The sequence below is a fragment of the Mesoplodon densirostris genome, chromosome 6 (genome assembly GCF_025265405.1).
Source record: "Mesoplodon densirostris isolate mMesDen1 chromosome 6, mMesDen1 primary haplotype, whole genome shotgun sequence".
NCBI lineage: Eukaryota > Metazoa > Chordata > Mammalia > Artiodactyla > Ziphiidae > Mesoplodon > Mesoplodon densirostris.
The window spans coordinates 101,126,035-101,198,123 of NC_082666.1; positions in this window are offsets into that span (position 1 = coordinate 101,126,035).

Here is a 72,089-nt window from a genome sequence, read left to right on the forward strand (position 1 = left end):
CAGAATATTTGTTTTGCTCTTTCTGACTTACTTCATTCTGTATGACAGTCTCTAGATCCACCGACTTCTCTACAAATAACCCAGTTTCATTCCTTTTCATGGCTGAGTCATATCCCATTTTATGTATGTACCACATCTTTATCCATTCATCTGTCTGTGGGCATTTAGGTTGCTTCCATTACCTGGCTATTGTAAATAGTGCTGCAATGAACATTGTGGTGAATGTGTGTTTTTGATTTATGGTTGTCTCTGTGTATATGCCCAGAAGTGGGATTGCTGGATCCTATGGTAATTCTATTTCTAGTTTCTTTAAGGAAACTCCATACTGTTCTCCATAGTGACTGTATCAATTTACCTTCCCACCAATAGTGGAAGAGGGTTCCTTTTGTCCACACCCTCCCCAGAATTTGTTGTTTGTAGATTTTCTGATGATGCCGATTCTAACAGGTGTGAGGTGATACCTCATTGTCGTTTTGATTTGCATTTCTCTAATAATTAGTGGTGTTGAGCAGCTTTTCATGTGCGTCTTGGCCGTCTCTGTGACTTCTTTGAAGAAACGTCTATTTAGATCTTCTGCCCATTTTTGTATTGGGTTGTTTGTTTTATTAATATTAAGCTGCGTGAGCTGTTTATATATATTGGAGATTAAACCCTTGTCCATTGATTCGTTTGGGAACGTTTTCGCCCATTCTGAGGGTTGCCTTTTTCCATTCCCGTTTTTTTTTAACCAAAAAAGAAAGAAAGCAAAAGAAGCAGAACACTAATGTGCGTGAAATATGCCTCTTGAAACTGTCGTTTTGAAATATGGACGTCTTTTGAACTTTTTGGTCGATATATGACCCCAGGATTTGTTTTCAGGGCAGGTGTCATTTACAGGCCTGCAATGATTTGGAATATCCACTGACCAGTAGCGCTGGGATTAAAGCTGCTGTTGTGCGAAATGGCCACAAGGTGGCAGCAGTTCTCCCTTAGCAAATCTGGTTACTAGGGCAACAGAGCCTCAATGGAAGCCTGTTCTAGATTGGAATTTAGAATGGAATGTGCCAGGAGAAAGCCCCTCAAGTTTGTCTCACTACTTCTTGTTCGTGTTTTTAATTTAATTTTTAATTTTTTATTACAGCAAGTTTGATTACAACGTTTGCTTGTTGTAGGTGTGCAAGATGTGGTTCTTTTACACATATACATATGTCTGTTCTTCCTGGGACCCTTTTCCCATGTACGTTATGACAGAATGTTGAGTAGTCTTCTCTTGGCATTCCGTAGGTCTTTGGTGATTATATATTTCACCTGTGTTTGTATATGTCTCTTAACCCCAATATCGTAATGAATCCAATCCTCACACCTTTCCATTGGTGAACCATAAGTTTGTTTAATGAATCTGTGATTGCCCTTCTCAGTGGAAATATCTGCCCTGGTATCCGTTTTTAGGTAACACCTGTAAGTGATATCCTACGATATGTGTCTTTCACTTTCTGACTTACTACAAGTCACGTGATTACCTGTAGACTCATCTACGGGGCTGCAAATGGCATTGTGTCCGTTTTTTCCTTGGCTAATATTCTGTCTTAGCGAGGTCCATTTTCTGCAATGTGATTTCCTGAGGGCTGAGGATTAGCTGACCTGGGCAGCCTGACCCTGCCGGCAAGCCCTCCCCAGGTGTGCCTGGGTTGAGGTCAATAGAAACAGCACTCCAGGCAGCAATAGCCCCTGCAGCTGTGCCTGACTCCATATTCTCTGCCCCGTCAGCAGTCTCGGGGCTGTGCTGGTGGGAGGGTGTGAGGGTCCACGGCTTTGTTGGTGGCCCGGTGTGAGTGGGGCTCTGCTGGAATTTCTGCAGGAGTTGCCAGGTTGCCACCTGTAAAGAAGAGGATGTGTCACCCATAATTTCCACTGGAATTTCTCTCCGGGCTGAGGTGAGGGAGGAAAAAAAAGAGTGGGGGCCGGGACAGGAGTGGTATCTCAGGCAGGGAAATGGAAAGCTTCCAGAAGAGCGCCCGGGGCCAGGACCATCCTGGCTGGCCTGCAGGCACCAAGTTGGCCTGCGTGCTGTCGCTGGTGTGGCTCCACGGCCCTTCCTCTAGGCTTTCAAGCCCTTGAACATATTCAGGTGTTTTACCTGGGAAGGGTGGGAACAGTTCAGCAGCGGCTGGCCTGGGGCTCAGCTCACGTTTACTCACAGAGGCCTCGGCACTGTTCCCCAGCTTTGCAATCAGGACGCTCCTTGCGTGGGGGGGCCGGGCTGCTGGCTGTATGGGAGATGATTCCCCACCTCTGACCAATCTCAGAATTATTTACCACTGGAACAAGTGCCCTCATAGGGTTTTCGTCTGTATAACTGCTGGGTTCAGGTCTTTTTTTCTTTTTTGGTTCAAGTTAGAAGTTTTTCATCTTTTATGTATTTATTGATATAAGCATGGAAATAATTCATTCATAGAAATATATCTGTGTGAAGGGAAGAACTTTTTTCTGTTTTATTTTTAAATTTCATTTCTAAAAATTTTTCAGTTTAATCATATTTATTTTTCTATACAGCAGGTTATTATTAGTTATCTATTTTATTCATATACATATATACAGGTCAATACCTATCTCCCAACTCATCTGACCACCAACACCCCATGGCTTCCCCCACTTGGTGTCCATACGTTTGTTCTCTACCTCTGTTTCTCTATTTCTGCCCTGCAAACCTGTTCATCTGTACCATATATCTAGGTTCCACATACATGCATTAATACAGAATATTTGTTTTGCTCTTTCTGACTTACTTCATTCTGTATGACAGTCTCTAGATCCACCGACTTCTCTACAAATAACCCAGTTTCATTCCTTTTCATGGCTGAGTCATATCCCATTTTATGTATGTACCACATCTTTATCCATTCATCTGTCTGTGGGCATTTAGGTTGCTTCCATTACCTGGCTATTGTAAATAGTGCTGCAATGAACATTGTGGTGAATGTGTGTTTTTGATTTATGGTTGTCTCTGTGTATATGCCCAGAAGTGGGATTGCTGGATCCTATGGTAATTCTATTTCTAGTTTCTTTAAGGAAACTCCATACTGTTCTCCATAGTGACTGTATCAATTTACCTTCCCACCAATAGTGGAAGAGGGTTCCTTTTGTCCACACCCTCCCCAGAATTTGTTGTTTGTAGATTTTCTGATGATGCCAATTCTAACAGGTGTGAGGTGATACCTCATTGTCGTTTTGATTTGCATTTCTCTAATAATTAGTGGTGTTGAGCAGCTTTTCATGTGCGTCTTGGCCGTCTCTGTGACTTCTTTGAAGAAACGTCTATTTAGATCTTCTGCCCATTTTTGTATTGGGTTGTTTGTTTTATTAATATTAAGCTGCGTGAGCTGTTTATATATATTGGAGATTAAACCCTTGTCCATTGATTCGTTTGCGAACGTTTTCGCCCATTCTGAGGGTTGCCTTTTTCCATTCCCGTTTTTTTTTAACCAAAAAAGAAAGAAAGCAAAAGAAGCAGAACACTAATGTGCGTGAAATATGCCTCTTGAAACTGTCGTTTTGAAATATGGACGTCTTTTGAACTTTTTGGTCGATATATGACCCCAGGATTTGTTTTCAGGGCAGGTGTCATTTACAGGCCTGCAATGATTTGGAATATCCACTGACCAGTAGCGCTGGGATTAAAGCTGCTGTTGTGCGAAATGGCCACAAGGTGGCAGCAGTTCTCCCTTAGCAAATCTGGTTACTAGGGCAACAGAGCCTCAATGGAAGCCTGTTCTAGATTGGAATTTAGAATGGAATGTGCCAGGAGAAAGCCCCTCAAGTTTGTCTCACTACTTCTTGTTCGTGTTTTTAATTTAATTTTTAATTTTTTATTACAGCAAGTTTGATTACAACGTTTGCTTGTTGTAGGTGTGCAAGATGTGGTTCTTTTACACATATACATATGTCTGTTCTTCCTGGGACCCTTTTCCCATGTACGTTATGACAGAATGTTGAGTAGTCTTCTCTTGGCATTCCGTAGGTCTTTGGTGATTATATATTTCACCTGTGTTTGTATATGTCTCTTAACCCCAATATCGTAATGAATCCAATCCTCACACCTTTCCATTGGTGAACCATAAGTTTGTTTAATGAATCTGTGATTGCCCTTCTCTGTGGAAATATCTGCCCTGGTATCCGTTTTTAGGTAACACCTATAAGTGATATCCTACGATATGTGTCTTTCACTTTCTGACTTACTACAAGTCACGTGCTTACCTGTAGACTCATCTACGGGGCTGCAAATGGCATTGTGCCCTTTTTTTCCTTGGCTAATATTCTGTCTTAGCGAGGTCCATTTTCTGCAATGTGATTCCCTGAGGGCTGAGGATTAGCTGACCTGGGCAGCCTGACCCTGCCGGCAAGCCCTCCCCAGGTGTGCCTGGGTTGAGTTCAATAGAAACAGCACTCCAGGCAGCAATAGCCCCTGCAGCTGTGCCTGACTCCATATTCTCTGCCCCGTCAGCAGTCTCGGGGCTGTGCTGGTGGGAGGGTGTGAGGGTCCACGGCTTTGTTGGTGGCCCGGTGTGAGTGGGGCTCTGCTGGAATTTCTGCAGGAGTTGCCAGGTTGCCACCTGTAAAGAAGAGGATGTTTCACCCATAATTTCCACTGGAATTTCTCTCCGGGCTGAGGTGAGGGAGGAAAAAAAGGAGTGGGGGCCGGGACAGGAGTGGTATCTCAGGCAGGGAAATGGAAAGCTTCCAGAAGAGCGCCCGGGGCCAGGACCATCCTGGCTGGCCTGCAGGCACCAAGTTGGCCTGCGTGCTGTCGCTGGTGTGGCTCCACGGCCCTTCCTCTAGGCTTTCAAGCCCTTGAACATATTCAGGTGTTTTACCTGGGAAGGGTGGGAACAGTTCAGCAGTGGCTGGCCTGGGGCTCAGCTCACGTTTACTCACAGAGGCCTCGGCACTGTTCCCCAGCTTTGCAATCAGGACGCTCCTTGCGTGGGGGGGCCGGGCTGCTGTCTGTATGGGAGATGATTCCCCACCTCTGACCAATCTCAGAATTATTTACCACTGGAACAAGTGCCCTCATAGGGTTTTCCTCTGTATAACTGCTGGGTTCAGGTTTTTTTTTCTTTTTTGGTTCAAGTTAGAAGTTATTCATCTTTTATGTATTTATTGATATAAGCATGGAAATAATTCATTCATAGAAATATATCTGTGTGAAGGGAAGAACTTTTTTTCTGTTTTATTTTTAAATTTCATTTCTAAAAATTTTTCAGTTTAATCATATTTATTTTTCTATACAGCAGGTTATTATTAGTTATCTATTTTATTCATATACATATATACAGGTCAATACCTATCTCCCAACTCATCTGACCACCAACACCCCATGGCTTCCCCCACTTGGTGTCCATACGTTTGTTCTCTACCTCTGTTTCTCTATTTCTGCCCTGCAAACCTGTTCATCTGTACCATATATCTAGGTTCCACATACATGCATTAATACAGAGTATTTGTTTTGCTCTTTCTGACTTACTTCATTCTGTATGACAGTCTCTAGATCCACCGACTTCTCTACAAATAACCCAGTTTCATTCCTTTTCATGGCTGAGTCATATCCCATTTTATGTATGTACCACATCTTTATCCATTCATCTGTCTGTGGGCATTTAGGTTGCTTCCATTACCTGGCTATTGTAAATAGTGCTGCAATGAACATTGTGGTGAATGTGTGTTTTTGATTTATGGTTGTCTCTGTGTATATGCCCAGAAGTGGGATTGCTGGATCCTATGGTAATTCTATTTCTAGTTTCTTTAAGGAAACTCCATACTGTTCTCCATAGTGACTGTATCAATTTACCTTCCCACCAATAGTGGAAGAGGGTTCCTTTTGTCCACACAATCCCCGGAATTTGTTGTTTGTAGATTTTCTGATGATGCTGATTCTAACAGGTGTGAGGTGATACCTCATTGTCGTTTTGATTTGCATTTCTCTAATAATTAGTGGTGTTGAGCATCTTTTCATGTGCGTCTTGGCCGTCTCTGTGACTTCTTTGAAGAAACGTCTATTTAGATCTTCTGCCCATTTTTGTATTGGGTTGTTTGTTTTATTAATATTAAGCTGCGTGAGCTGTTTATATATATTGGAGATTAAACCCTTGTCCATTGATTCGTTTGCGAACGTTTTCGCCCATTCTGAGGGTTGCCTTTTTCCATTCCCGTTTTTTTTTAACCAAAAATGAAAGAAAGCAAAAGAAGCAGAACACTAATGTGCGTGAAATATGCCTCTTGAAACTGTCGTTTTGAAATATGGACGTCTTTTGAACTTTTTGGTCGATATATGACCCCAGGATTTGTTTTCAGGGCAGGTGTCATTTACAGGCCTGCAATGATTTGGAATATCCACTGACCAGTAGCGCTGGGATTAAAGCTGCTGTTGTGCGAAATGGCCACAAGGTGGCAGCAGTTCTCCCTTAGCAAATCTGGTTACTAGGGCAACAGAGCCTCAATGGAAGCCTGTTCTAGATTGGAATTTAGAATGGAATGTGCCAGGAGAAAGCCCCTCAAGTTTGTCTCACTACTTCTTGTTCGTGTTTTTAATTTAATTTTTAATTTTTTATTACAGCAAGTTTGATTACAATGTTTGCTTGTTGTAGGTGTGCAAGATGTGGTTCTTTTACACATATACATATGTCTGTTCTTCCTGGGACCCTTTTCCCATGTACATTATGACAGAATGTTGAGTAGTCTTCTCTTGGCATTCCGTAGGTCTTTGGTGATTATATATTTCACCTGTGTTTGTATATGTCTCTTAACCCCAATATCGTAATGAATCCAATCCTCACACCTTTCCATTGGTGAACCATAAGTTTGTTTAATGAATCTGTGATTGCCCTTCTTTGTGGAAATATCTGCCCTGGTATCCGTTTTTAGGTAACACCTATAAGTGATATCCTACGATATGTGTCTTTCACTTTCTGACTTACTACAAGTCACGTGCTTACCTGTAGACTCATCTACGGGGCTGCAAATGGCATTGTGCCCTTTTTTTCCTTGGCTAATATTCTGTCTTAGCGAGGTCCATTTTCTGCAATGTGATTCCCTGAGGGCTGAGGATTAGCTGACATGGGCAGCCTGACCCTGCCGGCAAGCCCTCCCCAGGTGTGCCTGGGTTGAGTTCAATAGAAACAGCACTCCAGGCAGCAATAGCCCCTGCAGCTGTGCCTGACTCCATATTCTCTGCCCCGTCAGCAGTCTCGGGGCTGTGCTGGTGGGAGGGTGTGAGGGTCCACGGCTTTGTTGGTGGCCCGGTGTGAGTGGGGCTCTGCTGGAATTTCTGCAGGAGTTGCCAGGTTGCCACCTGTAAAGAAGAGGATGTTTCACCCATAATTTCCACTGGAATTTCTCTCCGGGCTGAGGTGAGGGAGTAAAAAAAGGAGTGGGGGCCGGGACAGGAGTGGTATCTCAGGCAGGGAAATGGAAAGCTTCCAGAAGAGCGCCCGGGGCCAGGACCATCCTGGCTGGCCTGCAGGCACCAAGTTGGCCTGCGTGCTGTCGCTGGTGTGGCTCCACGGCCCTTTCTCTAGGCTTTCAAGCCCTTGAACATATTCAGGTGTTTTACCTGGGAAGGGTGGGAACAGTTCAGCAGTGGCTGGCCTGGGGCTCAGCTCACGTTTACTCACAGAGGCCTCGGCACTGTTCCCCAGCTTTGCAATCAGGACGCTCCTTGCGTGGGGGGGCCGGGCTGCTGTCTGTATGGGAGATGATTCCCCACCTCTGACCAATCTCAGAATTATTTACCACTGGAACAAGTGCCCTGATAGGGTTTTCCTCTGTATAACTGCTGGGTTCAGGTTTTTTTTTCTTTTTTGGTTCAAGTTAGAAGTTATTCATCTTTTATGTATTTATTGATATAAGCATGGAAATAATTCATTCATAGAAATATATCTGTGTGAAGGGAAGAACTTTTTTTCTGTTTTATTTTTAAATTTCATTTCTAAAAATTTTGCAGTTTAATCATATTTATTTTTCTATACAGCAGGTTATTATTAGTTATCTATTTTATTCATATACATATATACAGGTCAATACCTATCTCCCAACTCATTTGACCACCAACACCCCATGGCTTCCCCCACTTGGTGTCCATACGTTTGTTCTCTACCTCTGTTTCTCTATTTCTGCCCTGCAAACCTGTTCATCTGTACCATATATCTAGGTTCCACATACATGCATTAATACAGAGTATTTGTTTTGCTCTTTCTGACTTACTTCATTCTGTATGACAGTCTCTAGATCCACCGACTTCTCTACAAATAACCCAGTTTCATTCCTTTTCATGGCTGAGTCATATCCCATTTTATGTATGTACCACATCTTTATCCATTCATCTGTCTGTGGGCATTTAGGTTGCTTCCATTACCTGGCTATTGTAAATAGTGCTGCAATGAACATTGTGGTGAATGTGTGTTTTTGATTTATGGTTGTCTCTGTGTATATGCCCAGAAGTGGGATTGCTGGATCCTATGGTAATTCTATTTCTAGTTTCTTTAAGGAAACTCCATACTGTTCTCCATAGTGACTGTATCAATTTACCTTCCCACCAATAGTGGAAGAGGGTTCCTTTTGTCCACACAATCCCCGGAATTTGTTGTTTGTAGATTTTCTGATGATGCCGATTCTAACAGGTGTGAGGTGATACCTCATTGTCGTTTTGATTTGCATTTCTCTAATAATTAGTGGTGTTGAGCATCTTTTCATGTGCGTCTTGGCCGTCTCTGTGACTTCTTTGAAGAAACGTCTATTTAGATCTTCTGCCCATTTTTGTATTGGGTTGTTTGTTTTATTAATATTAAGCTGCGTGAGCTGTTTATATATATTGGAGATTAAACCCTTGTCCATTGATTCGTTTGCGAACGTTTTCGCCCATTCTGAGGGTTGCCTTTTTCCATTCCCGTTTTTTTTTTAACCAAAAATGAAAGAAAGCAAAAGAAGCAGAACACTAATGTGCGTGAAATATGCCTCTTGAAACTGTCGTTTTGAAATATGGACGTCTTTTGAACTTTTTGGTCGATATATGACCCCAGGATTTGTTTTCAGGGCAGGTGTCATTTACAGGCCTGCAATGATTTGGAATATCCACTGACCAGTAGCGCTGGGATTAAAGCTGCTGTTGTGCGAAATGGCCACAAGGTGGCAGCAGTTCTCCCTTAGCAAATCTGGTTACTAGGGCAACAGAGCCTCAATGGAAGCCTGTTCTAGATTGGAATTTAGAATGGAATGTGCCAGGAGAAAGCCCCTCAAGTTTGTCTCACTACTTCTTGTTCGTGTTTTTAATTTAATTTTTAATTTTTTATTACAGCAAGTTTGATTACAATGTTTGCTTGTTGTAGGTGTGCAAGATGTGGTTCTTTTACACATATACATATGTCTGTTCTTCCTGGGACCCTTTTCCCATGTACATTATGACAGAATGTTGAGTAGTCTTCTCTTGGCATTCCGTAGGTCTTTGGTGATTATATATTTCACCTGTGTTTGTATATGTCTCTTAACCCCAATATCGTAATGAATCCAATCCTCACACCTTTCCATTGGTGAACCATAAGTTTCTTTAATGAATCTGTGATTGCCCTTCTCCGTGGAAATATCTGCCCTGGTATCCGTTTTTAGGTAACACCTATAAGGGATATCCTACGATATGTGTCTTTCACTTTCTGACTTACTACAAGTCACGTGCTTACCTGTAGACTCATCTACGGGGCTGCAAATGGCATTGTGCCCTTTTTTTCCTTGGCTAATATTCTGTCTTAGCGAGGTCCATTTTCTGCAATGTGATTCCCTGAGGGCTGAGGATTAGCTGACCTGGGCAGCCTGACCCTGCCGGCAAGCCCTCCCCAGGTGTGCCTGGGTTGAGTTCAATAGAAACAGCACTCCAGGCAGCAATAGCCCCTGCAGCTGTGCCTGACTCCATATTCTCTGCCCCGTCAGCAGTCTCGGGGCTGTGCTGGTGGGAGGGTGTGAGGGTCCACGGCTTTGTTGGTGGCCCGGTGTGAGTGGGGCTCTGCTGGAATTTCTGCAGGAGTTGCCAGGTTGCCACCTGTAAAGAAGAGGATGTGTCACCCATAATTTCCACTGGAATTTCTCTCCGGGCTGAGGTGAGGGAGGAAAATAAAGAGTGGGGGCCAGAACAGGAGTGGTATCTCAGGCAGGGAAATGGAAAGCTTCCAGAAGAGCGCCCGGGTCCAGGACCATCCTGGCTGGCCTGCAGGCACCAAGTTGGCCTGCGTGCTGTCGCTGGTGTGGCTCCACGGCCCTTCCTCTAGGCTTTCAAGCCCTTGTACATATTCAGGTGTTTTACCTGGGAAGGGTGGGAACAGTTCAGCAGTGGCTGGCCTGGGGCTCAGCTCACGTTTACTCACAGAGGCCTCGGCACTGTCCCCCAGCTTTGCAATCAGGACGCTCCTTGCGTGGGGGGGCCGGGCTGCTGGCTGTATGGGAGATGATTCCCCACCTCTGACCAATGTCAGAATTGTTTACCGCTGGAACAAGTGCCCTGATAGGGTTTTCCTCTGTATAACTGCTGGGTTCAGGTTTTTTTTTTCTTTTTTGGTTCAAGTTAGAATTTATTCATCTTTTATGTATTTATTGATATAAGCATGGAAATAATTCATTCATAGAAATACATCTGTGTGAAGGGAAGAACTTTTTTCTGTTTTATTTTTAAATTTCATTTCTAAAAATTTTGCAGTTTAATTATATTTATTTTTCTATACAGCAGGTTATTATTAGTTATCTATTTTATTCATATACATATATACAGGTCAATACCTACCTCCCAACTCATCTGACCACCATCACCCCATGGCTTCCCCCACTTGGTGTCCATACGTTTGTTCTCTACCTCTGTTTCTCTATTTCTGCCCTGCAAACCTGTTCATCTGTACCATATATCTAGGTTCCACATACATGCATTAATACAGAATATTTGTTTTGCTCTTTCTGACTTACTTCATTCTGTATGACAGTCTCTAGATCCACCGACTTCTCTACAAATAACCCAGTTTCATTCCTTTTCATGGCTGAGTCATATCCCATTTTATGTATGTACCACATCTTTATCCATTCATCTGTCTGTGGGCATTTAGGTTGCTTCCATTACCTGGCTATTGTAAATAGTGCTGCAATGAACATTGTGGTGAATGTGTGTTTTTGATTTATGGTTGTCTCTGTGTATATGCCCAGAAGTGGGATTGCTGGATCCTATGGTAATTCTATTTCTAGTTTCTTTAAGGAAACTCCATACTGTTCTCCATAGTGACTGTATCAATTTACCTTCCCACCAATAGTGGAAGAGGGTTCCTTTTGTCCACACCCTCCCCAGAATTTGTTGTTTGTAGATTGTCTGATGATGCCGATTCTAACAGGTGTGAGGTGATACCTCATTGTCGTTTTGATTTGCATTTCTCTAATAATTAGTGGTGTTGAGCAGCTTTTCATGTGCGTCTTGGCCGTCTCTGTGACTTCTTTGAAGAAACGTCTATTTAGATCTTCTGCCCATTTTTGTATTGGGTTGTTTGTTTTATTAATATTAAGCTGCGTGAGCTGTTTATATATATTGGAGATTAAACCCTTGTCCATTGATTCGTTTGCGAACGTTTTCGCCCATTCTGAGGGTTGCCTTTTTCCATTCCCGTTTTTTTTTTTAACCAAAAAAGAAAGAAAGCAAAAGAAGCAGAACACTAATGTGCGTGAAATATGCCTCTTGAAACTGTCGTTTTGAAATATGGACGTCTTTTGAACTTTTTGGTCGATATATGACCCCAGGATTTGTTTTCAGGGCAGGTGTCATTTACAGGCCTGCAATGATTTGGAATATCCACTGACCAGTAGCGCTGGGATTAAAGCTGCTGTTGTGCGAAATGGCCACAAGGTGGCAGCAGTTCTCCCTTAGCAAATCTGGTTACTAGGGCAACAGAGCCTCAATGGAAGCCTGTTCTAGATTGGAATTTAGAATGGAATGTGCCAGGAGAAAGCCCCTCAAGTTTGTCTCACTACTTCTTGTTCGTGTTTTTAATTTAATTTTTAATTTTTTATTACAGCAAGTTTGATTACAATGTTTGCTTGTTGTAGGTGTGCAAGATGTGGTTCTTTTACACATATACATATGTCTGTTCTTCCTGGGACCCTTTTCCCATGTACATTATGACAGAATGTTGAGTAGTCTTCTCTTGGCATTCCGTAGGTCTTTGGTGATTATATATTTCACCTGTGTTTGTATATGTCTCTTAACCCCAATATCGTAATGAATCCAATCCTCACACCTTTCCATTGGTGAACCATAAGTCTGTTTAATGAATCTGTGATTGCCCTTCTCCGTGGAAATATCTGCCCTGGTATCCGTTTTTAGGTAACACCTATAAGGGATATCCTACGATATGTGTCTTTCACTTTCTGACTTACTACAAGTCACGTGCTTACCTGTAGACTCATCTACGGGGCTGCAAATGGCATTGTGCCCTTTTTTTCCTTGGCTAATATTCTGTCTTAGCGAGGTCCATTTTCTGCAATGTGATTCCCTGAGGGCTGAGGATTAGCTGACCTGGGCAGCCTGACCCTGCCGGCAAGCCCTCCCCAGGTGTGCCTGGGTTGAGTTCAATAGAAACAGCACTCCAGGCAGCAATAGCCCCTGCAGCTGTGCCTGACTCCATATTCTCTGCCCCGTCAGCAGTCTCGGGGCTGTGCTGGTGGGAGGGTGTGAGGGTCCACGGCTTTGTTGGTGGCCCGGTGTGAGTGGGGCTCTGCTGGAATTTCTGCAGGAGTTGCCAGGTTGCCACCTGTAAAGAAGAGGATGTGTCACCCATAATTTCCACTGGAATTTCTCTCCGGGCTGAGGTGAGGGAGGAAAATAAAGAGTGGGGGCCGGAACAGGAGTGGTATCTCAGGCAGGGAAATGGAAAGCTTCCAGAAGAGCGCCCGGGTCCAGGACCATCCTGGCTGGCCTGCAGGCACCAAGTTGGCCTGCGTGCTGTCGCTGGTGTGGCTCCACGGCCCTTCCTCTAGGCTTTCAAGCCCTTGTACATATTCAGGTGTTTTACCTGGGAAGGGTGGGAACAGTTTAGCAGCAGCTGGCCTGGGGCTCAGCTCACGTTTACTCACAGAGGCCTCGGCACGGTCCCCCAGCTTTGCAATCAGGACGCTCCTTGCGTGGGGGGGCCGGGCTGCTGGCTGTATGGGAGATGATTCCCCACCTCTGACCAATGTCAGAATTGTTTACCGCTGGAACAAGTGCCCTGATAGGGTTTTCCTCTGTATAACTGCTGGGTTCAGGTTTTTTTTTTTTTTTTGGTTCAAGTTAGAATTTATTCATCTTTTATGTATTTATTGATATAAGCATGGAAATAATTCATTCATAGAAATACATCTGTGTGAAGGGAAGAACTTTTTTCTGTTTTATTTTTAAATTTCATTTCTAAAAATTTTGCAGTTTAATTATATTTATTTTTCTATACAGCAGGTTATTATTAGTTATCTATTTTATTCATATACATATATACAGGTCAATACCTACCTCCCAACTCATCTGACCACCATCACCCCATGGCTTCCCCCACTTGGTGTCCATACGTTTGTTCTCTACCTCTGTTTCTCTATTTCTGCCCTGCAAACCTGTTCATCTGTACCATATATCTAGGTTCCACATACATGCATTAATACAGAATATTTGTTTTGCTCTTTCTGACTTACTTCATTCTGTATGACAGTCTCTAGATCCACCGACTTCTCTACAAATAACCCAGTTTCATTCCTTTTCATGGCTGAGTCATATCCCATTTTATGTATGTACCACATCTTTATCCATTCATCTGTCTGTGGGCATTTAGGTTGCTTCCATTACCTGGCTATTGTAAATAGTGCTGCAATGAACATTGTGGTGAATGTGTGTTTTTGATTTATGGTTGTCTCTGTGTATATGCCCAGAAGTGGGATTGCTGGATCCTATGGTAATTCTATTTCTAGTTTCTTTAAGGAAACTCCATACTGTTCTCCATAGTGACTGTATCAATTTACCTTCCCACCAATAGTGGAAGAGGGTTCCTTTTGTCCACACCCTCCCCAGAATTTGTTGTTTGTAGATTTTCTGATGATGCCGATTCTAACAGGTGTGAGGTGATACCTCATTGTCGTTTTGATTTGCATTTCTCTAATAATTAGTGGTGTTGAGCAGCTTTTCATGTGCGTCTTGGCCGTCTCTGTGACTTCTTTGAAGAAACGTCTATTTAGATCTTCTGCCCATTTTTGTATTGGGTTGTTTGTTTTATTAATATTAAGCTGCGTGAGCTGTTTATATATATTGGAGATTAAACCCTTGTCCATTGATTCGTTTGCGAACGTTTTCGCCCATTCTGAGGGTTGCCTTTTTCCATTCCCGTTTTTTTTTTAACCAAAAAAGAAAGAAAGCAAAAGAAGCAGAACACTAATGTGCGTGAAATATGCCTCTTGAAACTGTCGTTTTGAAATATGGACGTCTTTTGAACTTTTTGGTCGATATATGACCCCAGGATTTGTTTTCAGGGCAGGTGTCATTTACAGGCCTGCAATGATTTGGAATATCCACTGACCAGTAGCGCTGGGATTAAAGCTGCTGTTGTGCGAAATGGCCACAAGGTGGCAGCAGTTCTCCCTTAGCAAATCTGGTTACTAGGGCAACAGAGCCTCAATGGAAGCCTGTTCTAGATTGGAATTTAGAATGGAATGTGCCAGGAGAAAGCCCCTCAAGTTTGTCTCACTACTTCTTGTTCGTGTTTTTAATTTAATTTTTAATTTTTTATTACAGCAAGTTTGATTACAACGTTTGCTTGTTGTAGGTGTGCAAGATGTGGTTCTTTTACACATATACATATGTCTGTTCTTCCTGGGACCCTTTTCCCATGTACGTTATGACAGAATGTTGAGTAGTCTTCTCTTGGCATTCCGTAGGTCTTTGGTGATTATATATTTCACCTGTGTTTGTATATGTCTCTTAACCCCAATATCGTAATGAATCCAATCCTCACACCTTTCCATTGGTGAACCATAAGTTTGTTTAATGAATCTGTGATTGCCCTTCTCTGTGGAAATATCTGCCCTGGTATCCGTTTTTAGGTAACACCTATAAGTGATATCCTACGATATGTGTCTTTCACTTTCTGACTTACTACAAGTCACGTGCTTACCTGTAGACTCATCTACGGGGCTGCAAATGGCATTGTGCCCTTTTTTTCCTTGGCTAATATTCTGTCTTAGCGAGGTCCATTTTCTGCAATGTGATTCCCTGAGGGCTGAGGATTAGCTGACATGGGCAGCCTGACCCTGCCGGCAAGCCCTCCCCAGGTGTGCCTGGGTTGAGTTCAATAGAAACAGCACTCCAGGCAGCAATAGCCCCTGCAGCTGTGCCTGACTCCATATTCTCTGCCCCGTCAGCAGTCTCGGGGCTGTGCTGGTGGGAGGGTGTGAGGGTCCACGGCTTGGTTGGTGGCCCGGTGTGAGTGGGGCTCTGCTGGAATTTCTGCAGGAGTTGCCAGGTTGCCACCTGTAAAGAAGAGGATGTTTCACCCATAATTTCCACTGGAATTTCTCTCCGGGCTGAGGTGAGGGAGTAAAAAAAGGAGTGGGGGCCGGGACAGGAGTGGTATCTCAGGCAGGGAAATGGAAAGCTTCCAGAAGAGCGCCCGGGGCCAGGACCATCCTGGCTGGCCTGCAGGCACCAAGTTGGCCTGCGTGCTGTCGCTGGTGTGGCTCCACGGCCCTTCCTCTAGGCTTTCAAGCCCTTGAACATATTCAGGTGTTTTACCTGGGAAGGGTGGGAACAGTTCAGCAGTGGCTGGCCTGGGGCTCAGCTCACGTTTACTCACAGAGGCCTCGGCACTGTTCCCCAGCTTTGCAATCAGGACGCTCCTTGCGTGGGGGGGCCGGGCTGCTGTCTGTATGGGAGATGATTCCCCACCTCTGACCAATCTCAGAATTATTTACCACTGGAACAAGTGCCCTGATAGGGTTTTCCTCTGTATAACTGCTGGGTTCAGGTTTTTTTTTCTTTTTTGGTTCAAGTTAGAAGTTATTCATCTTTTATGTATTTATTGATATAAGCATGGAAATAATTCATTCATAGAAATATATCTGTGTGAAGGGAAGAACTTTTTTTCTGTTTTATTTTTAAATTTCATTTCTAAAAATTTTTCAGTTTAATCATATTTATTTTTCTATACAGCAGGTTATTATTAGTTATCTATTTTATTCATATACATATATACAGGTCAATACCTATCTCCCAACTCATCTGACCACCAACACCCCATGGCTTCCCCCACTTGGTGTCCATACGTTTGTTCTCTACCTCTGTTTCTCTATTTCTGCCCTGCAAACCTGTTCATCTGTACCATATATCTAGGTTCCACATACATGCATTAATACAGAGTATTTGTTTTGCTCTTTCTGACTTACTTCATTCTGTATGACAGTCTCTAGATCCACCGACTTCTCTACAAATAACCCAGTTTCATTCCTTTTCATGGCTGAGTCATATCCCATTTTATGTATGTACCACATCTTTATCCATTCATCTGTCTGTGGGCATTTAGGTTGCTTCCATTACCTGGCTATTGTAAATAGTGCTGCAATGAACATTGTGGTGAATGTGTGTTTTTGATTTATGGTTGTCTCTGTGTATATGCCCAGAAGTGGGATTGCTGGATCCTATGGTAATTCTATTTCTAGTTTCTTTAAGGAAACTCCATACTGTTCTCCATAGTGACTGTATCAATTTACCTTCCCACCAATAGTGGAAGAGGGTTTCTTTTGTCCACACAATCCCCGGAATTTGTTGTTTGTAGATTTTCTGATGATGCCGATTCTAACAGGTGTGAGGTGATACCTCATTGTCGTTTTGATTTGCATTTCTCTAATAATTAGTGGTGTTGAGCATCTTTTCATGTGCGTCTTGGCCGTCTCTGTGACTTCTTTGAAGAAACGTCTATTTAGATCTTCTGCCCATTTTTGTATTGGGTTGTTTGTTTTATTAATATTAAGCTGCGTGAGCTGTTTATATATATTGGAGATTAAACCCTTGTCCATTGATTCGTTTGCGAACGTTTTCGCCCATTCTGAGGGTTGCCTTTTTCCATTCCCGTTTTTTTTTTAACCAAAAATGAAAGAAAGCAAAAGAAGCAGAACACTAATGTGCGTGAAATATGCCTCTTGAAACTGTCGTTTTGAAATATGGACGTCTTTTGAACTTTTTGGTCGATATATGACCCCAGGATTTGTTTTCAGGGCAGGTGTCATTTACAGGCCTGCAATGATTTGGAATATCCACTGACCAGTAGCGCTGGGATTAAAGCTGCTGTTGTGCGAAATGGCCACAAGGTGGCAGCAGTTCTCCCTTAGCAAATCTGGTTACTAGGGCAACAGAGCCTCAATGGAAGCCTGTTCTAGATTGGAATTTAGAATGGAATGTGCCAGGAGAAAGCCCCTCAAGTTTGTCTCACTACTTCTTGTTCGTGTTTTTAATTTAATTTTTAATTTTTTATTACAGCAAGTTTGATTACAATGTTTGCTTGTTGTAGGTGTGCAAGATGTGGTTCTTTTACACATATACATATGTCTGTTCTTCCTGGGACCCTTTTCCCATGTACATTATGACAGAATGTTGAGTAGTCTTCTCTTGGCATTCCGTAGGTCTTTGGTGATTATATATTTCACCTGTATTTGTATATGTCTCTTAACCCCAATATCGTAATGAATCCAATCCTCACACCTTTCCATTGGTGAACCATAAGTTTGTTTAATGAATCTGTGATTGCCCTTCTCCGTGGAAATATCTGCCCTGGTATCCGTTTTTAGGTAACACCTATAAGGGATATCCTACGATATGTGTCTTTCACTTTCTGACTTACTACAAGTCACGTGCTTACCTGTAGACTCATCTACGGGGCTGCAAATGGCATTGTGCCCTTTTTTTCCTTGGCTAATATTCTGTCTTAGCGAGGTCCATTTTCTGCAATGTGATTCCCTGAGGGAGGAGGATTAGCTGACCTGGGCAGCCTGACCCTGCCGGCAAGCCCTCCCCAGGTGTGCGTGGGTTGAGGTCGATAGAAACAGCACTCCAGGCAGCAATAGCCCCTGCAGCTGTGCCTGATTCCATATTCTCTGCCCCGTCAGCAGTCTCGGGGCTGTGCTGGTGGGAGGGTGTGAGGGTCCACGGCTTTGTTGGTGGCCCGGTGTGAGTGGGGCTCTGCTGGACTTTCTGCAGGAGTTGCCAGGCTGCCACCTGTAAAGAAGAGGATGTGTCACCCATAACTTCCACTGGAATTTCTCTCCGGGCTGAGGTGAGGAAGGAAAAAAAGGAATGATGGCCGGGACAGGAGGGGTATATCAGGCAGGGAAATGGAAAGCTTCTAGAAGAGTGCCCGGGGCCAGGACCATCCTGGCTGGCCTGCAGGCACCAAGTTGGCCTGCATGCTGTCGCTGGTGTGGCTCCACGGCCCTTCCTCTAGGCTTTCAAGCCCTTGTACATATTCAGGTGTTTTACCTGGGAAGGGTGGGAACAGTTCAGCAGCAGCTGGCCTGGGGCTCAGCTCACGTTTACTCACAGAGGCCTCGGCACGGTCCCCCAGCTTTGCAATGAGGATGCTCCTTGCGAGGGGGGGCCGGGCTGCTGGCTGTATGGGAGATGATTCCCCACCTCTGACCAATGTCAGAATTGTTTACCGCTGGAGCAAGTGCCCTGATAGGGTTTTCCTCTGTATAACTGCTGGGTTCAGGTTTTTTTTTTCTTTTTTGGTTCAAGTTAGAATTTATTCATCTATTATGTATTTATTGATATAAGCATGGAAATAATTCATTCTTAGAAATACATCTGTGTGAAGGGAAGAACTTTTTTCTGTTTTATTTTTAAATTTCATTTCTAAAAATTTTGCAGTTTAATTATATTTATTTTTCCAAACAGCAGGTTATTATTAGTTATCTATTTTATTCATATACATATATACAGGTCAATACCTACCTCCCAACTCATCTGACCACCATCACCCCATGGCTTCCCCCACTTGGTGTCCATACGTTTGTTCTCTACCTCTGTTTCTCTATTTCTGCCCTGCAAACCTGTTCATCTGTACCATATATCTAGGTTCCACATACATGCATTAATACAGAATATTTGTTTTGCTCTTTCTGACTTACTTCATTCTGTATGACAGTCTCTAGATCCACCGACTTCTCTACAAATAACCCAGTTTCATTCCTTTTCATGGCTGAGTCATATCCCATTTTATGTATGTACCACATCTTTATCCATTCATCTGTCTGTGGGCATTTAGGTTGCTTCCATTACCTGGCTATTGTAAATAGTGCTGCAATGAACATTGTGGTGAATGTGTGTTTTTGATTTATGGTTGTCTCTGTGTATATGCCCAGAAGTGGGATTGCTGGATCCTATGGTAATTCTATTTCTAGTTTCTTTAAGGAAACTCCATACTGTTCTCCATAGTGACTGTATCAATTTACCTTCCCACCAATAGTGGAAGAGGGTTCCTTTTGTCCACACCCTCCCCAGAATTTGTTGTTTGTAGATTTTCTGATGATGCCGATTCTAACAGGTGTGAGGTGATACCTCATTGTCGTTTTGATTTGCATTTCTCTAATAATTAGTGGTGTTGAGCAGCTTTTCATGTGCGTCTTGGCCGTCTCTGTGACTTCTTTGAAGAAACGTCTATTTAGATCTTCTGCCCATTTTTGTATTGGGTTGTTTGTTTTATTAATATTAAGCTGCGTGAGCTGTTTATATATATTGGAGATTAAACCCTTGTCCATTGATTCGTTTGCGAACGTTTTCGCCCATTCTGAGGGTTGCCTTTTTCCATTCCCGTTTTTTTTTAACCAAAAAAGAAAGAAAGCAAAAGAAGCAGAACACTAATGTGCGTGAAATATGCCTCTTGAAACTGTCGTTTTGAAATATGGACGTCTTTTGAACTTTTTGGTCGATATATGACCCCAGGATTTGTTTTCAGGGCAGGTGTCATTTACAGGCCTGCAATGATTTGGAATATCCACTGACCAGTAGCGCTGGGATTAAAGCTGCTGTTGTGCGAAATGGCCACAAGGTGGCAGCAGTTCTCCCTTAGCAAATCTGGTTACCAGGGCAACAGAGCCTCAATGGAAGCCTGTTCTAGATTGGAATTTAGAATGGAATGTGCCAGGAGAAAGCCCCTCAAGTTTGTCTCACTACTTCTTGTTCGTGTTTTTAATTTAATTTTTAATTTTTTATTACAGCAAGTTTGATTACAACGTTTGCTTGTTGTAGGTGTGCAAGATGTGGTTCTTTTACACATATACATATGTCTGTTCTTCCTGGGACCCTTTTCCCATGTACGTTATGACAGAATGTTGAGTAGTCTTCTCTTGGCATTCCGTAGGTCTTTGGTGATTATATATTTCACCTGTGTTTGTATATGTCTCTTAACCCCAATATCGTAATGAATCCAATCCTCACACCTTTCCATTGGTGAACCATAAGTTTGTTTAATGAATCTGTGATTGCCCTTCTCTGTGGAAATATCTGCCCTGGTATCCGTTTTTAGGTAACACCTATAAGTGATATCCTACGATATGTGTCTTTCACTTTCTGACTTACTACAAGTCCCGTGCTTACCTGTAGACTCATCTACGGGGCTGCAAATGGCATTGTGCCCTTTTTTTCCTTGGCTAATATTCTGTCTTAGCGAGGTCCATTTTCTGCAATGTGATTCCCTGAGGGCTGAGGATTAGCTGACCTGGGCAGCCTGACCCTGCCGGCAAGACCTCCCCAGGTGTGCCTGCGTTGAGTTCAATAGAAACAGCACTCCAGGCAGCAATAGCCCCTGCAGCTGTGCCTGACTCCATATTCTCTGCCCCGTCAGCAGTCTCGGGGCTGTGCTGGTGGGAGGGTGTGAGGGTCCACGGCTTTGTTGGTGGCCCGGTGTGAGTGGGGCTCTGCTGGAATTTCTGCAGGAGTTGCCAGGTTGCCACCTGTAAAGAAGAGGATGTGTCACCCATAATTTCCACTGGAATTTCTCTCCGGGCTGAGGTGAGGGAGGAAAATAAAGAGTGGGGGCCGGAACAGGAGTGGTATCTCAGGCAGGGAAATGGAAAGCTTCCAGAAGAGCGCCCGGGTCCAGGACCATCCTGGCTGGCCTGCAGGCACCAAGTTGGCCTGCGTGCTGTCGCTGGTGTGGCTCCACGGCCCTTCCTCTAGGCTTTCAAGCCCTTGTACATATTCAGGTGTTTTACCTGGGAAGGGTGGGAACAGTTCAGCAGCAGCTGGCCTGGGGCTCAGCTCACGTTTACTCACAGAGGCCTCGGCACTGTCCCCCAGCTTTGCAATCAGGACGCTCCTTGCGTGGGGGGGCCGGGCTGCTGGCTGTATGGGAGATGATTCCCCACCTCTGACCAATGTCAGAATTGTTTACCGCTGGAACAAGTGCCCTGATAGGGTTTTCCTCTGTATAACTGCTGGGTTCAGGTTTTTTTTTTCTTTTTTGGTTCAAGTTAGAATTTATTCATCTTTTATGTATTTATTGATATAAGCATGGAAATAATTCATTCATAGAAATACATCTGTGTGAAGGGAAGAACTTTTTTCTGTTTTATTTTTAAATTTCATTTCTAAAAATTTTGCAGTTTAATTATATTTATTTTTCTATACAGCAGGTTATTATTAGTTATCTATTTTATTCATATACATATATACAGGTCAATACCTACCTCCCAACTCATCTGACCACCATCACCCCATGGCTTCCCCCACTTGGTGTCCATACGTTTGTTCTCTACCTCTGTTTCTCTATTTCTGCCCTGCAAACCTGTTCATCTGTACCATATATCTAGGTTCCACATACATGCATTAATACAGAATATTTGTTTTGCTCTTTCTGACTTACTTCATTCTGTATGACAGTCTCTAGATCCACCGACTTCTCTACAAATAACCCAGTTTCATTCCTTTTCATGGCTGAGTCATATCCCATTTTATGTATGTACCACATCTTTATCCATTCATCTGTCTGTGGGCATTTAGGTTGCTTCCATTACCTGGCTATTGTAAATAGTGCTGCAATGAACATTGTGGTGAATGTGTGTTTTTGATTTATGGTTGTCTCTGTGTATATGCCCAGAAGTGGGATTGCTGGATCCTATGGTAATTCTATTTCTAGTTTCTTTAAGGAAACTCCATACTGTTCTCCATAGTGACTGTATCAATTTACCTTCCCACCAATAGTGGAAGAGGGTTCCTTTTGTCCACACCCTCCCCAGAATTTGTTGTTTGTAGATTTTCTGATGATGCCGATTCTAACAGGTGTGAGGTGATACCTCATTGTCGTTTTGATTTGCATTTCTCTAATAATTAGTGGTGTTGAGCATCTTTTCATGTGCGTCTTGGCCGTCTCTGTGACTTCTTTGAAGAAACGTCTATTTAGATCTTCTGCCCATTTTTGTATTGGGTTGTTTGTTTTATTAATATTAAGCTGCGTGAGCTGTTTATATATATTGGAGATTAAACCCTTGTCCATTGATTCGTTTGCGAACGTTTTCGCCCATTCTGAGGGTTGCCTTTTTCCATTCCCGTTTTTTTTTTAACCAAAAAAGAAAGAAAGCAAAAGAAGCAGAACACTAATGTGCGTGAAATATGCCTCTTGAAACTGTCGTTTTGAAATATGGACGTCTTTTGAACTTTTTGGTCGATATATGACCCCAGGATTTGTTTTCAGGGCAGGTGTCATTTACAGGCCTGCAATGATTTGGAATATCCACTGACCAGTAGCGCTGGGATTAAAGCTGCTGTTGTGCGAAATGGCCACAAGGTGGCAGCAGTTCTCCCTTAGCAAATCTGGTTACCAGGGCAACAGAGCCTCAATGGAAGCCTGTTCTAGATTGGAATTTAGAATGGAATGTGCCAGGAGAAAGCCCCTCAAGTTTGTCTCACTACTTCTTGTTCGTGTTTTTAATTTTTTATTACAGCAAGTTTGATTACAACGTTTGCTTGTTGTAGGTGTGCAAGATGTGGTTCTGTTACACATATACATATGTCTGTTCTTCCTGGGACCGTTTTCCCATGTACATTATGACAGAATGTTGAGTAGTCTTCTCTTGGCATTCCGTAGGTCTTTGGTGATTATATATTTCACCTGTGTTTGTATATGTCTCTTAACCCCAATATCGTAATGAATCCAATCCTCACACCTTTCCATTGGTGAACCATAAGTTTGTTTAATGAATCTGTGATTGCCCTTCTCCGTGGAAATATCTGCCCTGGTATCCGTTTTTAGGTAACACCTATAAGGGATATCCTACGATATGTGTCTTTCACTTTCTGACTTACTACAAGTCCCGTGCTTACCTGTAGACTCATCTACGGGGCTGCAAATGGCATTGTGCCCCTTTTTTCCTTGGCTAATATTCTGTCTTAGCGAGGTCCATTTTCTGCAATGTGATTCCCTGAGGGAGGAGGATTAGCTGACCTGGGCAGCCTGACCCTGCCGGCAAGCCCTCCCCAGGTGTGCGTGGGTTGAGGTCGATAGAAACAGCACTCCAGGCAGCAATAGCCCCTGCAGCTGTGCCTGATTCCATATTCTCTGCCCCGTCAGCAGTCTCGGGGCTGTGCTGGTGGGAGGGTGTGAGGGTCCACGGCTTTGTTGGTGGCCCGGTGTGAGTGGGGCTCTGCTGGACTTTCTGCAGGAGTTGCCAGGCTGCCACCTGTAAAGAAGAGGATGTGTCACCCATAACTTCCACTGGAATTTCTCTCCGGGCTGAGGTGAGGAAGGAAAAAAAGGAATGATGGCCGGGACAGGAGGGGTATATCAGGCAGGGAAATGGAAAGCTTCTAGAAGAGTGCCCGGGGCCAGGACCATCCTGGCTGGCCTGCAGGCACCAAGTTGGCCTGCATGCTGTCGCTGGTGTGGCTCCACGGCCCTTCCTCTAGGCTTTCAAGCCCTTGTACATATTCAGGTGTTTTACCTGGGAAGGGTGGGAACAGTTCAGCAGCAGCTGGCCTGGGGCTCAGCTCACGTTTACTCACAGAGGCCTCGGCACGGTCCCCCAGCTTTGCAATGAGGATGCTCCTTGCGAGGGGGGGCCGGGCTGCTGGCTGTATGGGAGATGATTCCCCACCTCTGACCAATGTCAGAATTGTTTACCGCTGGAGCAAGTGCCCTGATAGGGTTTTCCTCTGTATAACTGCTGGGTTCAGGTTTTTTTTTTCTTTTTTGGTTCAAGTTAGAATTTATTCATCTATTATGTATTTATTGATATAAGCATGGAAATAATTCATTCTTAGAAATACATCTGTGTGAAGGGAAGAACTTTTTTCTGTTTTATTTTTAAATTTCATTTCTAAAAATTTTGCAGTTTAATTATATTTATTTTTCCAAACAGCAGGTTATTATTAGTTATCTATTTTATTCATATACATATATACAGGTCAATACCTACCTCCCAACTCATCTGACCACCATCACCCCATGGCTTCCCCCACTTGGTGTCCATACGTTTGTTCTCTACCTCTGTTTCTCTATTTCTGCCCTGCAAACCTGTTCATCTGTACCATATATCTAGGTTCCACATACATGCATTAATACAGAATATTTGTTTTGCTCTTTCTGACTTACTTCATTCTGTATGACAGTCTCTAGATCCACCGACTTCTCTACAAATAACCCAGTTTCATTCCTTTTCATGGCTGAGTCATATCCCATTTTATGTATGTACCACATCTTTATCCATTCATCTGTCTGTGGGCATTTAGGTTGCTTCCATTACCTGGCTATTGTAAATAGTGCTGCAATGAACATTGTGGTGAATGTGTGTTTTTGATTTATGGTTGTCTCTGTGTATATGCCCAGAAGTGGGATTGCTGGATCCTATGGTAATTCTATTTCTAGTTTCTTTAAGGAAACTCCATACTGTTCTCCATAGTGACTGTATCAATTTACCTTCCCACCAATAGTGGAAGAGGGTTCCTTTTGTCCACACCCTCCCCAGAATTTGTTGTTTGTAGATTTTCTGATGATGCCGATTCTAACAGGTGTGAGGTGATACCTCATTGTCGTTTTGATTTGCATTTCTCTAATAATTAGTGGTGTTGAGCAGCTTTTCATGTGCGTCTTGGCCGTCTCTGTGACTTCTTTGAAGAAACGTCTATTTAGATCTTCTGCCCATTTTTGTATTGGGTTGTTTGTTTTATTAATATTAAGCTGCGTGAGCTGTTTATATATATTGGAGATTAAACCCTTGTCCATTGATTCGTTTGCGAACGTTTTCGCCCATTCTGAGGGTTGCCTTTTTCCATTCCCGTTTTTTTTTAACCAAAAAAGAAAGAAAGCAAAAGAAGCAGAACACTAATGTGCGTGAAATATGCCTCTTGAAACTGTCGTTTTGAAATATGGACGTCTTTTGAACTTTTTGGTCGATATATGACCCCAGGATTTGTTTTCAGGGCAGGTGTCATTTACAGGCCTGCAATGATTTGGAATATCCACTGACCAGTAGCGCTGGGATTAAAGCTGCTGTTGTGCGAAATGGCCACAAGGTGGCAGCAGTTCTCCCTTAGCAAATCTGGTTACCAGGGCAACAGAGCCTCAATGGAAGCCTGTTCTAGATTGGAATTTAGAATTGAATGTGCCAGGAGAAAGCCCCTCAAGTTTGTCTCACTACTTCTTGTTCGTGTTTTTAATTTAATTTTTAATTTTTTATTACAGCAAGTTTGATTACAACGTTTGCTTGTTGTAGGTGTGCAAGATGTGGTTCTTTTACACATATACATATGTCTGTTCTTCCTGGGACCCTTTTCCCATGTACGTTATGACAGAATGTTGAGTAGTCTTCTCTTCGCATTCCGTAGGTCTTTGGTGATTATATATTTCACCTGTGTTTGTATATGTCTCTTAACCCCAATATCGTAATGAATCCAATCCTCACACCTTTCCATTGGTGAACCATAAGTTTGTTTAATGAATCTGTGATTGCCCTTCTCTGTGGAAATATCTGCCCTGGTATCCGTTTTTAGGTAACACCTATAAGTGATATCCTACGATATGTGTCTTTCACTTTCTGACTTACTACAAGTCCCGTGCTTACCTGTAGACTCATCTACGGGGCTGCAAATGGCATTGTGCCCTTTTTTTCCTTGGCTAATATTCTGTCTTAGCGAGGTCCATTTTCTGCAATGTGATTCCCTGAGGGCTGAGGATTAGCTGACCTGGGCAGCCTGACCCTGCCGGCAAGACCTCCCCAGGTGTGCCTGCGTTGAGTTCAATAGAAACAGCACTCCAGGCAGCAATAGCCCCTGCAGCTGTGCCTGACTCCATATTCTCTGCCCCGTCAGCAGTCTCGGGGCTGTGCTGGTGGGAGGGTGTGAGGGTCCACGGCTTTGTTGGTGGCCCGGTGTGAGTGGGGCTCTGCTGGAATTTCTGCAGGAGTTGCCAGGTTGCCACCTGTAAAGAAGAGGATGTGTCACCCATAATTTCCACTGGAATTTCTCTCCGGGCTGAGGTGAGGAAGGAAAAAAAGGAATGATGGCCGGGACAGGAGGGGTATATCAGGCAGGGAAATGGAAAGCTTCTAGAAGAGTGCCCGGGGCCAGGACCATCCTGGCTGGCCTGCAGGCACCAAGTTGGCCTGCATGCTGTCGCTGGTGTGGCTCCACGGCCCTTCCTCTAGGCTTTCAAGCCCTTGTACATATTCAGGTGTTTTACCTGGGAAGGGTGGGAACAGTTCAGCAGCAGCTGGCCTGGGGCTCAGCTCACGTTTACTCACAGAGGCCTCGGCACGGTCCCCCAGCTTTGCAATGAGGATGCTCCTTGCGAGGGGGGGCCGGGCTGCTGGCTGTATGGGAGATGATTCCCCACCTCTGACCAATGTCAGAATTGTTTACCGCTGGAGCAAGTGCCCTGATAGGGTTTTCCTCTGTATAACTGCTGGGTTCAGGTTTTTTTTTTCTTTTTTGGTTCAAGTTAGAATTTATTCATCTATTATGTATTTATTGATATAAGCATGGAAATAATTCATTCTTAGAAATACATCTGTGTGAAGGGAAGAACTTTTTTCTGTTTTATTTTTAAATTTCATTTCTAAAAATTTTGCAGTTTAATTATATTTATTTTTCCAAACAGCAGGTTATTATTAGTTATCTATTTTATTCATATACATATATACAGGTCAATACCTACCTCCCAACTCATCTGACCACCATCACCCCATGGCTTCCCCCACTTGGTGTCCATACGTTTGTTCTCTACCTCTGTTTCTCTATTTCTGCCCTGCAAACCTGTTCATCTGTACCATATATCTAGGTTCCACATACATGCATTAATACAGAATATTTGTTTTGCTCTTTCTGACTTACTTCATTCTGTATGACAGTCTCTAGATCCACCGACTTCTCTACAAATAACCCAGTTTCATTCCTTTTCATGGCTGAGTCATATCCCATTTTATGTATGTACCACATCTTTATCCATTCATCTGTCTGTGGGCATTTAGGTTGCTTCCATTACCTGGCTATTGTAAATAGTGCTGCAATGAACATTGTGGTGAATGTGTGTTTTTGATTTATGGTTGTCTCTGTGTATATGCCCAGAAGTGGGATTGCTGGATCCTATGGTAATTCTATTTCTAGTTTCTTTAAGGAAACTCCATACTGTTCTCCATAGTGACTGTATCAATTTACCTTCCCACCAATAGTGGAAGAGGGTTCCTTTTGTCCACACCCTCCCCAGAATTTGTTGTTTGTAGATTTTCTGATGATGCCGATTCTAACAGGTGTGAGGTGATACCTCATTGTCGTTTTGATTTGCATTTCTCTAATAATTAGTGGTGTTGAGCAGCTTTTCATGTGCGTCTTGGCCGTCTCTGTGACTTCTTTGAAGAAACGTCTATTTAGATCTTCTGCCCATTTTTGTATTGGGTTGTTTGTTTTATTAATATTAAGCTGCGTGAGCTGTTTATATATATTGGAGATTAAACCCTTGTCCATTGATTCGTTTGCGAACGTTTTCGCCCATTCTGAGGGTTGCCTTTTTCCATTCCCGTTTTTTTTTAACCAAAAAAGAAAGAAAGCAAAAGAAGCAGAACACTAATGTGCGTGAAATATGCCTCTTGAAACTGTCGTTTTGAAATATGGACGTCTTTTGAACTTTTTGGTCGATATATGACCCCAGGATTTGTTTTCAGGGCAGGTGTCATTTACAGGCCTGCAATGATTTGGAATATCCACTGACCAGTAGCGCTGGGATTAAAGCTGCTGTTGTGCGAAATGGCCACAAGGTGGCAGCAGTTCTCCCTTAGCAAATCTGGTTACCAGGGCAACAGAGCCTCAATGGAAGCCTGTTCTAGATTGGAATTTAGAATGGAATGTGCCAGGAGAAAGCCCCTCAAGTTTGTCTCACTACTTCTTGTTCGTGTTTTTAATTTAATTTTTAATTTTTTATTACAGCAAGTTTGATTACAACGTTTGCTTGTTGTAGGTGTGCAAGATGTGGTTCTTTTACACATATACATATGTCTGTTCTTCCTGGGACCCTTTTCCCATGTACGTTATGACAGAATGTTGAGTAGTCTTCTCTTGGCATTCCGTAGGTCTTTGGTGATTATATATTTCACCTGTGTTTGTATATGTCTCTTAACCCCAATATCGTAATGAATCCAATCCTCACACCTTTCCATTGGTGAACCATAAGTTTGTTTAATGAATCTGTGATTGCCCTTCTCTGTGGAAATATCTGCCCTGGTATCCGTTTTTAGGTAACACCTATAAGTGATATCCTACGATATGTGTCTTTCACTTTCTGACTTACTACAAGTCCCGTGCTTACCTGTAGACTCATCTACGGGGCTGCAAATGGCATTGTGCCCTTTTTTTCCTTGGCTAATATTCTGTCTTAGCGAGGTCCATTTTCTGCAATGTGATTCCCTGAGGGCTGAGGATTAGCTGACCTGGGCAGCCTGACCCTGCCGGCAAGACCTCCCCAGGTGTGCCTGCGTTGAGTTCAATAGAAACAGCACTCCAGGCAGCAATAGCCCCTGCAGCTGTGCCTGACTCCATATTCTCTGCCCCGTCAGCAGTCTCGGGGCTGTGCTGGTGGGAGGGTGTGAGGGTCCACGGCTTTGTTGGTGGCCCGGTGTGAGTGGGGCTCTGCTGGAATTTCTGCAGGAGTTGCCAGGTTGCCACCTGTAAAGAAGAGGATGTGTCACCCATAATTTCCACTGGAATTTCTCTCCGGGCTGAGGTGAGGGAGGAAAAAAAGGAGTGGGGGCCGGGACAGGAGTGGTATCTCAGGCAGGGAAATGGAAAGCTTCCAGAAGAGCGCCCGGGGCCAGGACCATCCTGGCTGGCCTGCAGGCACCAAGTTGGCCTGCGTGCTGTCGCTGGTGTGGCTCCACGGCCCTTCCTCTAGGCTTTCAAGCCCTTGTACATATTCAGGTGTTTTACCTGGGAAGGGTGGGAACAGTTCAGCAGCAGCTGGCCTGGGGCTCAGCTCACGTTTACTCACAGAGGCCTCGGCACTGTTCCCCAGCTTTGCAATCAGGACACTCCTTGCGTGGGGGGGCCGGGCTGCTGCCTGTATGGGAGATGATTCCCCACCTCTGACCAATCTAAGAATTGTTTACCACTGGAACAAGTGCCCTGATAGGGTTTTCCTCTGTATAACTGCTGGGTTCAGGTTTTTTTTTTCTTTTTTGTTTCAAGTTAGAATTTATTCATCTTTTATGTATTTATTGATATAAGCATGGAAATAATTCATTCATAGAAATACATCTGTGTGAAGGGAAGAACTTTTTTCTGTTTTATTTTTAAATTTCATTTCTAAAAATTTTGCAGTTTAATTATATTTATTTTTCTATACAGCAGGTTATTATTAGTTATCTATTTTATTCATATACATATATACAGGTCAATACCTATCTCCCAACTCATCTGACCACCAACACCCCATGGCTTCCCCCACTTGGTGTCCATACGTTTGTTCTCTACCTCTGTTTCTCTATTTCTGCCCTGCAAACCTGTTCATCTGTACCATATATCTAGGTTCCACATACATGCATTAATACAGAATATTTGTTTTGCTCTTTCTGACTTACTTCATTCTGTATGACAGTCTCTAGATCCACCGACTTCTCTACAAATAACCCAGTTTCATTCCTTTTCATGGCTGAGTCATATCCCATTTTATGTATGTACCACATCTTTATCCATTCATCTGTCTGTGGGCATTTAGGTTGCTTCCATTACCTGGCTATTGTAAATAGTGCTGCAATGAACATTGTGGTGAATGTGTGTTTTTGATTTATGGTTGTCTCTGTGTATATGCCCAGAAGTGGGATTGCTGGATCCTATGGTAATTCTATTTCTAGTTTCTTTAAGGAAACTCCATACTGTTCTCCATAGTGACTGTATCAATTTACCTTCCCACCAATAGTGGAAGAGGGTTCCTTTTGTCCACACCCTCCCCAGAATTTGTTGTTTGTAGATTTTCTGATGCTGCCGATTCTAACAGGTGTGAGGTGATACCTCATTGTCGTTTTGATTTGCATTTCTCTAATAATTAGTGGTGTTGAGCAGCTTTTCATGTGCGTCTTGGCCGTCTCTGTGACTTCTTGGAAGAAACGTCTATTTAGATCTTCTGCCCATTTTTGTATTGGGTTGTTTGTTTTATTAATATTAAGCTGCGTGAGCTGTTTATATATATTGGAGATTAAACCCTTGTCCATTGATTCGTTTGCGAACGTTTTCGCCCATTCTGAGGGTTGCCTTTTTCCATTCCCGTTTTTTTTTAACCAAAAAAGAAAGAAAGCAAAAGAAGCAGAACACTAATGTGCGTGAAATATGCCTCTTGAAACTGTCGTTTTGAAATATGGACGTCTTTTGAACTTTTTGGTCGATATATGACCCCAGGATTTGTTTTCAGGGCAGGTGTCATTTACAGGCCTGCAATGATTTGGAATATCCACTGACCAGTAGCGCTGGGATTAAAGCTGCTGTTGTGCGAAATGGCCACAAGGTGGCAGCAGTTCTCCCTTAGCAAATCTGGTTACCAGGGCAACAGAGCCTCAATGGAAGCCTGTTCTAGATTGGAATTTAGAATGGAATGTGCCAGGAGAAAGCCCCTCAAGTTTGTCTCACTACTTCTTCTTCGTGTTTTTAATTTAATTTTTAATTTTTTATTACAGCAAGTTTGATTACAACGTTTGCTTGTTGTAGGTGTGCAAGATGTGGTTCTTTTACACATATACATATGTCTGTTCTTCCTGGGACCCTTTTCCCATGTACGTTATGACAGAATGTTGAGTAGTCTTCTCTTGGCATTCCGTAGGTCTTTGGTGATTATATATTTCACCTGTGTTTGTATATGTCTCTTAACCCCAATATCGTAATGAATCCAATCCTCACACCTTTCCATTGGTGAACCATAAGTTTGTTTAATGAATCTGTGATTGCCCTTCTCCGTGGAAATATCTGCCCTGGTATCCGTTTTTAGGTAACACCTATAAGTGATATCCTACGATATGTGTCTTTCACTTTCTGACTTACTACAAGTCCCGTGCTTACCTGTAGACTCATCTACGGGGCTGCAAATGGCATTGTGCCCTTTTTTTCCTTGGCTAATATTCTGTCTTAGCGAGGTCCATTTTCTGCAATGTGATTCCCTGAGGGCTGAGGATTAGCTGACCTGGGCAGCCTGACCCTGCCGGCAAGCCCTCCCCAGGTGTGCCTGCGTTGAGTTCAATAGAAACAGCACTCCAGGCAGCAATAGCCCCTGCAGCTGTGCCTGACTCCATATTCTCTGCCCCGTCAGCAGTCTCGGGGCTGTGCTGGTGGGAGGGTGTGAGGGTCCACGGCTTTGTTGGTGGCCCGGTGTGAGTGGGGCTCTGCTGGAATTTCTGCAGGAGTTGCCAGGTTGCCACCTGTAAAGAAGAGGATGTGTCACCCATAATTTCCACTGGAATTTCTCTCCGGGCTGAGGTGAGGGAGGAAAAAAAAGAGTGGGGGCCGGGACAGCAGTGGTATCTCAGGCAGGGAAATGGAAAGCTTCCAGAAGAGCGCCCGGGGCCAGGACCATCCTGGCTGGCCTGCAAGCACCAAGTTGGCCTGCGTGCTGTCGCTGGTGTGGCTCCACGGCCCTTCCTCTAGGCTTTCAAGCCCTTGTACATATTCAGGTGTTTTACCTGGGAAGGGTGGGAACAGTTCAGCAGCAGCTGGCCTGGGGCTCAGCTCACGTTTACTCACAGAGGCCTCGGCACTGTTCCCCAGCTTTGCAATCAGGACTCTCCTTGCGTGGGGGGGCCGGGCTGCTGGCTGTATGGGAGATGATTCCCCACCTCTGACCAATGTCAGAATTGTTTACCGCTGGAGCAAGTGCCCTGATAGGGTTTTCCTCTGTATAACTGCTGAGTTCAGGTTTTTTTTTTCTTTTTTGGTTCAAGTTAGAATTTATTCATCTTTTATGTATTTATTGATATAAGCATGGAAATAATTCATTCATAGAAATACATCTGTGTGAAGGGAAGAACTTTTTTCTGTTTTATTTTTAAATTTCATTTCTAAAAATTTTGCAGTTTAATTATATTTATTTTTCTATACAGCAAGTTATTATTAGTTATCTATTTTATTCATATACATATATACAGGTCAATACCTATCTCCCAACTCATCTGACCACCATCACCCCATGGCTTCCCCCACTTGGTGTCCATACGTTTGTTCTCTACCTCTGTTTCTCTATTTCTGCCCTGCAAACCTGTTCATCTGTACCATATATCTAGGTTCCACATACATGCATTAATACAGAATATTTGTTTTGCTCTTTCTGACTTACTTCATTCTGTATGACAGTCTCTAGATCCACCGACTTCTCTACAAATAACCCAGTTTCATTCCTTTTCATGGCTGAGTCATATCCCATTTTATGTATGTACCACATCTTTATCCATTCATCTGTCTGTGGGCATTTAGGTTGCTTCCATTACCTGGCTATTGTAAATAGTGCTGCAATGAACATTGTGGTGAATGTGTGTTTTTGATTTATGGTTGTCTCTGTGTATATGCCCAGAAGTGGGATTGCTGGATCCTATGGTAATTCTATTTCTAGTTTCTTTAAGGAAACTCCATACTGTTCTCCATAGTGACTGTATCAATTTACCTTCCCACCAATAGTGGAAGAGGGTTCCTTTTGTCCACACCCTCCCCAGAATTTGTTGTTTGTAGATTTTCTGATGCTGCCGATTCTAACAGGTGTGAGGTGATACCTCATTGTCGTTTTGATTTGCATTTCTCTAATAATTAGTGGTGTTGAGCAGCTTTTCATGTGCGTCTTGGCCGTCTCTGTGACTTCTTGGAAGAAACGTCTATTTAGATCTTCTGCCCATTTTTGTATTGGGTTGTTTGTTTTATTAATATTAAGCTGCGTGAGCTGTTTATATATATTGGAGATTAAACCCTTGTCCATTGATTCGTTTGCGAACGTTTTCGCCCATTCTGAGGGTTGCCTTTTTCCATTCCCGTTTTTTTTTAACCAAAAAAGAAAGAAAGCAAAAGAAGCAGAACACTAATGTGCGTGAAATATGCCTCTTGAAACTGTCGTTTTGAAATATGGACGTCTTTTGAACTTTTTGGTCGATATATGACCCCAGGATTTGTTTTCAGGGCAGGTGTCATTTACAGGCCTGCAATGATTTGGAATATCCACTGACCAGTAGCGCTGGGATTAAAGCTGCTGTTGTGCGAAATGGCCACAAGGTGGCAGCAGTTCTCCCTTAGCAAATCTGGTTACCAGGGCAACAGAGCCTCAATGGAAGCCTGTTCTAGATTGGAATTTAGAATGGAATGTGCCAGGAGAAAGCCCCTCAAGTTTGTCTCACTACTTCTTCTTCGTGTTTTTAATTTAATTTTTAATTTTTTATTACAGCAAGTTTGATTACAACGTTTGCTTGTTGTAGGTGTGCAAGATGTGGTTCTTTTACACATATACATATGTCTGTTCTTCCTGGGACCCTTTTCCCATGTACGTTATGACAGAATGTTGAGTAGTCTTCTCTTGGCATTCCGTAGGTCTTTGGTGATTATATATTTCACCTGTGTTTGTATATGTCTCTTAACCCCAATATCGTAATGAATCCAATCCTCACACCTTTCCATTGGTGAACCATAAGTTTGTTTAATGAATCTGTGATTGCCCTTCTCTGTGGAAATATCTGCCCTGGTATCCGTTTTTAGGTAACACCTATAAGTGATATCCTACGATATGTGTCTTTCACTTTCTAACTTACTACAAGTCACGTGCTTACCTGTAGACTCATCTACGGGGCTGCAAATGGCATTGTGCCCTTTTTTTCCTTGGCTAATATTCTGTCTTAGCGAGGTCCATTTTCTGCAATGTGATTCCCTGAGGGCTGAGGATTAGCTGACCTGGGCAGCCTGACCCTGCCGGCAAGCCCTCCCCAGGTGTGCCTGGGTTGAGTTCAATAGAAACAGCACTCCAGGCAGCAATAGCCCCTGCAGCTGTGCCTGACTCCATATTCTCTGCCCCGTCAGCAGTCTCGGGGCTGTGCTGGTGGGAGGGTGTGAGGGTCCACGGCTTTGTTGGTGGCCCGGTGTGAGTGGGGCTCTGCTGGAATTTCTGCAGGAGTTGCCAGGTTGCCACCTGTAAAGAAGAGGATGTGTCACCCATAATTTCCACTGGAATTTCTCTCCGGGCTGAGGTGAGGGAGGAAAAAAAGGAGTGGGGGCCGGGACAGGAGTGGTATCTCAGGCAGGGAAATGGAAAGCTTCCAGAAGAGCGCCCGGGGCCAGGACCATCCTGGCTGGCCTGCAGGCACCAAGTTGGCCTGCGTGCTGTCGCTGGTGTGGCTCCACGGCCCTTCCTCTAGGCTTTCAAGCCCTTGTACATATTCAGGTGTTTTACCTGGGAAGGGTGGGAACAGTTCAGCAGCAGCTGGCCTGGGACTCAGCTCACGTTTACTCACAGAGGCCTCGGCACGGTCCCCCAGCTTTGCAATGAGGATGCTCCTTGCGTGGGGGGGCCGGGCTGCTGGCTGTATGGGAGATGATTCCCCACCTCTGACCAATGTCAGAATTGTTTACCGCTGGAGCAAGTGCCCTGATAGGGTTTTCCTCTGTATAACTGCTGAGTTCAGGTTTTTTTTTTCTTTTTTGGTTCAAGTTAGAATTTATTCATCTTTTATGTATTTATTGATATAAGCATGGAAATAATTCATTCATAGAAATACATCTGTGTGAAGGGAAGAACTTTTTTCTGTTTTATTTTTAAATTTCATTTCTAAAAATTTTGCAGTTTAATTATATTTATTTTTCTATACAGCAAGTTATTATTAGTTATCTATTTTATTCATATACATATATACAGGTCAATACCTATCTCCCAACTCATCTGACCACCATCACCCCATGGCTTCCCCCACTTGGTGTCCATACGTTTGTTCTCTACCTCTGTTTCTCTATTTCTGCCCTGCAAACCTGTTCATCTGTACCATATATCTAGGTTCCACATACATGCATTAATACAGAATATTTGTTTTGCTCTTTCTGACTTACTTCATTCTGTATGACAGTCTCTAGATCCACCGACTTCTCTACAAATAACCCAGTTTCATTCCTTTTCATGGCTGAGTCATATCCCATTTTATGTATGTACCACATCTTTATCCATTCATCTGTCTGTGGGCATTTAGGTTGCTTCCATTACCTGGCTATTGTAAATAGTGCTGCAATGAACATTGTGGTGAATGTGTGTTTTTGATTTATGGTTGTCTCTGTGTATATGCCCAGAAGTGGGATTGCTGGATCCTATGGTAATTCTATTTCTAGTTTCTTTAAGGAAACTCCATACTGTTCTCCATAGTGACTGTATCAATTTACCTTCCCACCAATAGTGGAAGAGGGTTCCTTTTGTCCACACCCTCCCCAGAATTTGTTGTTTGTAGATTTTCTGATGCTGCCGATTCTAACAGGTGTGAGGTGATACCTCATTGTCGTTTTGATTTGCATTTCTCTAATAATTAGTGGTGTTGAGCAGCTTTTCATGTGCGTCTTGGCCGTCTCTGTGACTTCTTGGAAGAAACGTCTATTTAGATCTTCTGCCCATTTTTGTATTGGGTTGTTTGTTTTATTAATATTAAGCTGCGTGAGCTGTTTATATATATTGGAGATTAAACCCTTGTCCATTGATTCGTTTGCGAACGTTTTCGCCCATTCTGAGGGTTGCCTTTTTCCATTCCCGTTTTTTTTTAACCAAAAAAGAAAGAAAGCAAAAGAAGCAGAACACTAATGTGCGTGAAATATGCCTCTTGAAACTGTCGTTTTGAAATATGGACGTCTTTTGAACTTTTTGGTCGATATATGACCCCAGGATTTGTTTTCAGGGCAGGTGTCATTTACAGGCCTGCAATGATTTGGAATATCCACTGACCAGTAGCGCTGGGATTAAAGCTGCTGTTGTGCGAAATGGCCACAAGGTGGCAGCAGTTCTCCCTTAGCAAATCTGGTTACCAGGGCAACAGAGCCTCAATGGAAGCCTGTTCTAGATTGGAATTTAGAATGGAATGTGCCAGGAGAAAGCCCCTCAAGTTTGTCTCACTACTTCTTCTTCGTGTTTTTAATTTAATTTTTAATTTTTTATTACAGCAAGTTTGATTACAACGTTTGCTTGTTGTAGGTGTGCAAGATGTGGTTCTTTTACACATATACATATGTCTGTTCTTCCTGGGACCCTTTTCCCATGTACGTTATGACAGAATGTTGAGTAGTCTTCTCTTGGCATTCCGTAGGTCTTTGGTGATTATATATTTCACCTGTGTTTGTATATGTCTCTTAACCCCAATATCGTAATGAATCCAATCCTCACACCTTTCCATTGGTGAACCATAAGTTTGTTTAATGAATCTGTGATTACCCTTCTCCGTGGAAATATCTGCCCTGGTATCCGTTTTTAGGTAACACCTATAAGTGATATCCTACGATATGTGTCTTTCACTTTCTGACTTACTACAAGTCCCGTGCTTACCTGTAGACTCATCTACGGGGCTGCAAATGGCATTGTGCCCTTTTTTTCCTTGGCTAATATTCTGTCTTAGCGAGGTCCATTTTCTGCAATGTGATTCCCTGAGGGCTGAGGATTAGCTGACCTGGGCAGCCTGACCCTGCCGGCAAGCCCTCCCCAGGTGTGCCTGCGTTGAGTTCAATAGAAACAGCACTCCAGGCAGCAATAGCCCCTGCAGCTGTGCCTGACTCCATATTCTCTGCCCCGTCAGCAGTCTCGGGGCTGTGCTGGTGGGAGGGTGTGAGGGTCCACGGCTTTGTTGGTGGCCCGGTGTGAGTGGGGCTCTGCTGGAATTTCTGCAGGAGTTGCCAGGTTGCCACCTGTAAAGAAGAGGATGTGTCACCCATAATTTCCACTGGAATTTCTCTCCGGGCTGAGGTGAGGGAGGAAAAAAAAGAGTGGGGGCCGGGACAGCAGTGGTATCTCAGGCAGGGAAATGGAAAGCTTCCAGAAGAGCGCCCGGGGCCAGGACCATCCTGGCTGGCCTGCAAGCACCAAGTTGGCCTGCGTGCTGTCGCTGGTGTGGCTCCACGGCCCTTCCTCTAGGCTTTCAAGCCCTTGTACATATTCAGGTGTTTTACCTGGGAAGGGTGGGAACAGTTCAGCAGCAGCTGGCCTGGGGCTCAGCTCACGTTTACTCACAGAGGCCTCGGCACTGTTCCCCAGCTTTGCAATCAGGACTCTCCTTGCGTGGGGGGGCCGGGCTGCTGGCTGTATGGGAGATGATTCCCCACCTCTGACCAATGTCAGAATTGTTTACCGCTGGATCATGTGCCCTGATAGGGTTTTCCTCTGTATAACTGCTGGGTACAGGATTTTTTTTTTCTTTTTTGGTTCAAGTTAGAAGTTATTCATCTTTTATGTATTTATTGATATAAGCATGGAAATAATTCATTCATAGAAATACATCTGTGTGAAGGGAAGAACTTTTTTTCTGTTTTATTTTTAAATTTCATTTCTAAAAATTTTGCAGTTTAATCATATTTATTTTTCTATACAGCAGGTTATTATTAGTTATCTATTTTATTCATATACATATATACAGGTCAATACCTATCTCCCAACTCATCTGACCACCAACACCCCATGGCTTCCCCCACTTGGTGTCCATACGTTTGTTCTCTACCTCTGTTTCTCTATTTCTGCCCTGCAAACCTGTTCATCTGTACCATATATCTAGGTTCCACATACATGCATTAATACAGAATATTTGTTTTGCTCTTTCTGACTTACTTCATTCTGTATGACAGTCTCTAGATCCACCGACTTCTCTACAAATAACCCAGTTTCATTCCTTTTCATGGCTGAGTCATATCCCATTTTATGTATGTACCACATCTTTATCCATTCGTCTGTCTGTGGGCATTTAGGTTGCTTCCATTACCTGGCTATTGTAAATAGTGCTGCAATGAACATTGTGGTGAATGTGTGTTTTTGATTTATGGTTGTCTCTGGGTATATGCCCAGAAGTGGGATTGCTGGATCCTATGGTAATTCTATTCCTAGTTTCTTTAAGGAAACTCCATACTGTTCTCCATAGTGACTGTATCAATTTACCTTCCCACTAATAGTGGAAGAGGGTTCCTTTTGTCCACACCCTCCCCAGAATTTGTTGTTTGTAGATTTTCTGATGATGCCGATTCTAACAGGTGTGAGGTGATACCTCATTGTCGTTTTGATTTGCATTTCTCTAATAATTAGTGGTGTTGAGCATCTTTTCATGTGCGTCTTGGCCGTCTCTGTGACTTCTTTGAAGAAACGTCTATTTAGATCTTCTGCCCATTTTTGTATTGGGTTGTTTGTTTTATTAATATTAAGCTGCGTGAGCTGTTTATATATATTGGAGATTAAACCCTTGTCCATTGATTCGTTTGCGAACGTTTTCGCCCATTCTGAGGGTTGCCTTTTTCCATTCCCGTTTTTTTTTAACCAAAAAAGAAAGAAAGCAAAAGAAGCAGAACACTAATGTGCGTGAAATATGCCTCTTGAAACTGTCGTTTTGAAATATGGACGTCTTTTGAACTTTTTGGTCGATATATGACCCCAGGATTTGTTTTCAGGGCAGGTGTCATTTACAGGCCTGCAATGATTTGGAATATCCACTGACCAGTAGCGCTGGGATTAAAGCTGCTGTTGTGCGAAATGGCCACAAGGTGGCAGCAGTTCTCCCTTAGCAAATCTGGTTACCAGGGCAACAGAGCCTCAATGGAAGCCTGTTCTAGATTGGAATTTAGAATGGAATGTGCCAGGAGAAAGCCCCTCAAGTTTGTCTCACTACTTCTTGTTCGTGTTTTTAATTTAATTTTTAATTTTTTATTACAGCAAGTTTGATTACAACGTTTGCTTGTTGTAGGTGTGCAAGATGTGGTTCTGTTACACATATACATATGTCTGTTCTTCCTGGGACCCTTTTCCCATGTACGTTATGACAGAATGTTGAGTAGTCTTCTCTTGGCATTCCGTAGGTCTTTGGTGATTATATATTTCACCTGTGTTTGTATATGTCTCTTAACCCCAATATCGTAATGAATCCAATCCTCACACCTTTCCATTGGTGAACCATAAGTTTGTTTAATGAATCTGTGATTGCCCTTCTCTGTGGAAATATCTGCCCTGGTATCCGTTTTTAGGTAACACCTATAAGTGATATCCTACGATATGTGTCTTTCACTTTCTAACTTACTACAAGTCACGTGCTTACCTGTAGACTCATCTACGGGGCTGCAAATGGCATTGTGCCCTTTTTTTCCTTGGCTAATATTCTGTCTTAGCGAGGTCCATTTTCTGCAATGTGATTCCCTGAGGGCTGAGGATTAGCTGACCTGGGCAGCCTGACCCTGCCGGCAAGCCCTCCCCAGGTGTGCCTGGGTTGAGTTCAATAGAAACAGCACTCCAGGCAGCAATAGCCCCTGCAGCTGTGCCTGACTCCATATTCTCTGCCCCGTCAGCAGTCTCGGGGCTGTGCTGGTGGGAGGGTGTGAGGGTCCACGGCTTTGTTGGTGGCCCGGTGTGAGTGGGGCTCTGCTGGAATTTCTGCAGGAGTTGCCAGGTTGCCACCTGTAAAGAAGAGGATGTGTCACCCATAATTTCCACTGGAATTTCTCTCCGGGCTGAGGTGAGGGAGGAAAAAAAGGAGTGGGGGCCGGGACAGGAGTGGTATCTCAGGCAGGGAAATGGAAAGCTTCCAGAAGAGCGCCCGGGGCCAGGACCATCCTGGCTGGCCTGCAGGCACCAAGTTGGCCTGCGTGCTGTCGCTGGTGTGGCTCCACGGCCCTTCCTCTAGGCTTTCAAGCCCTTGTACATATTCAGGTGTTTTACCTGGGAAGGGTGGGAACAGTTCAGCAGCAGCTGGCCTGGGACTCAGCTCACGTTTACTCACAGAGGCCTCGGCACGGTCCCCTAGCTTTGCAATGAGGATGCTCCTTGCGTGGGGGGGCCGGGCTGCTGGCTGTATGGGAGATGATTCCCCACCTCTGACCAATGTCAGAATTGTTTACCGCTGGAGCAAGTGCCCTGATAGGGTTTTCCTCTGTATAACTGCTGAGTTCAGGTTTTTTTTTTCTTTTTTGGTTCAAGTTAGAATTTATTCATCTTTTATGTATTTATTGATATAAGCATGGAAATAATTCATTCATAGAAATACATCTGTGTGAAGGGAAGAACTTTTTTCTGTTTTATTTTTAAATTTCATTTCTAAAAATTTTGCAGTTTAATTATATTTATTTTTCTATACAGCAAGTTATTATTAGTTATCTATTTTATTCATATACATATATACAGGTCAATACCTATCTCCCAACTCATCTGACCACCATCACCCCATGGCTTCCCCCACTTGGTGTCCATACGTTTGTTCTCTACCTCTGTTTCTCTATTTCTGCCCTGCAAACCTGTTCATCTGTACCATATATCTAGGTTCCACATACATGCATTAATACAGAATATTTGTTTTGCTCTTTCTGACTTACTTCATTCTGTATGACAGTCTCTAGATCCACCGACTTCTCTACAAATAACCCAGTTTCATTCCTTTTCATGGCTGAGTCATATCCCATTTTATGTATGTACCACATCTTTATCCATTCATCTGTCTGTGGGCATTTAGGTTGCTTCCATTACCTGGCTATTGTAAATAGTGCTGCAATGAACATTGTGGTGAATGTGTGTTTTTGATTTATGGTTGTCTCTGTGTATATGCCCAGAAGTGGGATTGCTGGATCCTATGGTAATTCTATTTCTAGTTTCTTTAAGGAAACTCCATACTGTTCTCCATAGTGACTGTATCAATTTACCTTCCCACCAATAGTGGAAGAGGGTTCCTTTTGTCCACACCCTCCCCAGAATTTGTTGTTTGTAGATTTTCTGATGCTGCCGATTCTAACAGGTGTGAGGTGATACCTCATTGTCGTTTTGATTTGCATTTCTCTAATAATTAGTGGTGTTGAGCAGCTTTTCATGTGCGTCTTGGCCGTCTCTGTGACTTCTTGGAAGAAACGTCTATTTAGATCTTCTGCCCATTTTTGTATTGGGTTGTTTGTTTTATTAATATTAAGCTGCGTGAGCTGTTTATATATATTGGAGATTAAACCCTTGTCCATTGATTCGTTTGCGAACGTTTTCGCCCATTCTGAGGGTTGCCTTTTTCCATTCCCGTTTTTTTTTAACCAAAAAAGAAAGAAAGCAAAAGAAGCAGAACACTAATGTGCGTGAAATATGCCTCTTGAAACTGTCGTTTTGAAATATGGACGTCTTTTGAACTTTTTGGTCGATATATGACCCCAGGATTTGTTTTCAGGGCAGGTGTCATTTACAGGCCTGCAATGATTTGGAATATCCACTGACCAGTAGCGCTGGGATTAAAGCTGCTGTTGTGCGAAATGGCCACAAGGTGGCAGCAGTTCTCCCTTAGCAAATCTGGTTACCAGGGCAACAGAGCCTCAATGGAAGCCTGTTCTAGATTGGAATTTAGAATGGAATGTGCCAGGAGAAAGCCCCTCAAGTTTGTCTCACTACTTCTTCTTCGTGTTTTTAATTTAATTTTTAATTTTTTATTACAGCAAGTTTGATTACAACGTTTGCTTGTTGTAGGTGTGCAAGATGTGGTTCTTTTACACATATACATATGTCTGTTCTTCCTGGGACCCTTTTCCCATGTACGTTATGACAGAATGTTGAGTAGTCTTCTCTTGGCATTCCGTAGGTCTTTGGTGATTATATATTTCACCTGTGTTTGTATATGTCTCTTAACCCCAATATCGTAATGAATCCAATCCTCACACCTTTCCATTGGTGAACCATAAGTTTGTTTAATGAATCTGTGATTGCCCTTCTCTGTGGAAATATCTGCCCTGGTATCCGTTTTTAGGTAACACCTATAAGTGATATCCTACGATATGTGTCTTTCACTTTCTAACTTACTACAAGTCACGTGCTTACCTGTAGACTCATCTACGGGGCTGCAAATGGCATTGTGCCCTTTTTTTCCTTGGCTAATATTCTGTCTTAGCGAGGTCCATTTTCTGCAATGTGATTCCCTGAGGGCTGAGGATTAGCTGACCTGGGCAGCCTGACCCTGCCGGCAAGCCCTCCCCAGGTGTGCCTGGGTTGAGTTCAATAGAAACAGCACTCCAGGCAGCAATAGCCCCTGCAGCTGTGCCTGACTCCATATTCTCTGCCCCGTCAGCAGTCTCGGGGCTGTGCTGGTGGGAGGGTGTGAGGGTCCACGGCTTTGTTGGTGGCCCGGTGTGAGTGGGGCTCTGCTGGAATTTCTGCAGGAGTTGCCAGGTTGCCACCTGTAAAGAAGAGGATGTGTCACCCATAATTTCCACTGGAATTTCTCTCCGGGCTGAGGTGAGGGAGGAAAAAAAGGAGTGGGGGCCGGGACAGGAGTGGTATCTCAGGCAGGGAAATGGAAAGCTTCCAGAAGAGCGCCCGGGGCCAGGACCATCCTGGCTGGCCTGCAGGCACCAAGTTGGCCTGCGTGCTGTCGCTGGTGTGGCTCCACGGCCCTTCCTCTAGGCTTTCAAGCCCTTGTACATATTCAGGTGTTTTACCTGGGAAGGGTGGGAACAGTTCAGCAGCAGCTGGCCTGGGACTCAGCTCACGTTTACTCACAGAGGCCTCGGCACGGTCCCCTAGCTTTGCAATGAGGATGCTCCTTGCGTGGGGGGGCCGGGCTGCTGGCTGTATGGGAGATGATTCCCCACCTCTGACCAATGTCAGAATTGTTTACCGCTGGAGCAAGTGCCCTGATAGGGTTTTCCTCTGTATAACTGCTGAGTTCAGGTTTTTTTTTTCTTTTTTGGTTCAAGTTAGAATTTATTCATCTTTTATGTATTTATTGATATAAGCATGGAAATAATTCATTCATAGAAATACATCTGTGTGAAGGGAAGAACTTTTTTCTGTTTTATTTTTAAATTTCATTTCTAAAAATTTTGCAGTTTAATTATATTTATTTTTCTATACAGCAAGTTATTATTAGTTATCTATTTTATTCATATACATATATACAGGTCAATACCTATCTCCCAACTCATCTGACCACCATCACCCCATGGCTTCCCCCACTTGGTGTCCATACGTTTGTTCTCTACCTCTGTTTCTCTATTTCTGCCCTGCAAACCTGTTCATCTGTACCATATATCTAGGTTCCACATACATGCATTAATACAGAATATTTGTTTTGCTCTTTCTGACTTACTTCATTCTGTATGACAGTCTCTAGATCCACCGACTTCTCTACAAATAACCCAGTTTCATTCCTTTTCATGGCTGAGTCATATCCCATTTTATGTATGTACCACATCTTTATCCATTCATCTGTCTGTGGGCATTTAGGTTGCTTCCATTACCTGGCTATTGTAAATAGTGCTGCAATGAACATTGTGGTGAATGTGTGTTTTTGATTTATGGTTGTCTCTGTGTATATGCCCAGAAGTGGGATTGCTGGATCCTATGGTAATTCTATTTCTAGTTTCTTTAAGGAAACTCCATACTGTTCTCCATAGTGACTGTATCAATTTACCTTCCCACCAATAGTGGAAGAGGGTTCCTTTTGTCCACACCCTCCCCAGAATTTGTTGTTTGTAGATTTTCTGATGCTGCCGATTCTAACAGGTGTGAGGTGATACCTCATTGTCGTTTTGATTTGCATTTCTCTAATAATTAGTGGTGTTGAGCAGCTTTTCATGTGCGTCTTGGCCGTCTCTGTGACTTCTTGGAAGAAACGTCTATTTAGATCTTCTGCCCATTTTTGTATTGGGTTGTTTGTTTTATTAATATTAAGCTGCGTGAGCTGTTTATATATATTGGAGATTAAACCCTTGTCCATTGATTCGTTTGCGAACGTTTTCGCCCATTCTGAGGGTTGCCTTTTTCCATTCCCGTTTTTTTTTAACCAAAAAAGAAAGAAAGCAAAAGAAGCAGAACACTAATGTGCGTGAAATATGCCTCTTGAAACTGTCGTTTTGAAATATGGACGTCTTTTGAACTTTTTGGTCGATATATGACCCCAGGATTTGTTTTCAGGGCAGGTGTCATTTACAGGCCTGCAATGATTTGGAATATCCACTGACCAGTAGCGCTGGGATTAAAGCTGCTGTTGTGCGAAATGGCCACAAGGTGGCAGCAGTTCTCCCTTAGCAAATCTGGTTACCAGGGCAACAGAGCCTCAATGGAAGCCTGTTCTAGATTGGAATTTAGAATGGAATGTGCCAGGAGAAAGCCCCTCAAGTTTGTCTCACTACTTCTTCTTCGTGTTTTTAATTTAATTTTTAATTTTTTATTACAGCAAGTTTGATTACAACGTTTGCTTGTTGTAGGTGTGCAAGATGTGGTTCTTTTACACATATACATATGTCTGTTCTTCCTGGGACCCTTTTCCCATGTACGTTATGACAGAATGTTGAGTAGTCTTCTCTTGGCATTCCGTAGGTCTTTGGTGATTATATATTTCACCTGTGTTTGTATATGTCTCTTAACCCCAATATCGTAATGAATCCAATCCTCACACCTTTCCATTGGTGAACCATAAGTTTGTTTAATGAATCTGTGATTGCCCTTCTCCGTGGAAATATCTGCCCTGGTATCCGTTTTTAGGTAACACCTATAAGTGATATCCTACGATATGTGTCTTTCACTTTCTGACTTACTACAAGTCCCGTGCTTACCTGTAGACTCATCTACGGGGCTGCAAATGGCATTGTGCCCTTTTTTTCCTTGGCTAATATTCTGTCTTAGCGAGGTCCATTTTCTGCAATGTGATTCCCTGAGGGCTGAGGATTAGCTTACCTGGGCAGCCTGACCCTGCCGGCAAGCCCTCCCCAGGTGTGCCTGCGTTGAGTTCAATAGAAACAGCACTCCAGGCAGCAATAGCCCCTGCAGCTGTGCCTGACTCCATATTCTCTGCCCCGTCAGCAGTCTCGGGGCTGTGCTGGTGGGAGGGTGTGAGGGTCCACGGCTTTGTTGGTGGCCCGGTGTGAGTGGGGCTCTGCTGGAATTTCTGCAGGAGTTGCCAGGTTGCCACCTGTAAAGAAGAGGATGTGTCACCCATAATTTCCACTGGAATTTCTCTCCGGGCTGAGGTGAGGGAGGAAAAAAAAGAGTGGGGGCCGGGAAAGCAGTGGTATCTCAGGCAGGGAAATGGAAAGCTTCCAGAAGAGCGCCCGGGGCCAGGACCATCCTGGCTGGCCTGCAAGCACCAAGTTGGCCTGCGTGCTGTCGCTGGTGTGGCTCCACGGCCCTTCCTCTAGGCTTTCAAGCCCTTGTACATATTCAGGTGTTTTACCTGGGAAGGGTGGGAACAGTTCAGCAGCAGCTGGCCTGGGGCTCAGCTCACGTTTACTCACAGAGGCCTCGGCACTGTTCCCCAGCTTTGCAATCAGGACTCTCCTTGCGTGGGGGGGCCGGGCTGCTGGCTGTATGGGAGATGATTCCCCACCTCTGACCAATGTCAGAATTGTTTACCGCTGGATCATGTGCCCTGATAGGGTTTTCCTCTGTATAACTGCTGGGTACAGGATTTTTTTTTTCTTTTTTGGTTCAAGTTAGAAGTTATTCATCTTTTATGTATTTATTGATATAAGCATGGAAATAATTCATTCATAGAAATACATCTGTGTGAAGGGAAGAACTTTTTTTCTGTTTTATTTTTAAATTTCATTTCTAAAAATTTTGCAGTTTAATCATATTTATTTTTCTATACAGCAGGTTATTATTAGTTATCTATTTTATTCATATACATATATACAGGTCAATACCTATCTCCCAACTCATCTGACCACCAACACCCCATGGCTTCCCCCACTTGGTGTCCATACGTTTGTTCTCTACCTCTGTTTCTCTATTTCTGCCCTGCAAACCTGTTCATCTGTACCATATATCTAGGTTCCACATACATGCATTAATACAGAATATTTGTTTTGCTCTTTCTGACTTACTTCATTCTGTATGACAGTCTCTAGATCCACCGACTTCTCTACAAATAACCCAGTTTCATTCCTTTTCATGGCTGAGTCATATCCCATTTTATGTATGTACCACATCTTTATCCATTCATCTGTCTGTGGGCATTTAGGTTGCTTCCATTACCTGGCTATTGTAAATAGTGCTGCAATGAACATTGTGGTGAATGTGTGTTTTTGATTTATGGTTGTCTCTGGGTATATGCCCAGAAGTGGGATTGCTGGATCCTATGGTAATTCTATTCCTAGTTTCTTTAAGGAAACTCCATACTGTTCTCCATAGTGACTGTATCAATTTACCTTCCCACTAATAGTGGAAGAGGGTTCCTTTTGTCCACACCCTCCCCAGAATTTGTTGTTTGTAGATTTTCTGATGATGCCGATTCTAACAGGTGTGAGGTGATACCTCATTGTCGTTTTGATTTGCATTTCTCTAATAATTAGTGGTGTTGAGCAGCTTTTCATGTGCGTCTTGGCCGTCTCTGTGACTTCTTTGAAGAAACGTCTATTTAGATCTTCTGCCCATTTTTGTATTGGGTTGTTTGTTTTATTAATATTAAGCTGCGTGAGCTGTTTATATATATTGGAGATTAAACCCTTGTCCATTGATTCGTTTGCGAACGTTTTCGCCCATTCTGAGGGTTGCCTTTTTCCATTCCCGTTTTTTTTTTAACCAAAAAAGAAAGAAAGCAAAAGAAGCAGAACACTAATGTGCGTGAAATATGCCTCTTGAAACTGTCGTTTTGAAATATGGACGTCTTTTGAACTTTTTGGTCGATATATGACCCCAGGATTTGTTTTCAGGGCAGGTGTCATTTACAGGCCTGCAATGATTTGGAATATCCACTGACCAGTAGCGCTGGGATTAAAGCTGCTGTTGTGCGAAATGGCCACAAGGTGGCAGCAGTTCTCCCTTAGCAAATCTGGTTACCAGGGCAACAGAGCCTCAATGGAAGCCTGTTCTAGATTGGAATTTAGAATGGAATGTGCCAGGAGAAAGCCCCTCAAGTTTGTCTCACTACTTCTTCTTCGTGTTTTTAATTTAATTTTTAATTTTTTATTACAGCAAGTTTGATTACAACGTTTGCTTGTTGTAGGTGTGCAAGATGTGGTTCTTTTACACATATACATATGTCTGTTCTTCCTGGGACCCTTTTCCCATGTACGTTATGACAGAATGTTGAGTAGTCTTCTCTTGGCATTCCGTAGGTCTTTGGTGATTATATATTTCACCTGTGTTTGTATATGTCTCTTAACCCCAATATCGTAATGAATCCAATCCTCACACCTTTCCATTGGTGAACCATAAGTTTGTTTAATGAATCTGTGATTGCCCTTCTCCGTGGAAATATCTGCCCTGGTATCCGTTTTTAGGTAACACCTATAAGTGATATCCTACGATATGTGTCTTTCACTTTCTGACTTACTACAAGTCCCGTGCTTACCTGTAGACTCATCTACGGGGCTGCAAATGGCATTGTGCCCTTTTTTTCCTTGGCTAATATTCTGTCTTAGCGAGGTCCATTTTCTGCAATGTGATTCCCTGAGGGCTGAGGATTAGCTTACCTGGGCAGCCTGACCCTGCCGGCAAGCCCTCCCCAGGTGTGCCTGCGTTGAGTTCAATAGAAACAGCACTCCAGGCAGCAATAGCCCCTGCAGCTGTGCCTGACTCCATATTCTCTGCCCCGTCAGCAGTCTCGGGGCTGTGCTGGTGGGAGGGTGTGAGGGTCCACGGCTTTGTTGGTGGCCCGGTGTGAGTGGGGCTCTGCTGGAATTTCTGCAGGAGTTGCCAGGTTGCCACCTGTAAAGAAGAGGATGTGTCACCCATAATTTCCACTGGAATTTCTCTCCGGGCTGAGGTGAGGGAGGAAAAAAAAGAGTGGGGGCCGGGAAAGCAGTGGTATCTCAGGCAGGGAAATGGAAAGCTTCCAGAAGAGCGCCCGGGGCCAGGACCATCCTGGCTGGCCTGCAAGCACCAAGTTGGCCTGCGTGCTGTCGCTGGTGTGGCTCCACGGCCCTTCCTCTAGGCTTTCAAGCCCTTGTACATATTCAGGTGTTTTACCTGGGAAGGGTGGGAACAGTTCAGCAGCAGCTGGCCTGGGGCTCAGCTCACGTTTACTCACAGAGGCCTCGGCACTGTTCCCCAGCTTTGCAATCAGGACTCTCCTTGCGTGGGGGGGCCGGGCTGCTGGCTGTATGGGAGATGATTCCCCACCTCTGACCAATGTCAGAATTGTTTACCGCTGGATCATGTGCCCTGATAGGGTTTTCCTCTGTATAACTGCTGGGTACAGGATTTTTTTTTTCTTTTTTGGTTCAAGTTAGAAGTTATTCATCTTTTATGTATTTATTGATATAAGCATGGAAATAATTCATTCATAGAAATACATCTGTGTGAAGGGAAGAACTTTTTTTCTGTTTTATTTTTAAATTTCATTTCTAAAAATTTTGCAGTTTAATCATATTTATTTTTCTATACAGCAGGTTATTATTAGTTATCTATTTTATTCATATACATATATACAGGTCAATACCTATCTCCCAACTCATCTGACCACCAACACCCCATGGCTTCCCCCACTTGGTGTCCATACGTTTGTTCTCTACCTCTGTTTCTCTATTTCTGCCCTGCAAACCTGTTCATCTGTACCATATATCTAGGTTCCACATACATGCATTAATACAGAATATTTGTTTTGCTCTTTCTGACTTACTTCATTCTGTATGACAGTCTCTAGATCCACCGACTTCTCTACAAATAACCCAGTTTCATTCCTTTTCATGGCTGAGTCATATCCCATTTTATGTATGTACCACATCTTTATCCATTCATCTGTCTGTGGGCATTTAGGTTGCTTCCATTACCTGGCTATTGTAAATAGTGCTGCAATGAACATTGTGGTGAATGTGTGTTTTTGATTTATGGTTGTCTCTGGGTATATGCCCAGAAGTGGGATTGCTGGATCCTATGGTAATTCTATTCCTAGTTTCTTTAAGGAAACTCCATACTGTTCTCCATAGTGACTGTATCAATTTACCTTCCCACTAATAGTGGAAGAGGGTTCCTTTTGTCCACACCCTCCCCAGAATTTGTTGTTTGTAGATTTTCTGATGATGCCGATTCTAACAGGTGTGAGGTGATACCTCATTGTCGTTTTGATTTGCATTTCTCTAATAATTAGTGGTGTTGAGCAGCTTTTCATGTGCGTCTTGGCCGTCTCTGTGACTTCTTTGAAGAAACGTCTATTTAGATCTTCTGCCCATTTTTGTATTGGGTTGTTTGTTTTATTAATATTAAGCTGCGTGAGCTGTTTATATATATTGGAGATTAAACCCTTGTCCATTGATTCGTTTGCGAACGTTTTCGCCCATTCTGAGGGTTGCCTTTTTCCATTCCCGTTTTTTTTTTAACCAAAAAAGAAAGAAAGCAAAAGAAGCAGAACACTAATGTGCGTGAAATATGCCTCTTGAAACTGTCGTTTTGAAATATGGACGTCTTTTGAACTTTTTGGTCGATATATGACCCCAGGATTTGTTTTCAGGGCAGGTGTCATTTACAGGCCTGCAATGATTTGGAATATCCACTGACCAGTAGCGCTGGGATTAAAGCTGCTGTTGTGCGAAATGGCCACAAGGTGGCAGCAGTTCTCCCTTAGCAAATCTGGTTACCAGGGCAACAGAGCCTCAATGGAAGCCTGTTCTAGATTGGAATTTAGAATGGAATGTGCCAGGAGAAAGCCCCTCAAGTTTGTCTCACTACTTCTTCTTCGTGTTTTTAATTTAATTTTTAATTTTTTATTACAGCAAGTTTGATTACAACGTTTGCTTGTTGTAGGTGTGCAAGATGTGGTTCTTTTACACATATACATATGTCTGTTCTTCCTGGGACCCTTTTCCCATGTACGTTATGACAGAATGTTGAGTAGTCTTCTCTTGGCATTCCGTAGGTCTTTGGTGATTATATATTTCACCTGTGTTTGTATATGTCTCTTAACCCCAATATCGTAATGAATCCAATCCTCACACCTTTCCATTGGTGAACCATAAGTTTGTTTAATGAATCTGTGATTGCCCTTCTCCATGGAAATATCTGCCCTGGTATCCGTTTTTAGGTAACACCTATAAGTGATATCCTACGATATGTGTCTTTCACTTTCTGACTTACTACAAGTCACGTGCTTACCTGTAGACTCATCTACGGGGCTGCAAATGGCATTGTGCTCTTTTTTTCCTTGGCTAATATTCTGTCTTAGCGAGGTCCATTTTCTGCAATGTGATTCCCTGAGGGCTGAGGATTAGCTGACCTGGGCAGCCTGACCCTGCCGGCAAGCCCTCCCCAGGTGTGCCTGGGTTGAGTTCAATAGAAACAGCACTCCAGGCAGCAATAGCCCCTGCAGCTGTGCCTGACTCCATATTCTCTGCCCCGTCAGCAGTCTCGGGGCTGTGCTGGTGGGAGGGTGTGAGGGTCCACGGCTTTGTTGGTGGCCCGGTGTGAGTGGGGCTCTGCTGGACTTTCTGCAGGAGTTGCCAGGCTGCCACCTGTAAAGAAGAGGATGTGTCACCCATAACTTCCACTGGAATTTCTCTCCGGGCTGAGGTGAGGGAGGAAAAAAAGGAGTGGGGGCCGGGACAGGAGTGGTATCTCAGGCAGGGAAATGGAAAGCTTCCAGAAGAGCGCCCGGGGCCAGGACCATCCTGGCTGGCCTGCAGGCACCAAGTTGGCCTGCGTGCTGTCGCTGGTGTGGCTCCACGGCCCTTCCTCTAGGCTTTCAAGCCCTTGTACATATTCAGGTGTTTTACCTGGGAAGGGTGGGAACAGTTCAGCAGCAGCTGGCCTGGGACTCAGCTCACGTTTACTCACAGAGGCCTCGGCACGGTCCCCCAGCTTTGCAATGAGGATGCTCCTTGCGTGGGGGGGCCGGGCTGCTGGCTGTATGGGAGATGATTCCCCACCTCTGACCAATGTCAGAATTGTTTACCGCTGGAGCAAGTGCCCTGATAGGGTTTTCCTCTGTATAACTGCTGGGTTCAGGTTTTTTTTTTCTTTTTTGGTTCAAGTTAGAATTTATTCATCTTTTATGTATTTATTGATATAAGCATGGAAATAATTCATTCATAGAAATACATCTGTGTGAAGGGAAGAACTTTTTTTCTGTTTTATTTTTAAATTTCATTTCTAAAAATTTTGCAGTTTAATTATATTTATTTTTCTATACAGCAGGTTATTATTAGTTATCTATTTTATTCATATACATATATACAGGTCAATACCTATCTCCCAACTCATCTGACCACCATCACCCCATGGCTTCCCCCACTTGGTGTCCATACGTTTGTTCTCTACCTCTGTTTCTCTATTTCTGCCCTGCAAACCTGTTCATCTGTACCATATATCTAGGTTCCACATACATGCATTAATACAGAATATTTGTTTTGCTCTTTCTGACTTACTTCATTCTGTATGACAGTCTCTAGATCCACCGACTTCTCTACAAATAACCCAGTTTCATTCCTTTTCATGGCTGAGTCATATCCCATTTTATGTATGTACCACATCTTTATCCATTCATCTGTCTGTGGGCATTTAGGTTGCTTCCATTACCTGGCTATTGTAAATAGTGCTGCAATGAACATTGTGGTGAATGTGTGTTTTTGATTTATGGTTGTCTCTGTGTATATGCCCAGAAGTGGGATTGCTGGATCCTATGGTAATTCTATTTCTAGTTTCTTTAAGGAAACTCCATACTGTTCTCCATAGTGACTGTATCAATTTACCTTCCCACCAATAGTGGAAGAGGGTTCCTTTTGTCCACACCCTCCCCAGAATTTGTTGTTTGTAGATTTTCTGATGCTGCCGATTCTAACAGGTGTGAGGTGATACCTCATTGTCGTTTTGATTTGCATTTCTCTAATAATTAGTGGTGTTGAGCAGCTTTTCATGTGCGTCTTGGCCGTCTCTGTGACTTCTTGGAAGAAACGTCTATTTAGATCTTCTGCCCATTTTTGTATTGGGTTGTTTGTTTTATTAATATTAAGCTGCGTGAGCTGTTTATATATATTGGAGATTAAACCCTTGTCCATTGATTCGTTTGCGAACGTTTTCGCCCATTCTGAGGGTTGCCTTTTTCCATTCCCGTTTTTTTTTAACCAAAAAAGAAAGAAAGCAAAAGAAGCAGAACACTAATGTGCGTGAAATATGCCTCTTGAAACTGTCGTTTTGAAATATGGACGTCTTTTGAACTTTTTGGTCGATATATGACCCCAGGATTTGTTTTCAGGGCAGGTGTCATTTACAGGCCTGCAATGATTTGGAATATCCACTGACCATTAGCGCTGGGATTAAAGCTGCTGTTGTGCGAAATGGCCACAAGGTGGCAGCAGTTCTCCCTTAGCAAATCTGGTTACCAGGGCAACAGAGCCTCAATGGAAGCCTGTTCTAGATTGGAATTTAGAATGGAATGTGCCAGGAGAAAGCCCCTCAAGTTTGTCTCACTACTTCTTCTTCGTGTTTTTAATTTAATTTTTAATTTTTTATTACAGCAAGTTTGATTACAACGTTTGCTTGTTGTAGGTGTGCAAGATGTGGTTCTTTTACACATATACATATGTCTGTTCTTCCTGGGACCCTTTTCCCATGTACGTTATGACAGAATGTTGAGTAGTCTTCTCTTGGCATTCCGTAGGTCTTTGGTGATTATATATTTCACCTGTGTTTGTATATGTCTCTTAACCCCAATATCGTAATGAATCCAATCCTCACACCTTTCCATTGGTGAACCATAAGTTTGTTTAATGAATCTGTGATTGCCCTTCTCCGTGGAAATATCTGCCCTGGTATCCGTTTTTAGGTAACACCTATAAGTGATATCCTACGATATGTGTCTTTCACTTTCTGACTTACTACAAGTCCCGTGCTTACCTGTAGACTCATCTACGGGGCTGCAAATGGCATTGTGCCCTTTTTTTCCTTGGCTAATATTCTGTCTTAGCGAGGTCCATTTTCTGCAATGTGATTCCCTGAGGGCTGAGGATTAGCTGACCTGGGCAGCCTGACCCTGCCGGCAAGCCCTCCCCAGGTGTGCCTGCGTTGAGTTCAATAGAAACAGCACTCCAGGCAGCAATAGCCCCTGCAGCTGTGCCTGACTCCATATTCTCTGCCCCGTCAGCAGTCTCGGGGCTGTGCTGGTGGGAGGGTGTGAGGGTCCACGGCTTTGTTGGTGGCCCGGTGTGAGTGGGGCTCTGCTGGAATTTCTGCAGGAGTTGCCAGGTTGCCACCTGTAAAGAAGAGGATGTGTCACCCATAATTTCCACTGGAATTTCTCTCCGGGCTGAGGTGAGGGAGGAAAAAAAAGAGTGGGGGCCGGGACAGCAGTGGTATCTCAGGCAGGGAAATGGAAAGCTTCCAGAAGAGCGCCCGGGGCCAGGACCATCCTGGCTGGCCTGCAAGCACCAAGTTGGCCTGCGTGCTGTCGCTGGTGTGGCTCCACGGCCCTTCCTCTAGGCTTTCAAGCCCTTGTACATATTCAGGTGTTTTACCTGGGAAGGGTGGGAACAGTTCAGCAGCAGCTGGCCTGGGGCTCAGCTCACGTTTACTCACAGAGGCCTCGGCACTGTTCCCCAGCTTTGCAATCAGGACTCTCCTTGCGTGGGGGGGCCGGGCTGCTGGCTGTATGGGAGATGATTCCCCACCTCTGACCAATGTCAGAATTGTTTACCGCTGGAACATGTGCCCTGATAGGGTTTTCCTCTGTATAACTGCTGGGTACAGGATTTTTTTTTTTCTTTTTTGGTTCAAGTTAGAAGTTATTCATCTTTTATGTATTTATTGATATAAGCATGGAAATAATTCATTCATAGAAATACATCTGTGTGAAGGGAAGAACTTTTTTTCTGTTTTATTTTTAAATTTCATTTCTAAAAATTTTGCAGTTTAATCATATTTATTTTTCTATACAGCAGGTTATTATTAGTTATCTATTTTATTCATATACATATATACAGGTCAATACCTATCTCCCAACTCATCTGACCACCAACACCCCATGGCTTCCCCCACTTGGTGTCCATACGTTTGTTCTCTACCTCTGTTTCTCTATTTCTGCCCTGCAAACCTGTTCATCTGTACCATATATCTAGGTTCCACATACATGCATTAATACAGAATATTTGTTTTGCTCTTTCTGACTTACTTCATTCTGTATGACAGTCTCTAGATCCACCGACTTCTCTACAAATAACCCAGTTTCATTCCTTTTCATGGCTGAGTCATATCCCATTTTATGTATGTACCACATCTTTATCCATTCGTCTGTCTGTGGGCATTTAGGTTGCTTCCATTACCTGGCTATTGTAAATAGTGCTGCAATGAACATTGTGGTGAATGTGTGTTTTTGATTTATGGTTGTCTCTGGGTATATGCCCAGAAGTGGGATTGCTGGATCCTATGGTAATTCTATTCCTAGTTTCTTTAAGGAAACTCCATACTGTTCTCCATAGTGACTGTATCAATTTACCTTCCCACTAATAGTGGAAGAGGGTTCCTTTTGTCCACACCCTCCCCAGAATTTGTTGTTTGTAGATTTTCTGATGATGCCGATTCTAACAGGTGTGAGGTGATACCTCATTGTCGTTTTGATTTGCATTTCTCTAATAATTAGTGGTGTTGAGCAGCTTTTCATGTGCGTCTTGGCCGTCTCTGTGACTTCTTTGAAGAAACGTCTATTTAGATCTTCTGCCCATTTTTGTATTGGGTTGTTTGTTTTATTAATATTAAGCTGCGTGAGCTGTTTATATATATTGGAGATTAAACCCTTGTCCATTGATTCGTTTGCGAACGTTTTCGCCCATTCTGAGGGTTGCCTTTTTCCATTCCCGTTTTTTTTTTAACCAAAAAAGAAAGAAAGCAAAAGAAGCAGAACACTAATGTGCGTGAAATATGCCTCTTGAAACTGTCGTTTTGAAATATGGACGTCTTTTGAACTTTTTGGTCGATATATGACCCCAGGATTTGTTTTCAGGGCAGGTGTCATTTACAGGCCTGCAATGATTTGGAATATCCACTGACCAGTAGCGCTGGGATTAAAGCTGCTGTTGTGCGAAATGGCCACAAGGTGGCAGCAGTTCTCCCTTAGCAAATCTGGTTACCAGGGCAACAGAGCCTCAATGGAAGCCTGTTCTAGATTGGAATTTAGAATGGAATGTGCCAGGAGAAAGCCCCTCAAGTTTGTCTCACTACTTCTTGTTCGTGTTTTTAATTTAATTTTTAATTTTTTATTACAGCAAGTTTGATTACAACGTTTGCTTGTTGTAGGTGTGCAAGATGTGGTTCTTTTACACATATACATATGTCTGTTCTTCCTGGGACCCTTTTCCCATGTACGTTATGACAGAATGTTGAGTAGTCTTCTCTTGGCATTCCGTAGGTCTTTGGTGATTATATATTTCACCTGTGTTTGTATATGTCTCTTAACCCCAATATCGTAATGAATCCAATCCTCACACCTTTCCATTGGTGAACCATAAGTTTGTTTAATGAATCTGTGATTGCCCTTCTCCATGGAAATATCTGCCCTGGTATCCGTTTTTAGGTAACACCTATAAGTGATATCCTACGATATGTGTCTTTCACTTTCTGACTTACTACAAGTCACGTGCTTACCTGTAGACTCATCTACGGGGCTGCAAATGGCATTGTGCTCTTTTTTTCCTTGGCTAATATTCTGTCTTAGCGAGGTCCATTTTCTGCAATGTGATTCCCTGAGGGCTGAGGATTAGCTGACCTGGGCAGCCTGACCCTGCCGGCAAGCCATCCCCAGGTGTGCCTGGGTTGAGTTCAATAGAAACAGCACTCCAGGCAGCAATAGCCCCTGCAGCTGTGCCTGACTCCATATTCTCTGCCCCGTCAGCAGTCTCGGGGCTGTGCTGGTGGGAGGGTGTGAGGGTCCACGGCTTTGTTGGTGGCCCGGTGTGAGTGGGGCTCTGCTGGACTTTCTGCAGGAGTTGCCAGGCTGCCACCTGTAAAGAAGAGGATGTGTCACCCATAACTTCCACTGGAATTTCTCTACGGGCTGAGGTGAGGAAGGAAAAAAAGGAATGATGGCCGGGACAGGAGGGGTATATCAGGCAGGGAAATGGAAAGCTTCTAGAAGAGTGCCCGGGGCCAGGACCATCCTGGATGGCCTGCAGGCACCAAGTTGGCCTGCGTGCTGTCGCTGGTGTGGCTCCACGGCCCTTCCTCTAGGCTTTCAAGCCCTTGTACATATTCAGGTGTTTTACCTGGGAAGGGTGGGAACAGTTCAGCAGCAGCTGGCCTGGGACTCAGCTCACGTTTACTCACAGAGGCCTCGGCACGGTCCCCCAGCTTTGCAATGAGGATGCTCCTTGCGTGGGGGGGCCGGCCTGCTGCCTGTATGGGAGATGATTCCCCACCTCTGACCAATGTCAGAATTGTTTACCGCTGGAGCAAGTGCCCTGATAGGGTTTTCCTCTGTATAACTGCTGGGTTCAGGTTTTTTTTTTCTTTTTTGGTTCAAGTTAGAATTTATTCATCTTTTATGTATTTATTGATATAAGCATGGAAATAATTCATTCATAGAAATACATCTGTGTGAAGGGAAGAACTTTTTTTCTGTTTTATTTTTAAATTTCATTTCTAAAAATTTTGCAGTTTAATTATATTTATTTTTCTATACAGCAGGTTATTATTAGTTATCTATTTTATTCATATACATATATACAGGTCAATACCTATCTCCCAACTCATCTGACCACCATCACCCCATGGCTTCCCCCACTTGGTGTCCATACGTTTGTTCTCTACCTCTGTTTCTCTATTTCTGCCCTGCAAACCTGTTCATCTGTACCATATATCTAGGTTCCACATACATGCATTAATACAGAATATTTGTTTTGCTCTTTCTGACTTACTTCATTCTGTATGACAGTCTCTAGATCCACCGACTTCTCTACAAATAACCCAGTTTCATTCCTTTTCATGGCTGAGTCATATCCCATTTTATGTATGTACCACATCTTTATCCATTCATCTGTCTGTGGGCATTTAGGTTGCTTCCATTACCTGGCTATTGTAAATAGTGCTGCAATGAACATTGTGGTGAATGTGTGTTTTTGATTTATGGTTGTCTCTGTGTATATGCCCAGAAGTGGGATTGCTGGATCCTATGGTAATTCTATTTCTAGTTTCTTTAAGGAAACTCCATACTGTTCTCCATAGTGACTGTATCAATTTACCTTCCCACCAATAGTGGAAGAGGGTTCCTTTTGTCCACACCCTCCCCAGAATTTGTTGTTTGTAGATTTTCTGATGCTGCCGATTCTAACAGGTGTGAGGTGATACCTCATTGTCGTTTTGATTTGCATTTCTCTAATAATTAGTGGTGTTGAGCAGCTTTTCATGTGCGTCTTGGCCGTCTCTGTGACTTCTTTGAAGAAACGTCTATTTAGATCTTCTGCCCATTTTTGTATTGGGTTGTTTGTTTTATTAATATTAAGCTGCGTGAGCTGTTTATATATATGGGAGATTAAACCCTTGTCCATTGATTGGTTTGCGAACGTTTTCGCCCATTCTGAGGGTTGCCTTTTTCCATTCCCGTTTTTTTTAACCAAAAAAGAAAGAAAGCAAAAGAAGCAGAACACTAATGTGCGTGAAATATGCCTCTTGAAACTGTCGTTTTGAAATATGGACGTCTTTTGAACTATTTGGTCGATATATGACCCCAGGATTTGTTTTCAGGGCAGGTGTCATTTACAGGCCTGCAATGATTTGGAATATCCACTGACCAGTAGCGCTGGGATTAAAGCTGCTGTTGTGCGAAATGGCCACAAGGTGGCAGCAGTTCTCCCTTAGCAAATCTGGTTACTAGGGCAACAGAGCCTCAATGGAAGCCTGTTCTAGATTGGAATTTAGAATGGAATGTGCCAGGAGAAAGCCCCTCAAGTTTGTCTCACTACTTCTTGTTCGTGTTTTTAATTTAATTTTTAATTTTTTATTACAGCAAGTTTGATTACAACGTTTGCTTGTTGTAGGTGTGCAAGATGTGGTTCTTTTACACATATACATATGTCTGTTCTTCCTGGGACCCTTTTCCCATGTACGTTATGACAGAATGTTGAGTAGTCTTCTCTTGGCATTCCGTAGGTCTTTGGTGATTATATATTTCACCTGTGTTTGTATATGTTTCTTAACCCCAATATCGTAATAAATCCAATCCTCACACCTTTCCATTCGTGAACCACAAGTTTGTTTAATGAATCTGTGATTGCCCTTCTCCATGGAAATATCTGCCCTGGTATCCGTTTTTAGGTAACACCTATAAGTGATATCCTACGATATCTGTCTTTCACTTTCTGACTTACTACAAGTCACGTGCTTACCTGTAGACTCATCTACGGGGCTGCAAATGGCATTGTGCCCTTTTTTTCCTTGGCTAATATTCTGTCTTAGCGAGGTCCATTTTCTGCAATGTGATTCCCTGAGGGCTGAGGATTAGCTGACCTGGGCAGCCTGACCCTGCCGGCAAGCCCTCCCCAGGTGTGCGTGGGTTGAGGTCGATAGAAACAGCACTCCAGGCAGCAATAGCCCCTGCAGCTGTGCCTGATTCCATATTCTCTGCCCCGTCAGCAGTCTCGAGGCTGTGCTGGTGGGAGGGTGTGAGGGTCCACGGCTTTGTTGGTGGCCCGGTGTGAGTGGGGCTCTGCTGGACTTTCTGCAGGAGTTGCCAGGCTGCCACCTGTAAAGAAGAGGATGTGTCACCCATAACTTCCACTGGAATTTCTCTCCGGGCTGAGGTGAGGAAGGAAAAAAAGAAATGATGGCCGGGACAGGAGGGGTATATCAGGCAGGGAATTGGAAATCTTCTAGAAGAGTGCCGTGGCCAGGATCATCCTGGCTGGCCTGCAGGCACCAAGTTGGCCTGCGTGCTGTCGCTGGTGTGGCTCCACGGCCCTTCCTCTAGGCTTTCAAGCCCTTGTACATATTCAGGTGTTTTACCTGGGAACGGTGGGAACAGTTCAGCAGCAGCTGGCCTGGGGCTCAGCTCACATTTACTCACAGAGGCCTCGGCACGGTCCCCCAGCTTTGCAATGAGGATGCTCCTTGCGTGGGGGGGCCGGCCTGCTGCCTGTATGGGAGATGATTCCCCACCTCTGACCAATGTCAGAATTGTTTACCGCTGGAGCAAGTGCCCTGATAGGGTTTTCCTCTGTATAACTGCTGAGTTCAGGTTTTTTTTTTCTTTTTTGGTTCAAGTTAGAATTTATTCATCTTTTATGTATTTATTGATATAAGCATGGAAATAATTCATTCATAGAAATACATCTGTGTGAAGGGAAGTACTTTTTTCTGTTTTATTTTTAAATTTCATTTCTAAAAATTTTGCAGTTTAATTATATTTATTTTTCTATACAGCAGGTTATTATTAGTTATCTATTTTATTCATATCCATATATATAGGTCAATACCTATCTCCCAACTCATCTGACCACCATCACCCCATGGCTTCCCCCACTTGGTGTCCATACGTTTGTTCTCTACCTCTGTTTCTCTATTTCTGCCCTGCAAACCTGTTCATCTGTACCATATATCTAGGTTCCACATACATGCATTAATACAGAATATTTGTTTTGCTCTTTCTGACTTACTTCATTCTGTATGACAGTCTCTAGATCCACCGACTTCTCTACAAATAACCCAGTTTCATTCCTTTTCATGGCTGAGTCATATCCCATTTTATGTATGTACCACATCTTTATCCATTCATCTGTCTGTGGGCATTTAGGTTGCTTCCATTACCTGGCTATTGTAAATAGTGCTGCAATGAACATTGTGGTGAATGTGTGTTTTTGATTTATGGTTGTCTCTGTGTATATGCCCAGAAGTGGGATTGCTGGATCCTATGGTAATTCTATTTCTAGTTTCTTTAAGGAAACTCCATACTGTTCTCCATAGTGACTGTATCAATTGACCTTCCCACCAATAGTGGAAGAGGGTTCCTTTTGTCCACACCCTCCCCAGAATTTGTTGTTTGTAGATTTTCTGATGCTGCCGATTCTAACAGGTGTGAGGTGATACCTCATTGTCGTTTTGATTTGCATTTCTCTAATAATTAGTGGTGTTGAGCAGCTTTTCATGTGCGTCTTGGCCGTCTCTTTGACTTCTTTGAAGAAACGTCTATTTAGATCTTCTGCCCATTTTTGTATTGGGTTGTTTGTTTTATTAATATTAAGCTGCGTGAGTTGTTTATATATATTGCAGATTAAACCCTTGTCCATTGATTCGTTTGCGAACGTTTTCGCCCATTCTGAGGGTTGCCTTTTTCCATTCCCGTTTTTTTTTAACCAAAAAAGAAAGAAAGCAAAAGAAGCAGAACACTAATGTGCGTGAAATATGCCTCTTGAAACTGTCGTTTTGAAATATGGACGTCTTTTGAACTTTTTGGTCGATATATGACCCCAGGATTTGTTTTCAGGGTAGGTGTCATTTACAGGCCTGCAATGATTTGGAATATCCACTGACCAGTATCGCTGGGATTAAAGCTGCTGTTGTGCGAAATGGCCACAAGGTGGCAGCAGTTCTCCCTTAGCAAATCTGGTTACCAGGGCAACAGAGCCTCATTGGAAGCCTGTTCTAGATTGGAATTTAGAATGGAATGTGCCAGGAGAAAGCCCCTCAAGTTTGTCTCACTACTTCTTGTTCGTGTTTTTAATTTAATTTTTAATTTTTTATTACAGCAAGTTTGATTACAACGTTTGCTTGTTGTAGGTGTGCAAGATGTGGTTCTTTTACACATATACATATGTCTGTTCTTCCTGGGACCCTTTTCCCATGTACGTTATGACAGAATGTTGAGTAGTCTTCTCTTGGCATTCCGTAGGTCTTTGGTGATTATATATTTCACCTGTGTTTGTATATGTCTCTTAACCCCAATATCGTAATGAATCCAATCCTCACACCTTTCCATTGGTGAACCATAAGTTTGTTTAATGAATCTGTGATTGCCCTTCTCCGTGGAAATATCTGCCCTGGTATCCGTTTTTAGGTAACACCTATAAGTGATATCCTACGATATGTGTCTTTCACTTTCTGACTTACTACAAGTCACGTGATTACCTGTAGACTCATCTACGGGGCTGCAAATGGCATTGTGCTCTTTTTTTCCTTGGCTAATATTCTGTCTTAGCGAGGTCCATTTTCTGCAATGTGATTCCCTGAGGGCTGAGGATTAGCTGACCTGGGCAGCCTGACCCTGCCGGCAAGCCCTCCCTAGGTGTGCCTGGGATGAGTTCAATAGAAACAGCACTCCAGGCAGCAATAGCCCCTGCAGCTGTGCCTGACTCCATATTCTCTGCCCCGTCAGCAGTCTCGGGGCTGTGCTGGTGGGAGGGTGTGAGGGTCCACGGCTTTGTTGGTGGCCCGGTGTGAGTGGGGCTCTGCTGGAATTTCTGCAGGAGTTGCCAGGTTGCCACCTGTAAAGAAGAGGATGTGTCACCCATAACTTCCACTGGAATTTCTCTCCGGGCTGAGGTGAGTGAGGAAAAAAAGGAGTGGGGGCCGGGACAGGAGTGGTATCTCAGGCAGGGAAATGGAAAGCTTCCAGAAGAGCGCCCGGTGCCAGGACCATCCTGGCTGGCCTGCAGGCACCAAGTTGGCCTGCGTGCTGTCGCTGGTGTGGCTCCACGGCCCTTCCTCTAGGCTTTCAAGCCCTTGTACATATTCAGGTGTTTTACCTGGGAAGGGTGGGAACAGTTCAGCAGCAGCTGGCCTGGGGCTCAGCTCACGTTTACTCACAGAGGCCTTGGCACTGTCCCCCAGCTTTGCAATCAGGACGCTCCTTGCGTGGGGGGGCCGGGCTGCTGTCTGTATGGGAGATGATTCCCCACCTCTGACCAATCTCAGAATTGTTTACCGCTGGAACAAGTGCCCTGATAGGGTTTTCCTCTGTATAACTGCTGGGTACAGGATTTGTTTTTTCTTTTTTGGTTCAAGTTAGAAGTTATTCATCTTTTATGTATTTATTGATATAAGCATGGAAATAATTCATTCATAGAAATACATCTGTGTGAAGGGAAGAACTTTTTTTCTGTTTTATTTTTAAATTTCATTTCTAAAAATTTTGCAGTTTAATTATATTTATTTTTCTATACAGCAGGTTATTATTAGTTATCTATTTTATTCATATACATATATACAGGTCAATACCTATCTCCCAACTCATCTGACCACCAACACCCCATGGCTTCCCCCACTTGGTGTCCATACGTTTGTTCTCTACCTCTGTTTCTCTATATCTGCCCTGCATACCTGTTCATCTGTACCATATATCTAGGTTCCTCATACATGCATTAATACAGAATATTTGTTTTGCTCTTTCTGACTTACTTCATTCTGTATGACAGTCTCTAGATCCACCGACTTCTCTACAAATAACCCAGTTTCATTCCTTTTCATGGCTGAGTCATATCCCATTTTATGTATGTACCACATCTTTATCCATTCATCTGTCTGTGGGCATTTAGGTTGCTTCCATTACCTGGCTATTGTAAATAGTGCTGCAATGAACATTGTGGTGAATGTGTGTTTTTGATTTATGGTTGTCTCTGGGTATATGCCCAGAAGTGGGATTGCTGGATCCTATGGTAATTCTATTTCTAGTTTCTTTAAGGAAACTCCATACTCTTCTCCATAGTGACTGTATCAAATTACCTTCCCACCAATAGTGGAAGAGGGTTCCTTTTGTCCACACCCTCCCCAGAATTTGTTGTTTGTAGATTTTCTGATGCTGCCGATTCTAACAGGTGTGAGGTGATACCTCATTGTCATTTTGATTTGCATTTCTCTAATAATTAGTGGTGTTGAGCAGCTTTTCATATGCGTCTTGGCCGTCTCTGTGACTTCTTTGAAGAAACGTCTATTTAGATCTTCTGCCCATTTTTGTATTGGGTTGTTTGTTTTATTAATATTAAGCTGCGTGAGCTGTTTATATATATTGGAGATTAAACCCTTGTCCATTGATTCGTTTGCGAACGTTTTCGCCCATTCTGAGGGTTGCCTTTTTCCATTCCCGTTTTTTTTTAACCAAAAAAGAAAGAAAGCAAAAGAAGCAGAACACTAATGTGCGTGAAATATGCCTCTTGAAACTGTCGTTTTGAAATATGGACGTCTTTTGAACTATTTGGTCGATATATGACCCCAGGATTTGTTTTCAGGGCAGGTGTCATTTACAGGCCTGCAATGATTTGGAATATCCACTGACCAGTAGCTCTGGGATTAAAGTTGCTGTTGTGAGAAATGGCCACAAGGTGGCAGCAGTTCTCCCTTAGCAAATCTGGTTACCAGGGCAACAGAGCCTCAATGGAAGCCTGTTCTAGATTGGAATTTAGAATGGAATGTGCCAGGAGAAAGCCCCTCAAGTTTGTCTCACTACTTCTTGTTCGTGTTTTTAATTTAATTTTTAATTTTTTATTACAGCAAGTTTGATTACAACGTTTGCTTGTTGTAGGTGTGCAAGATGTGGTTCTGTTACACATATACATATGTCTGTTCTTCCTGGGACCCTTTTCCCATGTACGTTATGACAGAATGTTGAGTAGTCTTCTCTTGGCATTCCGTAGGTCTTTGGTGATTATATATTTCACCTGTGTTTGTATATGTCTCTTAAACCCAATATCGTAATGAATCCAATCCTCACACCTTTCCATTGGTGAACCACAAGTTTGTTTAATGAATCTGTGATTGCCCTTCTCCGTGGAAATATCTGCCCTGGTATCCGTTTTTAGGTAACACCTATAAGTGATATCCTACGATATGCGTCTTTCACTTTCTGACTTACTACAAGTCACGTGCTTACCTGTAGACTCATCTACGGGGCTGCAAATGGCATTGTGCCCTTTTTTTCCTTGGCTAATATTCTGTCTTAGCGAGGTCCATTTTCTGCAATGTGATTCCCTGAGGGCTGAGGATTAGCTGACCTGGGCAGCCTGACCCTGCCGGCAAGCCCTCCCCAGGTGTGCGTGGGTTGAGGTCGATAGAAACAGCACTCCAGGCAGCAATAGCCCCTGCAGCTGTGCCTGATTCCATATTCTCTGCCCCGTCAGCAGTCTCGAGGCTGTGCTGGTGGGAGGGTGTGAGGGTCCACGGTTTTGTTGGTGGCCCGGTGTGAGTGGGGCTCTGCTGGACTTTCTGCAGGAGTTGCCAGGCTGCCACCTGTAAAGAAGAGGATGTGTCACCCATAACTTCCACTGGAATTTCTCTCCGGGCTGAGGTGAGGAAGGAAAAAAAGGAATGATGGCCGGGACAGGAGGGGTATATCAGGCAGGGAAATGGAAAGCTTCTAGAAGAGTGCCGGGGCCAGGATCATCCTGGCTGGCCTGCAGGCACCAAGTTGGCCTGCGTGCTGTCGCTGGTGTGGCTCCACGGTCCTTCCTCTAGGCTTTCAAGCCCTTGTACATATTCAGGTGTTTTACCTTGGAAGGGTGGGAACAGTTCAGCAGCAGCTGGCCTGGGGCTCAGCTCACGTTTACTCACAGAGGCCTCGGCATGGTCCCCCAGTTTTGCAATGAGGATGCTCCTTGCGTGGGGGGGCCGAGCTGCTGGCTGTATGGGAGATGATTCCCCACCTCTGACCAATGTCAGAATTGTTTACCGCTGGAGCAAGTGCCCTGATAGGGTTTTCCTCTGTATAACTGCTGGGTTCAGGTTTTTTTTTTTCTTTTTTGGTTCAAGTTAGAATTTATTCATCTTTTATGTATTTATTGATATAAGCATGGAAATAATTCATTCATAGAAATACATCTGTGTGAAGGGAAGAACTTTTTTCTGTTTTATTTTTAAATTTCATTTCTAAAAATTTTGCAGTTTTATTATATTTATTTTTCTATACAGCAGGTTATTATTAGTTATCTATTTTATTCATATACATATATATAGGTCAATACCTATCTCCCAACTCATCTGACCACCATCACCCCATGGCTTCCCCCACTTGGTGTCCATACGTTTGTTCTCTACCTCTGTTTCTCTATTTCTGCCCTGCAAATCTGTTCATCTGTACCATATATCTAGGTTCCACATACATGCATTAATACAGAATATTTGTTTTGCTCTTTCTGACTTACTTCATTCTGTATGACAGTCTCTAGATCCACCGACTTCTCTACAAATAACCCAGTTTCATTCCTTTTCATGGCTGAGTCATATCCCATTTTATGTATGTACCACATCTTTATCCATTCATTTGTCTGTGGGCATTTAGGTTGCTTCCATTACCTGGCTATTGTAAATAGTGCTGCAATGAACATTGTGGTGAATGTGTGTTTTTGATTTATGGTTGTCTCTGTGTATATGCCCAGAAGTGGGATTGCTGGATCCTATGGTAATTCTATTTCTAGTTTCTTTAAGGAAACTCCATACTGTTCTCCATAGTGACTGTATCAATTTACCTTCCCACTAATAGTGGAAGAGGGTTCCTTTTGTCCACACCCTCCCCAGAATTTGTTGTTTGTAGATTTTCTGATGATGCCGATTCTAACAGGTGTGAGGTGATACCTCATTGTCGTTTTGATTTGCATTTCTCTAATAAGTAGTGGTGTTGAGCAGCTTTTCATGTGCGTCTTGGCCGTCTCTTTGACTTCTTTGAAGAAACGTCTATTTAGATCTTCTGCCCATTTTTGTATTGGGTTGTTTGTTTTATTAATATTAAGCTGCGTGAGTTGTTTATATATATTGGAGATTAAACCCTTGTCTATTGATTCGTTTGCGAACGTTTTCGCCCATTCTGAGGGTTGCCTTTTTCCATTCCCGTTTTTTTTTAACCAAAAAAGAAAGAAAGCAAAAGAAGCAGAACACTAATGTGCGTGAAATATGCCTCTTGAAACTGTCGTTTTGAAATATGGACGTCTTTTGAACTTTTTGGTCGATATATGACCCCAGGATTTGTTTTCAGGGCAGGTGTCATTTACAGGCCTGCAATGATTTGGAATATCCACTGACCAGTAGCGCTGGGATTAAAGCTGCTGTTGTGCGAAATGGCCACAAGGTGGCAGCAGTTCTCCCTTAGCAAATCTGGTTACCAGGGCAACAGAGCCTCAATGGAAGCCTGTTCTAGATTGGAATTTAGAATGGAATGTGCCAGGAGAAAGCCCCTCAAGTTTGTCTCACTACTTCTTGTTCGTGTTTTTAATTTAATTTTTAATTTTTTATTACAGCAAGTTTGATTACAACGTTTGCTTGTTGTAGGTGTGCAAGATGTGGTTCTGTTACACATATACATATGTCTGTTCTTCCTGGGACCCTTTTCCCATGTACGTTATGACAGAATGTTGAGTAGTCTTCTCTTGGCATTCCGCAGGTCTTTGGTGATTATATATTTCACCTGTGTTTGTTTGTATATGTCTCTTAACCCCAATATCGTAATGAATCCAATCCTCACACCTTTCCATTGGTGAACCATAAGTTTGTTTAATGAATCTGTGATTGCCCTTCTCCGTGGAAATATCTGCCCTGGTATCCGTTTTTAGGTAACACCTATAAGTGATATCCTACGATATGTGTCTTTCACTTTCTGACTTACTACAAGTCACGTGATTACCTGTAGACTCATCTACGGGGCTGCAAATGGCATTGTGCTCTTTTTTTCCTAGGCTAATATTCTGTCTTAGCGAGGTCCATTTTCTGCAATGTGATTCCCTGAGGGCTGAGGATTAGCTGACCTGGGCAGCCTGACCCTGCCGGCAAGCCCTCCCCAGGTGTGCGTGGGTTGAGTTCAATAGAAACAGCACTCCAGGCAGCAATAGCCCCTGCAGCTGTGCCTGACTCCATATTCTCTGCTCCGTCAGCAGTCTCGGGGCTGTGCTGGTGGGAGGGGGTGAGGGTCCATGGCTTTGTTGGTGGCCCGGTGTGAGTGGGGCTCTGCTGGAATTTCTGAAGGAGTTGCCAGGTTGCCACCTGTAAAGAAGAGGATGTGTCACCCATAACTTCCACTGGAATTTCTCTCCGGGCTGAGGTGAGGGAGGAAAAAAAGGAGTGGGGGCCGGGACAGGAGTGGTATCTCAGGCAGGGAAATGGAAAGCTTCCAGAAGAGCGCCCGGGGCCAGGACCATCCTGGCTGGCCTGCAGGCACCAAGTTGGCCTGCGTGCTGTCGCTGGTGTGGCTGCACGGCCCTTCCTCTAGGCTTTCAAGCCCTTGTATATATTCAGGTGTTTTACCTGGGAAGGGTGGGAACAGTTCAGCAGCAGCTGGCCTGGGGCTCAGCTCACGTTTACTCACAGAGGCCTTGGCACTGTCCCCCAGCTTTGCAATCAGGACGCTCCTTGCGTGGGGGGGCCGGGCTGCTGGCTGTATGGGAGATGATTCCCCACCTCTGACCAATCTCAGAATTGTTTACCGCTGGAACAAGTGCCCTGATAGGGTTTTCCTCTGTATAACTGCTGGGTACAGGATTTGTTTTTTCTTTTTTGGTTCAAGTTAGAAGTTATTCATCTTTTATGTATTTATTGATATAAGCATGGAAATAATTCATTCATAGAAATACATCTGTGTGAAGGGAAAAACTTTTTTTCTGTTTTATTTTTAAATTTCATTTCTAAAAATTTTGAAGTTTAATTATATTTATTTTTCTATACAGCAGGTTATTATTAGTTATCTATTTTATTCATATACATATATACAGGTCAACACCTATCTCCCAACTCATCTGACCACCAACACCCCATGGCTTCCCCCACTTGGTGTCCATACGTTTGTTCTCTACCTCTGTTTCTCTATTTCTGCCCTGCAAACCTGTTCATCTGTACCATATATCTAGGTTCCACATACATGCATTACTACAGAATATTTGTTTTGCTCTTTCTGACTTACTTCATTCTGTATGACAGTCTCTAGATCCACCGACTTCTCTACAAATAACCCAGTTTCATTCCTTTTCATGGCTGAGTCATATCCCATTTTATGTATGTACCACATCTTTATCCATTCATCTGTCTGTGGGCATTTAGGTTGCTTCCATTACCTGGCTATTGTAAATAGTGCTGCAATGAACATTGTGGTGAATGTGTGTTTTTGATTTATGGTTGTCTCTGTGTATATGCCCAGAAGTGGGATTGCTGGATCCTATGGTAATTCTATTTCTAGTTTCTTTAAGGAAACTCCATACTCTTCTCCATAGTGACTGTATCAATTTACCTTCCCACCAATAGTGGAAGAGGGTTCCTTTTGTCCACACCCTCCCCAGAATTTGTTGTTTGTAGATTTTCTGATGATGCCGATTCTAACAGGTTTGAGGTGATACCTCATTGTCATTTTGATTTGCATTTCTCTAATAATTAGTGGTGTTGAGCAGCTTTTCATATGTGTCTTGGCCGTCTCTGTGACTTCTTTGAAGAAACGTCTATTTAGATCTTCTGCCCATTTTTGTATTGGGTTGTTTGTTTTATTAATATTAAGCTGCGTGAGCTGTTTATATATATTGGAGATTAAACCCTTGTCCATTGATTCGTTTGCGAACGTTTTGGCCCATTCTGAGGGTTGCCTTTTTCCATTCCCGTTTTTTTTTAACCAAAAAAGAAAGAAAGCAAAAGAATCAGAACACTAATGTGCGTGAAATATGCCTCTTGAAACTGTCATTTTGAAATATGGACGACTTTTGAACTTTTTGGTCGATATATGACCCCAGGATTTGTTTTCAGGGCAGGTGTCATTTACAGGCCTGCAATGATTTGGAATATCCACTGACCATTAGCGCTGGGATTAAAGCTGCTGTTGTGTGAAACGGCCACAAGGTGGCAGCAGTTCTCCCTTAGCAAATCTGGTTACTAGGGCAACAGAGCCTCAATGGAAGCCTGTTCTAGATTGGAATTTAGAATGGAATGTGCCAGGAGAAAGCCCCTCAAGTTTGTCTCACTACTCTTGTTCGTGTTTTTAATTTAATTTTTAATTTTTTATTACAGCAAGTTTGATTACAACGTTTGCTTGTTGTAGGTGTGCAAGATGTGGTTCTGTTACACATATACATATGTCTGTTCTTCCTGGGACCCTTTTCCCATGTACGTTATGACAGAATGTTGAGTAGTCTTCTCTTGGCATTCCGTAGGTCTTTGGTGATTATATATTTCACCTGTGTTTGTATATGTCTCTTAACCCCAATATCGTAATGAATCCAATCCTCACACCTTTCCATTGGTGAACCATAAGTTTGTTTAATGAATCTGTGATTGCCCTTCTCCGTGGAAATATCTGCCCTGGTATCCGTTTTTAGGTAACACCTATAAGTGATATCCTACGATATGTGTCTTTCACTTTCTGACTTACTACAAGTCACGTGCTTACCTGTAGACTCATCTACGGGGCTGCAAATGGCATTGTGCCCTTTTTTTCCTTGGCTAATATTCTGTCTTAGCGAGGTCCATTTTCTGCAATGTGATTCCCTGAGGGCTGAGGATTAGCTGACCTGGGCAGCCTGACCCTGCCGGCAAGCCCTCCCCAGGTGTGCGTGGGTTGAGGTCGATAGAAACAGCACTCCAGGCAGCAATAGCCCCTGCAGCTGTGCCTGACTCAATATTCTCTGCCCCGTCAGCAGTCTCGGGGCTGTGCTGGTGGGAGGGTGTGAGGGTCCACGGCTTTGTTGGTGGCCCGGTGTGAGTGGGGCTCTGCTGGACTTTCTGCAGGAGTTGCCAGGCTGCCACCTGTAAAGAAGAGGATGTGTCACCCATAACTTCCACTGGAATTTCTCTCCGGGCTGAGGTGAGGAAGGAAAAAAAGGAATGATGGCCGGGACAGGAGGGGTATATCAGGCAGGGAAATGGAAAGCTTCTAGAAGAGTGTCGGGGCCAGGACCATCCTGGCTGGCCTGCAGGCACCAAGTTGGCCTGCGTGCTGTCGCTGGTGTGGCTCCACGGCCCTTCCTCTAGGCTTTCAAGCCCTTGTACATATTCAGGTGTTTTACCTGGGAAGGGTGGGAACAGTTCAGCAGCAGCTGGCCTGGGGCTCAGCTCACGTTTACTCACAGAGGCCTCGGCACGGTCCCCCAGCTTTGCAATGAGGATGCTCCTTGCGTGGGGGGGCCGGGCTGCTTTCTGTATGGGAGATGATTCCCCACCTCTGACCAATGTCAGTATTGTTTACCGCTGGAACAAGTACCCTGATAGGGTTTTCCTCTGTATAACTGCTGGGTTCAGGTTTTTTTTTTCTTTTTTGGTTCAAGTTAGAATTTATTCATCTTTTATGTATTTATTGATATAAGCATGGAAATAATTCATTCATAGAAATACATCTGTGTGAAGGGAAGAACTTTTTTCTGTTTTATTTTTAAATTTCATTTCTAAAAATTTTGCAGTTTTATTATATTTATTTTTCTATACAGCAGGTTATTATTAGTTATCTATTTTATTCATATACATATATACAGGTCAATACCTATCTCCCAACTCATCTGACCACCATCACCCCATGGCTTCCCCCACTTGGTGTCCATACGTTTGTTCTCTACCTCTGTTTCTCTATTTCTGCCCTGCAAACCTGTTCATCTGTACCATATATCTAGGTTCCACATACATGCATTAATACAGAATATTTGTTTTGCTCTTTCTGACTTACTTCATTCTGTATGACAGTCTCTAGATCCACCGACTTCTCTACAAATAACCCAGTTTCATTCCTTTTCATGGCTGAGTCATATCCCATTTTATGTATGTACCACATCTTTATCCATTCATCTGTCTGTGGGCATTTAGGTTGCTTCCATTACCTGGCTATTGTAAATAGTGCTGCAATGAACATTGTGGTGAATGTGTGTTTTTGATTTATGGTTGTCTCTGTGTATATGCCCAGAAGTGGGATTGCTGGATCCTATGGTAATTCTATTTCTAGTTTCTTTAAGGAAACTCCATACTGTTCTCCATAGTGACTGTATCAATTTACCTTCCCACCAATAGTGGAAGAGGGTTCCTTTTGTCCACACCCTCCCCAGAATTTGTTGTTTGTAGATTTTCTGATGCTGCCGATTCTAACAGGTGTGAGGTGATACCTCATTGTCATTTTGATTTGCATTTCTCTAATAATTAGTGGTGTTGAGCAGCTTTTCATGTGCGTCTTGGCCGTCTCTGTGACTTCTTTGAAGAAACGTCTATTTAGATCTTCTGCCCATTTTTGTATTGGGTTGTTTGTTTTATTAATATTAAGCTGCGTGAGCTGTTTATATATATTGGAGATTAAACCCTTGTCCATTGATTCGTTTGCGAACGTTTTGGCCCATTCTGAGGGTTGCCTTTTTCCATTCCCGTTTTTTTTTAACCAAAAAAGAAAGAAAGCAAAAGAAGCAGAACACTAATGTGCGTGAAATATGCCTCTTGAAACTGTCGTTTTGAAATATGGACGTCTTTTGAACTTTTTGGTCGATATATGACCCCAGGATTTGTTTTCAGGGCAGGTGTCATTTACAGGCCTGCAATGATTTGGAATATCCACTGACCAGTAGAACTGGGATTAAAGCTGCTGTTGTGCGAAATGGCCACAAGGTGGCAGCAGTTCTCCCT